The sequence below is a fragment of the Triticum aestivum genome, chromosome 2B (assembly GCF_018294505.1).
Source record: "Triticum aestivum cultivar Chinese Spring chromosome 2B, IWGSC CS RefSeq v2.1, whole genome shotgun sequence".
In the NCBI taxonomy this organism is placed as follows: Eukaryota; Viridiplantae; Streptophyta; class Magnoliopsida; order Poales; family Poaceae; genus Triticum; species Triticum aestivum.
Genome location: NC_057798.1, coordinates 344701711 through 344773401, shown reverse-complemented (window position 1 = coordinate 344773401; position 71691 = coordinate 344701711). Strand labels below are relative to the sequence as shown.

The 71691-nt window shown below is 45.5% G+C and overlaps 3 protein-coding genes across 5 annotated transcripts; 1 reads left to right on the top strand and 2 right to left on the bottom strand.

Annotated features, from left to right (window-relative positions):
• Nucleotides 1-21256: 21256 nt before the first annotated feature.
• Nucleotides 21257-29213, top strand: LOC123044899 (uncharacterized). 2 transcript variants are annotated; one of them, XM_044467784.1, is made up of 9 exons: nucleotides 21257-21568; nucleotides 21676-21742; nucleotides 21988-22036; nucleotides 22391-22435; nucleotides 22590-24020; nucleotides 24350-24460; nucleotides 25696-25750; nucleotides 25837-25978; nucleotides 27205-29213. In XM_044467784.1, exons 1-5 carry the CDS (start codon nucleotides 21335-21337, stop codon nucleotides 22615-22617), a joined length of 423 nt encoding a protein of 140 aa, XP_044323719.1. In that variant the 5' UTR covers nucleotides 21257-21334; the 3' UTR covers nucleotides 22618-24020; nucleotides 24350-24460; nucleotides 25696-25750; nucleotides 25837-25978; nucleotides 27205-29213. The 2 variants fall into 2 exon arrangements, with proteins under 2 accessions (XP_044323719.1, XP_044323718.1); XM_044467783.1 differs by having other exon boundaries at nucleotides 22586-24020.
• A 6621-nt stretch (nucleotides 29214-35834) lies between these two features.
• LOC123044898 (FT-interacting protein 3) lies at nucleotides 35835-41522 on the bottom strand. The gene is made up of 2 exons (XM_044467782.1): nucleotides 41270-41522; nucleotides 35835-39221 (listed from the first exon to the last, which is right to left on the bottom strand). Exon 2 carries the CDS (start codon nucleotides 39196-39198, stop codon nucleotides 36112-36114), a length of 3087 nt encoding a protein of 1028 aa, XP_044323717.1. The 5' UTR covers nucleotides 39199-39221; nucleotides 41270-41522; the 3' UTR covers nucleotides 35835-36111.
• A 5806-nt stretch (nucleotides 41523-47328) lies between these two features.
• LOC123044897 (probable inactive purple acid phosphatase 29) lies at nucleotides 47329-49460 on the bottom strand. 2 transcript variants are annotated; one of them, XM_044467781.1, is made up of 2 exons: nucleotides 48707-49460; nucleotides 47329-48166 (listed from the first exon to the last, which is right to left on the bottom strand). In XM_044467781.1, exons 1-2 carry the CDS (start codon nucleotides 48843-48845, stop codon nucleotides 48060-48062), a joined length of 246 nt encoding a protein of 81 aa, XP_044323716.1. In that variant the 5' UTR covers nucleotides 48846-49460; the 3' UTR covers nucleotides 47329-48059. The 2 variants fall into 2 exon arrangements, with proteins under 2 accessions (XP_044323716.1, XP_044323715.1); XM_044467780.1 differs by having other exon boundaries at nucleotides 47329-48169; nucleotides 48707-49458.
• Between the last annotated feature and the right edge of the window lie 22231 nt (nucleotides 49461-71691).

Here is a 71691-nt window from a genome sequence, read left to right as displayed (position 1 = left end):
CCCTTATGCCCGGAGTCTGGGAGGTTGCCTTGTGGCGCCTCCGGGACCCCCTCCTCCTGGCTGGGCCCCTTTTGAGACCCCACCTCGGTGTCGTTCGCAGCGCGGGGAGAGGAGACGCCCGGAAGTGAAGTACTATTCACGTCCGACGGAGCCAGGCAGCCACTCGTTGAAGTGTCAAGCCCGTCCTTGGGCGGGCTGCAGGGTTGTATTCGGCGTTAGGAGACTCTATGCGACAAACGAAATGCCATGAGTTATTCTGGTATCCGGATACTTACGATGTCGCCGGGGGCTTATCCCTCGGTGGCCACTCCTCTTCGCCATCGTCGGCGTTGGTGGAGTAGTCCGGAGGAAGGGTCCTTCCCTTCTTGGACCCTCTGGCCTCCCCAATTGAGGCGGCCTTCCTTTTCTTCTCTCCCCCCGCTGGGGGAGAGGCCTCTTTTTCCTCCTCCTCGTCTTTGCGGGAGGAGTCCACCTCAGAGTCGTCGGACGATGAGTCCGATAACACCTGGCGCCGGGAACTCTTTCGAGTCCATGTGGCCTTCTTCCTAGCCTTCTTCTCCGGCACCACGTGAGGTGCCGGAACCAGCAGCCCCGTCAATCGGGCGTCCGCTGGGTCTTCTGGCAAGGGAGTCGGACAGTCAACCTGCCCGGACGTCTTCTGCCAGGCCTGTCAAAGGTAAGGGAGTTTAGATCCCGCATAGAGTCAAACTATGAAAAACAAGTGTCCTGTAAAGGGTAAAATAGCTTACCTCGCTGGCTTGACGCTGTGAGTTGAATCCGCAATCTTCAGTAGCGGATTCGGGAGCCTCGACACCCTTGAACAGCACCTTCCAGGCATCTTCGTACGTAGTGTCGAAGAGCCTGCTCAAGGTTTGGTGTTGTGCCGGATCAAACTCCCACAGGTTGAAGGCCCGTTGTTGGCACGGGAGGATCCGGCGGATGAGCATGACCTAGACTATGTTGACAAGTTTCAGCTTCTTGTTCACCGGGGTTTGGACGCAGGTTTGGAGTCCAGTCAGCTCTTCCGAATTACCCCATGTCAAGCCCGTCTCTTTCCAAGAGGTGAGCCGTGTAGGGAAGCCAGATCGGCATTCGGGGGCCGCCACCCATTTAGGGTCACGTGGCTCGGTGATGTAGAACCACCCCGATTGCCACCCCTTTATGGTATCCACGAAGGAGCCCTCGAGCCATAAAACGTTGGCCATCCTTCCCACCATGGCACCTCCGCACTCCGCCTGGCGGCCGCCCACTACCTTCGGCTTGATGTCTTCAGCCATAAGCCAAAGTGGGGCCGGATGCAGAGGAAGGCCTCGCACACGACGATAAACGCCGAGATGTTGAGGATGAAATTCGGGGCCAGATCAGGCCGTAATAGAACATGAGCCCCCGGACAAATGGGTGAAGTGGAAAACCTAGTTTGCGGAGGAAGTGGGTGAGAAACACCACCCTCTCATGGGGCCTGGGGGTGGGGATAAGCTGGCCCTTGTCGGGGAGCCGATGCGCAATGTCGCTGGACAAGTATCCGGCCTTTCGCAACTTTTTGATGTGTCCCTCCGTGACGGAGGAGGCCATCCACCTGCCTCCCGCTCCGGACATGACTGGAGAAGGTTGAGGTGGCAAGTGCGGGCTTGGGCGTTGGAGCTCGAGTGCACGGAGATGGATAAGCAAAGGAGGAAGAAGGCATAAATGGAAAGAGTGGATCCTTATCCCCTTATATGGGCGGACGAAGCTATGCATCCCCACCAGCCTGGTAAAACTCGCTTATCTCCCAAGCATCGTAGTCAATGGTGCGGTTGGGTTACCCACGCCCATATTGATGAGAATCCCAGAATAAGGGAACACGATCTCTGCCTTGACAAGACGTGCCAAGGAAACCGCCTCGCTAAACGCGCTGAGGTGGGACAATAAAACAATTCGAATAAAGGCTTGGCCGCGGTGTGATGTCACGCCACCGAATACGTCAGCACATTGAATTTGTGTGAATGTTATTCTCTCTACGGTGGTATGTGGAACTTATTTTGCAGAGCTGGACACTATCCTTGTGTTCAAAATCTTCTATGAAGTATTCGGAGGAGGAACCCGCCTTGCAATGCCGAAGACAATATGCGCGCCGGACTCGTCGTCATTGAAGCCTGGTTCAGGGGCTACTGAGGGAGTCCTGGATTAGGGGGTGTCCGGATAGCCGAACTATCACCTTTGGCCGGACTCCTGGACTATGAAGATACAAGATTGAAGACTTCGTCTCGTGTCCGGATGGGACTTCCCTTGGCGTGGAAGGCAAGCTTGGCGATACGGATATGTAGATCTTCTACCATTGTAACCGACTCTGTGTAACCCTAACCCTCTTCGGTGCCTATATAAACCGGAGGGTTTTAGTCCGTACGATGAACAACAATCATACCATAGGCTAGCTTCTAGGGTTTAGCCTCTCTGATCTCGTGGTAGATCTACTCTTATACTACCCATATCATCAATATTAATCAAGCAGGAGTAGGGTTTTACCTCCATCGAGAGGGCCCAAACCTAGGTAAAAACATCGTGTCCCTTGTCTCCTGTTACCATCCGCCTAGACGCACAGTTTGGGACCCCCTACCCGAGATCCAACTAGCGCTATCGTTTAACGCCCCTAGCTAGGCATAAAAGCAAAGATGGATCTAACTAGTGCCATCTTTGGCACTAAATTCATAAGTATCCCGCGTGATAGATTCATAGGGTAATTTGACTTTATTTCTTGGAAAGTGCTTCATGCCTTTCTTTAATGGAAATTGGAATCTAATATTCCCTTCCTTCATATCAATAATCGCACCAATCGTTCTAAGGAAAGGTGTACCAAGAATAATAGGGCAAGAAAGATTGCAATCTATATAAAGAACGATAAAATCTACGGGCACCAAATTTCTATTTGCAACAATAAGAACATCATTGATCCTTCCCATTGGCTTTTTAATGGTGGAATCCGCAAGGTGCAAATTTAAAGAGCAATCATCAAGATCATGGAAACCTAGAATATCACATAAAGTTTTTGGAATCGTGGAAACACTAGCACCCAAATCACACAAAGCAAAACACTCATGATTTTTAGTTCTAATCTTTATAGTAGGTTCCGACTCATCATTAAGTTTTCTAGGTATAGAAACTTCCAAATTAAGTTTTTCATCATAAGGTTGCATCAAGGCATCAACGATATGTTTGGTAAAAGCTTTATTTTGACTATAAGCATGAGGAGAATTAACAACGGATTGCAACAAGGAAATACAACCTTCTAAAGAACAATTATCATAATCAAAATCCTTGAAATCCGAGATAGTGGGTTCAATGTTATTTAAAGTTGTGACCTCTCCATTCCCACTTTTACAAAATTTAGCATCAAGATCTAAAAACTCTGAATTCTTGGGACGCCTTCTAGGCAAAGTTGACTCGTCATCAGTCCCATAATTATCAAAATTCAAATTGCAAAACATAGATCTAATAGGAGACGCATCAATAACTTTAAGATCCTCATCATTATTTTCATGGAGACTAGAAGAACACACTTTTATAAAGCTATCTTTTTTAGCACGCAATCTAGCGGTTCTTTCCTTGCACTCATCAATGGAAATTCTCATGGCTTTGAGAGACTCGTTGATATCATGCTTAGGATGAGAAGATCTAAGTTTAAGAGAATCAACATCAAGCGAAAGTCTATCAACGTTCCTAGCCAAATCATCAACTTTGCAATTTTTCTTCAAGCAAGGCATTAAAATTCTTTTGAGAAATCATAAATTCTTTCACACTATTCTCAAAATCAGAGGGCATCTTATTAAAATTACCATAAGAGTTATTGTAGGAATTTCCATAATTATTAGAGGAATTACTAGGGAACGGTCTAGCATTAAAGTTTCCTCTATAAGTATTGTTTCCAAAACTATTCCTACCAACAAAATTCACATCCATAGATTCATTATTATTCTCAATCAAAGAAGACAAAGGCATATCATTGGGATCAAGAGGAGTATTTTTAGTAGCAAACAATTTCATAAGTTCATCCATCTTTCCACTCAAAACATTAATTTCTTCTATAGCATGCACTTTTTTACTAGAAGATCTTTCGGTGTGCCATTGAGAATAATTAGCCATAATATTATCAAGAAGTTTTGTAGCATCTCCTAACATGATTTCCATAAACGTGCCTCCCGCGGCCGAAACTAAGAGATTTCTAGAAGCAAAGTTCAAACCAGCATAAAAAATTTGTATGATCATCCATAAATTCAAACCATAAGGTAACTCAATCATACATAAAAGAATTCATAGAAGATTCAAATATTATTCGTAGATAAACTTGATCATAAACCCACAATTCATCGGATCTCAACAAACACACCGCAAAAAGAGATTACATCGAATAGATCTCCACAAGAGAGGGGGAGAACATTGTATTGAGATCCAAAAAGAGAGAAGAAGCCATCTAGCTAATAACTATGGACCTGTAGGTCTGTGGTAAACTACTCACAACTCATCGGAGGGGCAAGGATGTTGATGTAGAGGCCCTCCGTGGTTGCTTCCCCCTCCGGCAGAGTGCCAGCAAGGGCTCCAAGATGGGATCTCGCGGATACAGAAGGTTACGACGGTGGAAATTGTGTTTCGTCGTGCTCCTGGATGTTTTCGGGGTACGTAGGTATATATAGGAGGAAGAAGTACGTCGGTGGCCGCCCGAGGGGCCCACGAGACAGGGGGCGCGCCCTCCTATCTCATGGGGCCCTCGGAGCTTTCTTGACTTGCACTCCAGGCTCTCCGGATCAGATTTGTTCCAAAAATAACGATCCCGAAGGTTTCATTCCGTTTGGACTCCGTTTGATATTCCTTTTCTTCGAAATACTGAGATAGGCAAAAAACAGCAATATGGGTTGGGCCTCCGGTTAGTAGGTTAGTCCCAAAAATGATATAAATGTGTAAAATAAAGCCCATAAACATCCAAAAGGGGTAATATAATAGCATGGAACAATCAAAAATTATAGATACGTTGGAGACGTATCACCCCCCCCCCCTGTTGGGGGGGAGGACTTTCCTCTTCCTCTTCCTCGTTTTTGTTGGAGAAGCGCGCCTCGGTGTCTTCGGATGATGAGTTTGATACAACCTTGCGCCTGAGACCTTTCCTGGTCCCCACGGCCTTCTTCTCCGGCACCTCATAGGGCGCCAGAAACAACATCTCCGTTAAGAGAGCCGTTGTTGGATCTTCAGGTAGTGGAGCTGGACAGTCGATCCGCTCCGCTGTCGCTACCTAGTCCTGTTAAATTGGCGTGGAGGCTTAGATTCCTCCCACGAATATACTGGGGAAAGGCACGTCTTGTGAAATATAAAGAGCTTACCGGATTGGCGGGGCGCTTTGCGCTGAGTCCGCGATCTTCGGTAATGGGAGGAGGTATCTCAGCGGCCTTGAATAGCACCTTCCAGACGTATTTGTGCGTCATGTCGAAGAGCTCTCGCAGCGTTTGGTGTTCGGTCGGATCGAACTCCCACATATTGAAAGCCCGTCTTTGACACGTAAGGATCCGGCAGAAGAGCATGACCTGGACCACGTTGACAAGCTTGATTTTCTTGCTTAACATGTTTTTGATACAGGTCTGGAGTCCGGTCAGCTCTACCGGTGAACCCTAGGCTAAGCCCTTCTCTTTCCAGGAGGTGAGCCGCATGGGGATGCCGGATCGAAATTCGGGGGCCGCCGCCCAGTTGGCATCGCACGGCTCAGTGATATAGAACCACCCCGATTGCCACTCCTTCACGGTCTCCACATAGGAGCCTTCGAGCCAGGTGAGGTTGGGCATCTTGCCCACCATGGCGCCTCCGCACTCCGCTTGCTGGCCGACCACAATCTTCGGCTTCATGTTGAAGGTCTTCAGCCACAGGCCAAAGTGGGGCTTGATGCGGAGGAAGGCCTCGCACACGACGATAAACGCTTAGATGTTGAGGATGAAATTGGGAGCCAGATCATGGAAGTCCAGCCCGTAGTAGAACATGAGCCCGCGGACAAATGGGTGGAGGGGGAATCCCAGTCTGCAGACGAAGTGAGCCAGGAATACAACCCTCTCACGGGGTTCTGGAGTAGGGACGATCTGCCCTGCGTTTGGGAGCCGGTGTGCAATGTTTATGGCCAGGTATCTGGCTTCTCGGAGTTTCGTAATGTCCTCCTCCGTAACGGAGGAGACCATCCACTTGCCTCCCGCTCCGGACATGTTTGGAATGGCTTTACGGAGAAGGTGAGAACTTGGGTGTTGGAACTCGAGCGTGCGAGAATGGATGGGCAGGGGAAGAAGAAGGCGTGGGTGAAAAAGAGGAATCCTTATCCCTTTATACAGCCGTTAGAAACTGTGCGCCTCCCCACTTGCCCCGTAAAATTGCTTATTCCCCAAGCACCGTGATTGATGGCGCGGTTGGGTTACCCACACCCGTATTGATGAGAATCCCATGATAAGGGGATACGATCTCTGCTTTGACAAGACATGCCAAGGAAACCGCCTCGTAATATGTGCAGTAGCTGGTTGAGAAAAACGGTTCGAATGACGACCGGGCCGTGGTGTGATGTCATGCTATGAAAAGTTGTCAGCAAATTAGATTCGTGGAATATTGTACTCTCTACGGTGGTATGTGGAATTTGTTTTGCAGAACCGGACACGATCCTTGTGTTCAAAATCTTCTATGGAGTATGTGGAGAAGGAACCCGCCTTGCAATGCCGAAGACAATATGCGCGCTGGACTCATCGTCATTGAAGCCTGGTTAAGGGGCTACTGAGGGAGTCCTGGATTAGGGGTTCCTCGGACAGCCAGACTATATACTTTGGCCGGACTGTTGGACTATGAAGATACAAGATCGAAGACTTCATCCCGTGTCCGGGTGGGACTCTCCTTTGCGTGGAAGGCAAGCTTGGCAATTCGGATATGTAGATCTCCTTCTCTGTAACCGACTCTGTGTAACCCTAGCCCCCTCCGGTGTCTATATAAACCGGAGGGTTTAGTCCGTAGGAAAACAACAATCATAATCATAGACTAGCTTCTAGGGTTTAGCCTCTACGATCTCGTGGTAGATCAACTCTTGTAATACTCATATCATCAAGATCAATCAAGCAGGAAGTAGGGTATTACCTCCATCGCGAGGGCCCAAACCTGGGTAAACATTGTGTCCCCCGCCTCCTATTACCATTAGCCTTAGACGCACAGTTCGGGACCCCCTACCCGAGATCCGCCGGTTTTGAAAAAACACCGCGCGTGAGACGAGCTCGGTCCTGCTGCCCAGGTGCGAGACGAGTCAGGTCCTGCTGCCGGGCGCGAGACCGGTCCTGCTGTCGGGCGCGAGACAAGTCCGGTCCTGCTGCCGGGCGCGAGACGAGTTCGGTCCTGCCGCCGGGCGCGAGACGGGCGATGGGCACCGCTGGGAGAGGGCCAACCCTCCGATGAAGGTAGCGCCCGAACGACGGGGAGAGGAATTGAAGGTCGTCGAGGGAGCTCACCGACAGGCAGACGCCGAAGAAGTCTAGTCGCTATCGTGAGACGACCCAGACCACCGCCATGGGCCACCACCACGCCGTGGCAGCCCACATCCACATCGGGACCCCGAGGGGCAGCCCCGAACCATCACCACCACCCTCGCCGCCAACAGCCGCCACATGCAAGGTCAGCCGAAGCTCACACCGCTGCCAGTGCCACCACCAGCATGAACCACCACCACCACCGCGCCACCACTCCACTGACCACCACAGAGATGGCCGACCGCGACCCAAGCTGCCCATAGAGACCCAGCCCGTGCCGACCGCCAGATGAGGCTATCGCTGCATCCGCCGCCGCCAGTGCAAAGACGGGCACGCCACCGCCGTCAACCTCCACCGGTGCCGCCGACCAAGCCCCTGCGCCAGATCGAGCGAATCTGGGCAGAGCCTCGCCTGCGCGCCGCCTCCTGAGCAGGAGCACCGCAGCCGCTGCGCTTCACCAGGCACGCACCGCCGACGCGCCGCCTCCGACCGCCGCACCATGCACCTACCACCACGCTGCAAGGCTCCGCAGCAGTGTAATGCCCCGGATCCGATGCGCCAGGTGTCTTCCGGTTATTCGCCGTCGTTGCCTTGTCGTTTACTTGCGTGTTGCATTTTTCCATGTCATCATCTGCATTTCATCTACATGTTTTTCAAAACTTGCATCCGTTCAGGTTCCATTGTTCTCTCTGTTGTCCGTTCTGAGCACAGACACACTCGCACGCGTCCGTCGCACCCCTCAGACCTTGTTTCGTGAGCGGGAGAAAAACGTTCTCGGAATGGACCGAGATTTGCCGAGTGGCCTTGGTATACCACCGGTAGGCCGCCCGTCAAATTCTGTTCCCTTTAGAGGTCGGTTGATGCCCCAATGATTAACCGCGTAGCCCGAAACCCCCTTCTCTTTGCAGCCCATCCCCTCTTAACCACAGCCCATGAGCCCATCCAAACCCCCTCCATGCTCTCGGACGTTCGATCACGATCGTGTGGGCGAAAATCTCACCTCATTTGGAGTCTCCTAGCTCCCTCTACCTATAAATATGTGCATCCCCCCCCCCCCGATTTTCGCGCAGATGAAACCCTAGCCTAGGTCCCGCCGCGCCGCCGGACACGTCCGGGAGCCACCGGACAGATCCCGCCGCCGCCCGCAGCCAGTGGCGCGCCACCACGTGGCAGCCACCGCCGCCCTCCGCCCGCGGCCCGCTCGGCCCGCAGCCGGCCCCCATGGGGCCCATCCCGCCGACGCCGCCACCCACGGGCGCCGCCCCGCGCGCCGCGTGTCTCCCACGCCAGCGTCGCCCCACCGCCTCACTCCGACGCCGCCGCCTCCACGCCCGAGGCCTCCCGATACGCCGCCTCACCCCGTTGCCGGATCCCGTCCCACCGCCAGAGCTCCGCCGCCGCCTCGCCTGCTCGCCGCCTCGCCGGCCCGCCTCCGCCCGGATCCGGCGGGATCCCGGCCAGAGGAGGGCCCCCATCGCCGGATCTGCCGCCCCGGCGGCGACTTCCTCGCCGAAGCCGTTGCCTCATCGCCCGGGACTCCTCTGCCTCCACGTCCGCGCCCGACCCGATCCGCAGATCCGCGCCCGGATCCACCTGGGCCGACCCGATCCGCTGCGACCCCGCGAGGTTGTTTTTTTACTGTCCCTAGATCTGCTACATTTTGTTCCCATGTTCATCATGCCATAACTTCTTGCATGTACCTTCGTTTTGTGCGTGTAATATATCAAAACGTTCATTGTGATATGATCTTCATTTTATTCCATTGTGCCATGCTTGTTTGAATCCATATTGATGCCTTAATCATTGTTGCAAGAGTGCTAAATGATATTAACCTGCTGAGACTGTTATAACTTGCTATTTTGTCATTTTCGTTGCATTTTTTGTCTGCATCCTATGAGCTTTATGTCTACATGAGTTTTGAGCTAAATCATGCCATATTTACAGTGGTGCAATCCATGTATTTTTGTGTGCCTTGTAATGAGTGCATCAAGCTCGTGAAGTAGGGTACTTGTTGTTACTGTTTTGATAGGCTGAATCTGTTATATTATGATGCTATGTAAACCAGCTGCTACAAGTAATTCTATGCATAATCTTGAGATGTTCACTAAGAATGTTTTGTTATACATGTCATGCTATATCCAGCCCTGCCCTTGGTTGCATTTATAGCCTACCTTAGCTTGTTGTAATCTTGCTCTCAACTTGCTAAATAATGTTGTTGTCAGCCTGTTAACATGAAGTTCAGTTTTGCCATGTGTCTTGCTAGTGATCCATGCACCCTATGACTATGCTATTGCCATGTTTAGCTCCATGAATGTGTCTTATTACTGTTGGTCACCTAGTCATGCCATGTGTTGCTCTATGGTGAGTTGTACAAGCTCACCAACATGTCTACTTATCGTTGTTCCTACCATGTCGGAATCTGTCATATTACTTGCCATGTTTGCATGGATACTACCATGTTTTATGCTGATCTTTGGAATTAGTTCAGTAAGGGAGTTTTGTTCTTTGGCTTTAGTACTAGCATGTCATGCCTTTTTTTCCATGATAAGTTCATGTAGCTTATTGCTTGATAGCTATAAACATTGCAACCTGATGTTATTTCTGCCATGCACAGTGATTTCTGCTAAGTCTGTGAAACTGTTATTATTTGCAATCTTGCCATGTCCTTTTGAGCATGTTATAGTGTTTTCTGGAGATAGCTTAGTGTTCATGTTTTGTCATGCTTTACCTGTGCATCATGTCCATGTCTTTTGTTTTCCCATTGAGATGTTGTAGCATATTGTTTTGATGCTCGCTAGATGCCTAGTTGCTGTTTTGGACAGCTTGTCCCTTAAACTTGTTTCATGTGTATGTGTTGAACCGTTGCTCCGTTTTGAGTGTGCTTTATATGAAACTTGCTTAGTTTTGCATGAAGCTTCATATTACCTTGTTGCATCCATGTCTTGAATGTGTTTGCTTGATGTTTGTATGCATTTTGCATCAATGCCATGTTTAACTTGTTTTGCTCATATCTTCTAGGCCGTAGCTCCGAACTAAATGAACTTTATATGTAACTTGACTAGAATTTCGTGTAGATCATCTTGGTGCATCTTAACTTACTATTTAACAACTTGAACATCAGGTTTATTCAGATCTGGACCAATTTCAAAATTTGCATATGAGGACTTACCGAAATTGTTATATGTTGTTTCCGGCCTCATTTAAACTTGCTTTGATATGTTGCTCTCGTATGCATCATCTCTTGCCATGAGTAGCCTCATATAGCCTTTGTCATGCATCATGTTTGGTTGTGCATCATGCCATGTCTATGTGTTGTGTGTTTACCTTGTTGTTTGCTTCTTTCCGGTTGTGCTCCTTCTCATTAGTTCTTGTTTTGTTGCGATCGTGAGGATTCGTTCGTCTACGCTTGGTTCGGCTTCATACGTTCATCTTCTTCATGGATTCGTTCTTCTTCCTAGCAGGATTTCAGGCAAGATGACCGCTACCCTGGATCTCACTACTAGCATTGCTATGCTAGTTGCTTCGTTCTATCGCTATGCTGCGCTACCTATCACTTGTTCTTCAAGCCTCCCAAACTGCCATGTCAGCCTCTAACCTTCCTAGCAAACCGTTGCTTAGCTATGTTACCGCTTTGCTCGGCCCCTCTTATAGTGTTGTTAGTTGCAGGTGAAGTTGAAGATTGCTCCATGATGGACAGGATTATGTTGGGATATCACAATATCTCTTATTTTAATTAATGCATCTATATACTTGGTAAAGGGTGGAAGGCTCGGCCTTATGCCTGGTGTTTTGTTCCACTCTTGCCGCCCTAGTTTCTGTCATACCGGTGTTATGTTCCTTGATTTTGCGTTCCTTACGCGGTTGGGTGATTTATGGGACCCCCTTGATAGTTCGCTTTGAATAAAACTACTCTAGCAAGACCCAACCTTGGTTTTACCATTTGCCTCACCTAAGCCTTTTTCCCTTGGGTTTCCGGAGCCCGAGGGTCATCTTTATTTAACCCCCCCCCGGGCCAGTGCTCCTTCGAGTGTTGGTCCGAAACGGGCAGATTGCGGGGCCAGCACGGGGCAACTCGAGGAATGGTTTTACTTGTAGGCTGGCCTATCCATTGTGCCCTGAGAACAAGATATGTGCAGCTCCTATCGGGATTTGTTGGCACATCGGGCGGCTTTGCTGGTCTTGTTTTACCATTGTCGAAATGTCTTGTAAACCAGGATTCCGAGACTGATCGGGTCTTCCTGGGAGAAGGAATATCCTTCGTTGACCGTGAGAGCTTGTGATGGGCTAAGTTGGGACACCCCTGCAGGGTATAAACTTTCGTGAGCCGTGCCTGCGGTTATGTGACAGATGGGAATTTGTTAATGTCCGGTTGTAGAGAACTTGACACCAGATTCGAATTAAAACGCATCAACCGCGTGTGTAGTCGTGATGGTCTCTTCTCGGCGGAGTCCAGGAAGTGAACACGGTTTTGGGTTATGTTTGACGTAAGTAGGAGTTCAGGATCCCTTCTTGATCATTGCTAGCTTCATGACCGTTCCGTTGCTTCTCTTCTCGCTCTTATTTGCGTATGTTAGCCACCATATTTTGCTTAGCCGCTGCTGCAACTTCACCACTTTACCCCTTCCTTTCCCATTAAGCTTTGCTCTTCTTGATACCCATGGTAATGGGATTGCTGAGTCCTCGTGGCTCACAAATTACTAGAACAACAGTTGCAGGTGCAGGTTATGCAATAATCACGACGCGAGAGCGATGTTACTTGTTTTAGAGTTCTTCTTCTGCTTCTTCTTTGATCAGGGGATAGGTTCCAGGTCGGCAGCCTGGGCTAGCAGGGTGGATGTTGTTTGAGTTTTTGTTTGTGTTTCATCCGTAGTCGGATGTTGCTCTTATGTATGGTGATGTTGTATTCGTGTGGCATTCTATGCCTCTTGTATGTATCCCCATCTATTATTATCCACCTTGCAAAAGCGTTTCAATATGCGGTTCTATCCTTGGTGGGACCTTCGAGTCTCTTTAGGATAGTATCGCATATTGGGCAGGACAAGTTGGTATCAGAGCCTCGACCGACCATAGGAGCCCCCTTGTTTGATCGTGTAGCTTGGACGTTGTCGAATCTAGAAGAAAACTTTTCGGAGTCTAGTTATATCGGAGAGTAGGAATTCTTTTTACTCCTCAGCCCCTTCGTCGCTCTAGTGAGGAATCTTGCCATAGGTGTTTTGAATTACTTCTCTTCCCCCTTCAAATTTTCTTTAGGATCACGCAGTTGGTTTTCCGGTCGTTGGTTCTCATCTCTTTTCATCCGGTGCATTTCTCGTCAAGTTGACTCGAGCCTCTTTATCTTTGCCAAGTTCAATCCTCAGTTGTTTTCTTTTTCCCACCTGCCCACCTTTTTCATCTCGGAGCCGGAGTCTGTAATCGAGGATCCATCCTACTCGTGCGAAGTCTTTGCATCCTTTCCTCAATTATTTCAACCGGTGTTTTCTCTTCAAGTAAATCATCAGTTTTTCCCCGTCCAAGTTGCCTTTGTTTTCCCGCCCTCCCACCCTCTTCTTCCCGGAGCCCGAGTCTCTTTCGAGCATCAATTTCACTTATGCGGAGCCTCTTCAGTCTTCCCTCAATCATTTCAACCGGTGAATTCTCGTCTCGTTTGACATTCTTGATCTCTTTTTCTTCTCCGGTGGATTCAATTCAAGTTTTTTCGGTCTTGATCGTATTCTTTCCCTTGGTTAAAGTGTTTTCCCTGCTCGTTTGCCTCTCGCCATTCAATCATTCCGGAGTTCAAAAGACATCTCAGGAGATTCGTCTGTGTTCCAATTAATTCGAGGTTGTCACCTCATTCAAATCTTTCAATTGTTTCGATGCATCATCTATCTGTTCAACATCCCTTTCCAACGGTGTTTTTCTCTTTAGTGGGCCCTAACCCATAGGTTTTTTTCCAGGATCTTACCTGACTCTTCTAATTCTCCCGGAGTTATTCTCAAATTCTTTTCAAGTGTGACGTAAGAATGGATCCCATCAGTCACACGCCTTCTCCAAGATCTCTTTCAAATATTTTTCATTGTTTGCTCCACCTCTTCGCTTGTCATTCTCCCGGAGTATCTCAGTAATTTTGGTGATGTTTTCCGTCGTCATTTGTAGACTAAAGAAGAGTTTTTTCCTCTAAATCTTGCCCGTTCTCTCGAAGATGCGCGGTTCTAGCTTCATGTTATCCTCTCAAATTATTCCATTTGTCAGATATTCTTTTCTTAACCATCCGGAGTATGTCAGAAGTTGTTTTCCCGTTTCTTTTCACCGGAGGCCATCATTCAAGAAGAATTCTTCATCCTCACATTTCATCTACCGTTATCCATTTATCCCGGCGCTTCGTTCAAATGTTCTTTAATTAGTTTGAGTTCTTCTCGTTCTCTTTTATCTAAATTCCCTCTAGCATATTTGTTCTTCTAATTCTTCCGGTGATTCATTCTCTTTCATCAGTCATTTTCTAAATCTTACGGTGGTTCGTTCAAGATTCTTTTTCCTTTGTTACCATATTAATTCATTCGTTCTTTCAGAAGCCTACCGGTGGTTCATGAAGACTTTCTCAAGTTTTGCGCCATATTCCCCTTAATCCTTTTAAACAAGAATAAGTTGCATGCCAAATCCGCTTGTCATCAATCAAATTGGGTGAGGATAAGCATAACATAATTCTTATTCTTATTTCATCGTCGTCAAGTAATCCCTTCCTTCGGAGTTTGTTCGGGATGAATAAATTCTAGTTCCAAGTGTTTTCATCTTTTCTTTTCCGGAGTTCAAATTTCCTCGCCCATTTCGTCGGAACCTCCATCTAAATCACCGCAAGGCTCATCTTATTCTTTCATCTTTCATTCTATCTCATCATCCTTTTGTCACCGGAGTTCTTCATGGTGGTTCTTCATGATTTAATTCATTCTTCAAGGGTCATCAAGATTCTTGTTGGTGGAGTTCAAGTATCTTTTCTTCTCACGTCTCGAAGTGCAAATAATTCTCCGTTTTCTCCTGAAGTGGAGTTTTGCATTTCTTCATTCTTCTCAGCTATTCAGACATTGGTTGTGGTATAATTTTGCCTCAAGTTTTGAGATGTTTTTCATAAGTCCACATCAAGCTTATTCTTTCGTTGTTGATTTTCTCAACAACTCCGTTCTAACCTTCCTCTAAGGATGCTATCGAATTCATTCGTGGTGGAAGTTCTTGTTCTTCCATCCGTTCTTTTCATTCCATTCTTTCAATTCTTCCGGAGGCATTGCCTTGGTCATCTCGTCAAGTGTCCGTTCTTTTGATTCTCGTCAAGTGTCATCCCATCTTGCGAAGTTCATGTTCTAATCCTTCCATTTTCAGTCAGAGTGTTGCCGAAATTCTTTTATTCATTCCTTTTCTATCTTGTTCTAACCGGAGTGGTTTCAGAATCCATCTTATTCGTTGAGTTTTTGATTCTTGTCATATTCGCCTTTCCTCTTTTCTACTCGAGTTTTCTCGACTTTGTTCATTTCCCCTCTTGCGTTCTTACTTCACCTCTTCCTCTTTCTCTTCCGTCTCGTTCCTAAGATCTCGGGACGAGATCTCTTGTTAGTGGAGGAGAGTTGTAACGCCTCGGATACGATGCGCCAGGTGTCTTCCAGTTACTCGCCGTCGTTGCCTTTTCATTTGCTTCCGTGTTGCATTTTGCCATGTCATCATCTGCATTTCATCTGCATGTTTTTCAAAACTTGCATTCATTTGGGTTCCCCGGTTCTCTCCGTTGTCCGTTCTGAGCACAGACACACTTGCACGCGTCCGTCGCACCCCTCAGACCTTGTTTCGTGAGCGGGAGAAAAATGTTCTCGAAATGGACCGAGATTTACCGAGTGGCCTTGGTATACCACCGGTAGACCGCCCGTCAAATTTCGTTCCATTTGGAGTTCGCTAACCGCGTAGCCCGAAACCCACTTCTCTTTGCAGCCCAGCCCCTCTTCTCCATAGCCCATGAGCCCATCCAAACCCCCTCCACGCTCTCGGTCGTTCGATCACAATCGTGTGGGCGAAAACCTCACTTTATTTGGAGTCTCGTAGCTCCCTCTACCTATAAATATGTGCATTCCCCCTCCCCCGATTTCCGCGCAGATGAAACCCTAGCCTAGGTCCCGCCGCGCCGCCGGACACGTCCGGGCGCCACAGGACAGATCCCGCCGCCGCCCGCATCCAGTGGTGCGCCGCCACATGGCAGCCGCCGGCGCCCTCCGCTCGCGGCCCGCTCGGCCCGCAGCCGGCCCCCGTGGGGCCCATCCCGCGGGCGCCGCCCCGCGCGCCGCCTGTCTCCCACACCGGCGCCGTCTCGCCACCTCCGCGCCCGAGGCCTCCCGATGCGCCGCCTCACCCCGCCGCCGGAGCTCCAGCGCCGCCTCGCCTGCTCGCCGCCTCGCCGGCCCACCTCCGGCGGGATCCTGGCCGGAGGAGGCCCCCCGTCGCCGGATCTGCCGCCCCGCCGGTGACTTCCTCGCCGGAGCCGTCGCCTCGCTGCCCGGGGCTCCTCTGCCTCCACGTCTGTGCCCGACCCGATCCGCAGATCCACGCCCGGATCCACCTGGCCCGACCCAATCCGCTGCGACCCCGTGAGGTTTTCTTTACTGTTCCCAGATCTACTACATTTTGTTCCCATGTTCATCATGCCATAACTTCTTGCATGTAGCTCCGTTTTGTGCGTGTAATATATCAAAATGTTCATTGTGGGATGCTCTTAATTTCATTCCATTGTGCCATGCTTGTTTGAACCATCTTGATGCCCTAATCATCGTTGCAAGAGTGCTAAATGATATTAACCTGCTGAGACTATTATAACTTGCTATTTTGTCATTTTCGTTGCATTTTGTGTGTGCATTCTATGAGCTTGATGTCTGCATGAGTTTTGAGCTACATCATGCCATACTTACAGTGGTGCAATCCATGTATTTTTGTGTGCCTTGTAGTGAGTGTATCAAGATTGTGAAGTAGGGTACTTGCTGTGACTGTTTTGATAGGCTGAATCTGTTATATTATGATGTTATGTAAACCTGCTGCTACAAGTCATTCTATGCATAATCTGGAGATGTTCACTAAGGATGTTTTCTTATACATGTCATGCTCTATCCATCCATGTCCTTGGTTGCATTTATAGGCTGATGTAGCTTGTTGTAATCTTGCTCTCAACTTGCTAAATAATGTTGCTGTCAGCCTGTTAACATGAAGTTCAGTTTTGCCATGTGTCTTGCTAGTGATCCATGCACCCTATGGCTATGTTATTGCCATGTTTAGCTCCATAAATGTGTCTTCTTACTGTTGGTCACCTTGTCATGCCATGTATTGCTCTGTGGTGAGTTGTATAAGCTCACCAACATGTCTACTTATCGTTGTTCCTGCCATGTCGGAATCTGTCATATTACTTGCCATGTTTGCATGGATGCTACCATGTTTTCTGTTGATCTTTGGAATTAGTTCAGTAAGGGAGTTTTGTTCTTTGGCTTTAGTAATAGCATTCCATGCCTTTCTTTCCAATGATAAGTTCCTGTAGCATGTTGTTTGATAGCTCTAAACATTGCAACCTGATGTTATTTCTGCCATGCACAGTGATTTCTGCTGTGTGTGAAACTGTTATTATTTGCAATCTTGCCATGTCCTTTTGAGCATGTTATAGTGTTTTCTGGAGATAGCTCAGTGTTCTTATTTTGTCATGCTTTACCTTTACATCATGCCCATGTCTTTTGTTTTCATGTTGAGGTGTTGTAGCATATTGTTTTGATGCTTACTAGATGCCTAGTTGCTGTTTTGGACAGCTTGTCCTTCAAACTTGTTTCATGTGTATATGTTGAACCGTTGCTCCGTTTTGAGTGTGCTTTATATAAAACTTGCTTAGTTTTGCATGAAGCTTCATATTACCTTGTTGCATCCATGTCTTGAATGTGTTTGCTTGATGTTTGTATGCATTTTGCATCAATGCCATGTTTAACTTGTTTTGCTCATATCTTCTAGGCCGTAGCTCCGAACTAAATGAACTTTATATGTAACTTGACTAGAATTTCGTGTAGATCATCTTGGTGCATCTTAACTTGCTATTTAACAACTTGAACATCAGGTTTATTCAGATCTGGACCAATTTCAAAATTTGCATATGAGGACTTACCGGAATTGTTATATGTTGTTTCCGGTCTTATTTAAACTTGCTTTGATATGTTGCTCTTGTATGCATCATCTCTTGCCATGAGTAGCCTCATATAGCCTTTGTCATGCATCATGTTTGGTTGTGCATCATGCCATGTCTATGTGTTGTGCGTTTACCTTGTTTGCTTCTTTCTGGTTGTGCTCCTTCTCGTTAGTTCCTGTTTTGTTGCGATCATGAGGATTCGTTCCTCTACGCTTGGTTCGGCTTCATCCGTTCGTCTTCTTCATGGACTCGTTCTTCTTCCTAGCGGGATTTCAGGCAAGATGACCGCTACCCTAGATCTCACTACTATCATTGCTATGCTAGTTGCTTCGTTCTATCACTATGTTGCGCTACCTATCACTTGTTCTTCAAGCCTCCCAAACTGCCATGTCAGCCTCCAACCTTTTTCACCCTTCCTAGCAAACCGTTGCTTGGCTATGTTACCGCTTTGCTCAGCCCCTCTTATAGCGTTGTTAGTTGTAGGTGAAGTTAAAGATTGCTCCATGATGGACAGGATTATGTTGGGATATCACAATATCTCTTATTTTAATTAATACATCTATATACTTGGTAAAGGGTGGAAGGCTCGGCCTTATGCCTGGTGTTTTGTTCCACTCTTGCCGCCCTAATTTCCGTCATACCGGTGTTATGTTCCTTGATTTTGCGTTCCTTACGCGGTTGGGTGATTTATGGGACCCCCTTGACAGTTCGCTTTGAATAAAACTCCTCCAGCAAGAGCCAACCTTGGTTTTACCATTTGCCTCACCTAAGCCTTTTCCCTTGGGTTTCCGGAGCCCAAGGGTCATCTTTATTTAACACCCCCCCCGGGACAGTGCTCCTTCGAGTGTTGGTCCGAAACGGACAGACTACGGGGCCACCACGGGGCAACTCGAGGGATGGTTTTACTCGCAGGCTGACCTATCCGTTGTGCCCTGAGAACGAGATATGTGCAGCTCCTATCGGGATTTGTCGGCACATCGGGCGGCTTTGCTGGTCTTGTTTTACCATTGTCGAAATGTCTTGTAAACCGGGATCCCGAGACTGATCGGGTCTTCCTGGGAGAAGTAATATCCTTCGTTGACCGTGAGAGCTTGTGATGGGATAAGTTGGGACACCCCTGCAGGGTATAAACTTTCGAGAGCCGTGTCCGTGGTTATGTGGCAGATGGGAATCTGTTAATGTCCGGTTGTAGAGAACTTGACACCAGATTCGAATTAAAACGCATCAACCGCGTGTGTAGCCGTGATGGTCTCTTCTCGGCGGAGTCCGGGAAGTGAACACGGTTTTGGGTTATGTTTGACGTAAGTAGGAGTTCAGGATCCCTTCTTGATCATTGCTAGCTTCACAACCGTTCCGTTGCTTCTCTTCTCGCTCTTATTTGCGTATGTTAGCCACCATATTTTACTTAGCCGCTGCTGCAACCTCACCACTTTACCCCTTCCTTTCCCATTAAGATTTGCTAGTCTTGATACCCATGGTAATGGGATTGCTGAGTCCTCGTGGCTCACAGATTACTACAACAACAGTTGCAGGTGCAGGTTATGCGATGATCACGACGCGAGAGCGATGTTACTTGTTTTGGAGTTCTTCTTTTGCTTCTTCTTCTTCGATCAGGGGATAGGTTCCAGGTCGGCAGCCTGGGCTAGCAGGGTGGATATCGTTTGAGTTTCTGTTTGTGTTTCATCCGTAGTCGGATGTTGCTCTTATGTATGATGATGTTGTATTCGTGTGGCCTTCTATGCCTCTTGTATGTATCCCCATCTATTATGTAATGTTGATGTAATGATATCCACCTTGCAAAAGCGTTTCAATATGCGGTTCTATCCTTGGTGGGACCTTCAAGTCTCTTTAGGATAGTATCGCATATTGGGCGTGACAAGCAGCCCCGCACCGCCACCAGGAACCGCCGTCCTGCGCCAGCCACTCTGAGCAGAGGAGAAGAAGGGGCCCCGCCGCCGCCGCGCCAGCCGGGGTTTTCCCGTCAGCGCCAGCCGGCGGTGGGGGTGAGGAGGGGGAGAGGTGGGGACGAGGGGACCGGTGGCTAGGGTCCCCCCCTCCCCCGGCGCTCGCAGGAGCGTCGCGGGAGGGGAGGAGGGGAAGGAAAAACCCTTTGCTCCGTCTACCTAGTTGCAATTAGTCTTCGTGCTTTTATTATATTGTATGTTGGACTAATGCTTGCCTAGTGTAGCTTTCATTCCGCTGCTTACTATATAGGCTCAGTTTACCTGTTTGTCTTCAAAGCCGCCGAGTTTTGAAGACTTTCATGAAAATCGCCTATTCACCCCCCCCCTTTAGTCGATAACTAGCACTTTCAAGCTTTTTTCTGGACAGCGGAGGAGAAAGTTAACGGAGGGAAGTGCTTAGTCGCTTGGGATACAATCTATAGACCAATCTGTTTTGGAGGGCTTGATGTTAAGAACCTGCAGTTGCAAGCATTGGCACTACAAGTCAGGTGAGAATGGTTCCGGAGAACTAACCCCGATAGGCCGTGGCAGGATATTCATATGACCGTAGACAAAAAAGCACGGTAAGTTTTGACAGTCTTGTTAGCATCAAGGTGGGAGATGGAGCCAAAATTCTTTTCTGGAGAGATAGATGGCTGCATGGCCTGGCCATTATAGATATTGCACCATAGATTCACGACATGGTTGACCTACGGACACGGAATCGGCGCACGGTCCAACAAGCTTTGGAGGATAACAGATGGGTCCAGGATGTGGAGGGAGACCTCACCATCACAGGCCATATTCAGTTCCTCAACCTATGTAATGCCATTGCTACTACACAACGAGACGATAGCTCCCCAGGTAAATTTGCATGGCCGGCTGATGCTTCTGGACAATACACGGCCCGCTCTATGTACAACAGACTATGCCAAGGGCTAGAAAGGTTACCCTATGCTTCATGCATATGGAGGAGTTGGGCGCCGTTGAAATGCAAAATCCACGTTTGGCTGACTGTCCAACATCAGATTTGGACTTCGGATCAACGAGCCCGACATGGATTACAAGATCAACCATCGGCCTGTTTTACCTGCGTGCAAGAGGAAGACAATGCAGAACACATACACATTCAATGTACATACGCCAAACAGGTGTGGCACAAGTGCATCATTGGTCTAAACTTGGAGGTGCCCCATCCGCATGGGCAAGATAGCCTATTGGACTGGTGGCTACAAGGTAGAAGAAGTTTTACACGTGATGACAAAAGAGGCTTTGACACGTTGGTAATTGCAGTGGCTTGGTCGCTTTGGAAGGAAAGAAAGGCGAGGGTGTTCAATTTGAATAAATCGATAAAAACTGTGGACGAGCTACACAACCACATCATGAACGAGATCAAAGATTGGAAGGAGACCGAATTAGGTGTTGGAGTTTAAAACCGTTTTGTTAGAGAGTAGGCTTTTGAGTAGTTGTGGGTGTAGGTGTTTTGGCTCACTTGTGTTGATGTTCGCATCACTCACAAGCTCTTGTGTAATTAAATTTCTGCATTCTATAAAAATGTGGCACGCCATTGACGTATCCTCGAAAAAAGAAAGAATTAGGACCGTGCAAGCCTTTTTATGAAAAAAACAACACCCTCACCGTCTGCATTCCTGCTGCCGTCTAACCTTCTCGTCCCTGTTACGTCGTTCCTGTTCCACTCGACAGAAAATTCCCGATCGGGAAACCAGATGGAAGCCGACGCCGCCTCCTCGCTCAAACCCCCGGCGCCAGAGGAAGCCTCACAAGAGGATCCCTTGCCAGTGCACTTCTCCTCCTCCGGCGCGGCTGCCCCCGCGACCACGGTGACGTCTCCCGGGGCAAGGGAGGTGGCGGCGGCGATGGAGGCAGTGGAGCGAGACGCCGCCGCCATCGCCGAGAGCTACGCCTCCCTATTCGCCTCCCTCCGCATCACACTTTCCAACGTACTCGTACTAACCACAGCCGCGAAATTTCCAAGTTTCCTTCTTCTATTACAGTAATTATTACAGTTCGCCGAGCGCCTAATTCGGCTGCTTTGACACACGACAAGGTTACCTCGACGTCAGCCGATAACATGGAGTGCTTGGGCGAAGTCGTAGGCCGCCTCCAGGAGTCAGGTGAGGATATTTTCACATCTACTAAGCTCCTGGAGTATGTGTCCTCCGCTGCATCTGAATATCTGAAATTGTGCGTTCAAGGGTCGCACCCTTTTTGTATACTTATGTAACTGGGACTATAGCATTTCCATAATTTTTTTTTGTTAATTGACAATTGTTAGTCTCTTGTAATAGTAGAGGACAAACACCACACACAGATTAGTCAACCATATTGCGAGTTTTATATTATTACTGTGTTTTTGCAGCACTTGAAGCGTCTTCCAGAGGCAATAAGTACATCCATTCATGCCTGAGGTGATTACTTTGAACTAGTTTCTTTGTCTTCCGCTCCGCCGGTACTTAGCTATGTGTTTCATAACTAAATTTGAGAGAGATATTCCCCCCCCCCCCCCCCCCCCCCGAATTACAAATTCGGGATAAATCATATACTTATACTACTGATATTGGCTCAAAATCAAGTTTGCTTTCAGGAATTCCTTTCATCACATCAAAATGTTGCAGTTCCATAGAGCAGAAAAAGCTTCTTAGACAACGGATGTATTTTGTTCTTTCCAAAATCGTGTGCTGTTTCTATGCATTTGTATTGTTTCAGTTCATTTTGTCTCTCTTGCAACTGCTTTCTGGAGCATAATATGATGTATGTTGCAGGTTAAATGAGGAAATGCGAGGCTTGGAAAGCCTAAGTATGCAGCTGTATCCTTTTGTTAGTTGCTGATAACATATAGTTCTGCCTCCGTGTTGTACAACTGGTGAAAGATCATTTTAATATGATTAAATTACTTAGTTTCATAACATCTTTGCATTGCTCCTCTTGGAACTATGTTGTATCTTAATTCCTGGAAGAAAGATTATGCGGAAGATCGTTGATTCACTAGATTTGGCTGTTGATCAGCTGCTCCACCTCCCGTAGTTCATGCATACTATCAGTAGCTTCTACTCCCTCCGTTCCCAAATAATTGTCTTTCTAGCCATCTCAAATGAACTACAACATACGGATGTATGTAGACATGTTTTAGAGTGTAGATTCACTCATTTTGCTCCGTATGTAGTCACTTGTTGAAATCTCTAGAAAGACAATTATTTAGGAACGGAGGGAGTACAAGGTAACTACCACTTACATGTGTTCTTGGCTCACTTGCTTTTAGTTTTTTGTCTAACATGTACAGATATGCAAGAGGAAGTGCTTCAGTGCATATTTCCAAAAAAGAAACAACAATATTTTTTAGCAAAATGATAAGTTTTCATTATCCTATTACTGATTATTCTTTTTCCAAGTTTTTGTGTGATTTAGTATCTACTTTGTGAACTAAAACCACGATGAGTAAATCGGAACAGAGGGAGTAGAATGCATGGAGTCACTGCACATATGCATGATAATACCTTCTTGCCACCATTAACTTATTTGGAAAATATTGAATGTTCTTAATACTCTAGAACGGCCTCCTTACCAACTTATACTGCATATAAGAATTTTTTCGAAGTCATACTCTTATGAACTTTAACCAAGTTTATAGAAAATATATGAACATTTAATGTAGTTAACAGATGGTTCTTATATGACCTCATGAGTTTGACTTGGCATATGCCTTTATTTAGGATGCCTTGAATATTTACTTTTCACATCATTAAGAAACATCTCTATGGCGTGCAGTACTTATGGTTGCAAATTAAGTGCTGCAGGAACTTCTGATGAAATTTATATTCACCAAGTAGCTGTCACATTTGAAGAGGCAACCAACTACTGTAAATCTGAAGTGGTGTGTACAAGCAACGGAGAAGTTTTCCTCTTCCACTGACATGACGAAATTCTCCCAACTCTTTGACTTTATTGTTCTTCCTTATGTGTATTTGGGATCAAGGATATGTATTTGTTGAGAAATAACTATTTGCAACTCTTCCATCCTTTATCTGCTTGCATACCTGTGTCTCGGGTTGTGTTTGTGGAGTGGGTCATTCAACCTATGGACACAAATGTTGTTTTTCTCTGTAAGAGGAAGAAAGAGCAATAAATATACTTTATTTTTATAACCATTAGCTTATCTTACTTACGTTGCTTGCTTACTGTTGGATTTATTTCAGTGTGCTCACTTGTGATTGTATAAACTTATCTATGATAATCAGTTCTGAATGTTTATTTCTGCCAACAATTTTAACCATTCTCATATTTAAGTGAATGATATCAATAATTGAAGGCCTAGGTGTGTTATGAAGTGAAGCTGGAGATAGTTCATGACTTTTTTCACACCTGCACAGTGGATCTATGCAACTTGTGTTGAAGGTAAACTTATTGTTTTCAGATGTTTCCATTACCTATGCCGCTTTATGCATATCTTTTACTGCTATGTTCAAAGTTTTAATGTCCTTACTTGAAAGGGTACGCTGGACGTACAATTGTCCTTTATGGTACAAGGGCATAGGGCCCCCATTGGCCCAGATGGTTGTTGATTTGCTGTTTGTTCCAAACTATTTTAAAGGATTGACACACTATTTTTAATTTGTCCTTGTTTTTCACTGAATAAATCTTGAAGTGTTCATAAATGTTAATAATGAGAACGACTTTCCATTCTTCACAATTGATGGTTGATGTCAGTCCGCTGTGTTGTTCAGATCCCAGGAGAGTGAAGCTGCTCATCTAAAATGAGCGCAGAGAATTAATTATCAGTTAATTGCCTCAAGTTGTGCTGCAACATGCAAGACGAGTAACATTTTTCAGACATGGTAAAGTTCTGATGCTCATGTTCACAATAAAACATTGTATGTGAGCAGATGTGGTAAATTCATTTAACTTTCTTTTTTGAAGGGAAAATTAATCTCTAGTTCTCTACTCCTAATGGGGGAGTCTGTTGTGATGGTAGGTCCGTTGTCATTTCGTTAGTAATCGTTCGTTTTCCTCCTCCCATTGACCCCCACCTCTTCCACTGGTTCCCACGCCTACCCATTTTTTCCCTTCCCTCCGCACGACCGGTTTTTTCTTACCCCCAAGCATCCCACATCTTACATTCTTAAGAAGTTTATCCCCTACAACCAATTCTCTCAACATGCACACGATCCACATCATCATAGACATGCATCCATCCAACTCAGCAAATCCACCACCTCAGCAAAAGAATTACACGATTTAAGTCGTCTGGTTTAATCACACATCGGTTCCTCTTCCTCTTCTGAAACCCACGAGACAATTACTCTTCTGAAACCCACCAGACATTCCCCTCTTTAATACCCGAGATGGACCGTCTCTTAATCTCAGCCCCCACGGCTTCTGTTTCTCAGTTGTCTGCACGTCCATCTTCTCTCTGGTCAGAAATCTTGAAGCCTTCATGGAAGATGGGCATCAATTATGAGCTTGCGCTGCCCCCACTCGATTGCAGACGACCCATCCCCAACGCCATCTCCTAGGTCTGGCAGCCCTGGCCTCCAACTTCTCCGGCGGCCCGAATTTTTGCTGCGGAAGCGGGACTCTGGAAGCCGGGAGCCAACACGTTTAGGTCGGGCCGCTGTTCCATTGCCGATCCCCAGAATCCCAGATCCTCAACGAAGGCACAACCGTTGAGGATTCTACCCACTGTTGCTCTACCAAGCAGGAGGGCCTCGCCTAGAGCCAGTTGCGTGGATTGTGCGTTGTGGAATCAGCTTATGCTTCCGACGGATTCGACGACCGCGGCAAGCATTGGCGACCTCGTCTGCTGTGTCCTAGAAGGGGGGCCATGAAAAAGTCTTTATGCTTCCACGCCTCTGTTGTGGAGGGGAAAGGGCGAAGGTAGATGGCGGACTGGTGTGTGTTTTGCTGTTTTGCAACATCGCCCGCGGCGCCCCCGCTTCCACCATCGCTCTCTTCTACTGCGTTCCGTACACCGTCTCTGATAGACACGCTGTTATGATAAATGTATATCGGAGACCTTTTATTGTTTGTGTGCAAGCAGTGCTATAGACACGCTAACCGTTGTTGTGTGCAGGATGACAAGGTCGTTGTGTTCAGGCCTTCCAGGACATCAATCCCTCATCGTTCAGGTACTTTCTGGTTTTTGCAGTTTGTTCTTTCGGTGTCATGTCGCTGCAGTAGTGCTTCTGCTCATCTCGTGGAACTGTTTGGCCAGCAATTGAGTACCTAAACGACAATTCAAATCTGCTCCAATCGATTTGTTTGGATGGTGTTGGACAAAGACACATCATTTCATTGGATCATATATCCTACCATATGTGCCTCTGCATCAAACAACTCCGTCACTCTCCATCCAGGTTAACAACACTTCGTGCTCCACATGGATTTTGCAAAGTGCCTATTTCACTTGGAGATAAGATAATGGATATCATTTTAGATTATACAATGTGATTTTAATTGTTTCCATTTTTCCGCCACCATCCATCGGGTGGCGAACCTGACGCCTCCACCAGTCGGAGGAGGTGAGCTTGGAAAAATAACTTCAACTTATTTGCACATTTAGTCTTTAGACCAGAAGTTAATTCACAATTGAGGGAAAAAATGCAGTGAGGTTGTATCTTTTGGAAATGCAAATTAGTGAGGATCTTTGAAGAAACTAAAACATCGAATCTCTGGGCGGACTAGATTGAGCCCATTCAGATCACAACACGTTTTTTTTTTTTGAGAACCAACACATTATTTAATTTTATTCTAACCTATCCTATATACGCTGTCAACACGAATCAGTGGCCTTTTTTCCTTTGTGTTTATTGTTCTATAAAAGAAGTACTCTTTGATCTATAGAGTTCTAACTCCTAAGGATTTTGATTCTGACATATCATATATATATACCATGAACACCAATCAGGGGCCTAATTATTGGTTGTTTATTTGTGCTACAAAAGTAGTGCTCTGATCTTCAGAGTTCCGACTCTGTAGGGAATTCATAAGCATTTGGTCTGTAAAACTTGACCATTGTAAACTAAAACTACCAAACGAACAGTTGAGACCCATCTAAGTCCGAAGGATTGATTCTCACATATCATATATATACTGTCAACACCAATGACGGGCCTATTTATTGTTTGTTTATTTGTGCTATAAAAGTAGTGCTCTGATCTTCAGAGTTCCAACTCTGTAGGGAATTTATAAGCATTTGGTCTGTAACACTTGACCTTTGTAAACTAAAACAACCAAACGAACAGTTGAGACCCAGGACCCATCTTTTCCTTAAGTAAGATAGATGGCAGTTCACTTTACTTTCTCCTAACAGGGGTGAGCACTAGCAACTGTCCTGGCTAAAACTTTGTGTGTTTATTAATTGACGATTCCTTTCTTAATTATTTGGTGGTTTATTGGTTTTCTTCTTTCTATTTTTGAGCAATTATGTTTAGAACAGTCTTCTATGGTCGTGTTATGCTTATTTTGCGACTATTATATTTATTTTATATGTATTTGTTCAGCCCCATCCTCATGTCCACTAATAAGACAGTCAAATTTATCAGCACTAACCCATGCTTATTTCTCCATTTGCTGATTGTAGGATCTTGCTATCACGGCCAGACAGAGCAATTAGGTACGCCATGATATCTCTCCAAATAAACTGACCTATTTCTATTTCACAATTTTCTTCTAGATGTGCAAACATTCATTTGGTCTTATACAAAATTAGTTTTAACGGTTTTGGCCAGCTCATAATTGTGTTATTTCCTGTAATATTTTCCTGCCTAACATCATAACATCAGATGTACGATCCAATTTCAGCAGTTTGATGAGATACGAAGTGAGAAGATGCATCGATGTTAACTTTTTTGTGCTGAAACGTGTCACTACGATAAATATCATACACTACATGTCTTCACTTTGTCATATCTCTCTAAATCATTGTTGAATTGTCCGCCGCAACGCGCGGGGGTATCATCTAGTCTCAATAGAAAGCCAGGAGATCTCCCCGATCGCCGCCGCCGCAGCTGTACCACCTTTCCCTCCATCTCGCCTCATTCCTGCCGCCGCACGCCTGGCCGAGATCTAGGCCTCCTACTTCATGACATGCACGAACAAGGATGGATTGATGGGGTCTGGCGGTGGTGGCAAGCATCGGCAGATCGGAGGGCAAGGGTGGGTTGCGGTTCGTTTGCTAGGAGGAGATCGGAATCTTGGCGCCCATGGAGGAAGACGCAGGTTGGCCCGGCCAACGAAGGCCTGTGAATTGGTCTTTGTCCAGGTAAAGTTTGTCACTTTTGTTTCTCATTTTGTGTCTTCTTCCCCATGAAGGTCACCCGCGGAGATTGATTAATAGGCAATGCTAGGTTAACCACTTATGTGAAACTTTTTACGTGTATGCCTAGATTGCTTACTCAACCTTGCTAACTCAACCACTTAATGGTAAACTGAAGTATCAATCATGCTTGTTGGCTTTTCTGTACGTGTATGCCTATTTACCTTGTGTATATGATGACCCATTGCCAGCCATAGAACGGTTCTGAATTTAATTTTGTCAAGTTCAGTTCATATTTTATTTTATTTTCCATGTGGCATTTAACAACTACTATGTAAAGTTCACTATAATGTTGCTGATGATAGATTAGTGCACCATATTCTTATAAGTTTATTAGTTACCGCAGATCGGTCGGCCACCACCGCTTTGACTTCTCATATATACAATCTCTGATCATTTAAGGTGAGCGATTAGTTCAGGTCATGTTACTTCCAACTATAGCTTTCTCTCTGTTTATAGTTCAGTAGTAGTGCATATACCAATTCGGCGTTCTTGATCATATCCAAAATTGTAATTTCCATAGTATTTTCTTCTGTTGTTACAACTAATAAATTTCGTGTGCTATATTAGGAATGAATACAGGTGCGTTGTCTGATGAACATAGTACGTAGGTGCTTTAGTTATTATGTCAAGAGGTAATCCTATTATTCTAACTTGATACTTTCACTACATTCACTTCCATGTTTGGTCCTGGGATCAGCATCACATAACTTGGTGCTAACTCATCTCAGAAATCTACTACCAAGACTTGAGTCTAATAAGAAATATAATAACCTATTGTGTTCAATTGTTAAATATTAGATAATTTGTAGAATTACATGAAGGTGGAGCGGCGAGAAGAAACGACGATTGTCAAAGGGGGGAGCCGGGGGGGGGGGGGCATTCCGTTACTTCTTGCAAGGAGAGGCTGGTTAACAAGAAACAATGATTGCTGAGGGGAAATAAGAGAGAATCAGTTTGTCATTGTATGAATGAAATCCGTGTGCCATCACTTCTTGCAGGGAGAAAATGGTTAAGAAAGAAACGACGATCTGCCATCACTTCTACTAGCAGCACATGGGCAACACACGGAAAGTAAATTAATATTGGTGTATGTATTTTCTGTTCCTTACAAAATTTCTATTGGAGGCTTTAAACTCTAAAATAATGAAGCGATACACTTTGGAAGTTCGTTTCCTAAATATTATGATTGGTCTACTGAAGCTATCAGTTATAGTATACACTTTACTGTTCATCTGGGAATTACGCAACAATGAGATAGCTTATTTTGGTTATTCACTACTCTGTTTATTGTTAAGTTGGTATTTAAAAGCCTCACTAATATGATTTTTCTTATGGAAATTAATAGATTGTAATATTATTTTGATTCCATTTCAGTACTCCCTCTGTTCCTAAATATAAGTCTTTTTTAGAGATTCCCCTATGAACTACATATGGATGTATATAGACATGTTTTGGAGTGTAGATTCACTCATTTTACTTCGTATGTAGTCCGTAGTGGAATCTCTAAAAAGACTTATATTTAGGAACAAAGGTAGTAGTTGTTATTCAACCTTGAACTTAAAAATATAAAAGGTAGGAAGCGTTTTTGTTAGGAACTGGCACTGGCAGTGATCTGCCTATATGTTAATAAGAGAGAGTTTTGCGGCGTTAGCATTACAAGGCGAAAGGCCTATGGCCGCCCACAACGCACCCTGAAGCATAACTAAACATACACTAATCAGGCCTAGGGGGTGGTTCATTCTCATAGTGCGATCATAAGCATTGAACAGTGGGCTGGAGAAGGAGAAGGTCCTGCTTGATCAGGTCAAGAACTCAAGTGCTTGACAACAGTTTTATAGGCTGCTAAGTGAAGGTCCATCATTGTGAAAACTCAAGCATTATATTACTCTCTTGAACTGGCCCTGTCTTCTATATGAGTACGCAAGATTTCCCTGCCCTCTTGATCAGGTTGTGTCAAAAACAAATTAGTGTCTAGAACACTCATATGTCTTATCCAAAGGCACTCATTGTGAACACTCATTAGTTGTCTGGAAGTTCAGACGTGAATATACATCTGAAAGGCTTCATTTTATGAGAAATAGAAGGTTGCAAATTTTCTGAATGTTGATTAAATACATTTTTGTGGGTAAAAAGATTCTCCATTTCTGCACAAATATTATTAAACATTATGTGTGTACAGACCCTATCTATTTGTAGGAGTGTTACTACTAACCGGTATCTTTTTTTAGGATTCAAGCAAAAGTATCAGAAATATGTCCCTTCCACGTTTCCATCTTTAAGTGCAGGTACATTGTATTTCCCCGTCAAACAAATTCCTTGTAACAATTTTTGTTGGTTCATTTCCCTATGCCGAGTTAGGTGTTTGTGGCCAATCCAAACAAGCCTCGCTATTGAAACTTTCGGAGACAATCGCAGAGAATTTTGAAATTACTCCACAGTTTTCCTGCAAGTAAAAGGTAGTGTCGTGAAGTTTCCAGCTTAGAACCCATTACAGACCAGCTTGATAGCCTTTCGGTATATGTTTAGAGGCATATGCTTATATTTTAAATATTGTCGCTTATTAGCCAGCATGTTGCCACATAGCTGAGGAGTCAATTTAGATGAATATCAATTCATCTGGCTAAAAAGGACAAGCTTAGTAAGATCCCAGAGAGGAAGACGAGGGATATTGGCCAAGTCAAATGCATCAAGGACGGAACAGGCCAACTCTTGGTGAAGGACGAGGAGATTAAGCATAGATAGCGGGAGTACTTCGACAAGCTGTTCAATGGGGAGAATGAGAGTTCTACCATTGAGCTGGACAACTCCTTTGATGAGACCAGCATGAGTTTTGTGCGGCGAATCCAGGAGTCTGAGGTCAAGGAGGCTTTAAAAAGGATGAAAGGAGGCAAGGCGATGGGCCCTAATTGTATCCCCATTGAGGTGTGGAAAGGTCTCGGGGACATAGCGATAGTATGGCTAACCAAGCTTTTCAACCTCATTTTTCGGGCAAACAAGATGCCAGAAGAATGGAGACGGAGTATGTTAGTACCAATCTTCAAGAACAAGGGGGATGTTCAGAGTTGTACTAATTACCGTGGAATTAAGCTGATGAGCCATACAATGAAGCTATGGGAGAGAGTCATTGAGCACCGCTTAAGAAGAATGAAAAGCGTGACCAAAAATCAGTTTGGTTTCATGCCTGGGAGGTCGACTATGGAAGCCATTTTCTTGGTACGACAACTTATGGAGAGATATAGGGAGCAAAAGAAGGACTTGCATATGGTGTTCATTGACTTGAAGAAGGCCTATGATAAGATACCGCGGAATGTCATGTGGTGGGCCTTGGAGAAACACAAAGTCCCAGCAAAGTACATTACCCTCATCAAGGACATGTACAATAATGTTGTGACAAGTGTTCGAACAAGTGATGTCGACACTGATGACTTCTCGATTAAGATAGGACTGCATCAGGGGTCAGCTATGAACCCTTATCGTTTTGCATTGGTGATGGATGAGGTCACAAGGGATATACAAGGAGATATCCCATGGTGTATGCTCTTTGCAGATGATGTTGTGCTAGTTGACGATAGTCGGACGGGGGTAAATAGGAAGTTAGAGTTATGGAGACAAACCTTGGAATCGAAAGGGTTTAGGCTTAGTAGAACTAAAACCGAGTACATGATGTGCGGTTTCAGTACTAGGTGTGAGGAGGAGGAGGTTAGCCTTGATGGCCAGGTGGTACCTTAGAAGGACACCTTTCGGTATTTGGGGTCAATGTTGCAGGAGGATGGGGGTATCGATGAAGATGTGAACCATCGAATCAAAGTCGGATGGATGAAGTGGCGCCAAGCTTCTGGCATTCTCTGTGACAAGAGAGTGCCACAAAAGCTAAAAGGCAAGTTCTACAGGACGGCGGTTCGACCCGCAATGTTGTATGGCGCTGAGTGTTGGCCGACTAAAAGGCGACATGTTCAACAGTTAAGTGTGGTGGAGATGCGTATGTTGAGATGGATGTGTGGCCACACGAGGAAGGATCGAGTCCGGTATGATGATATACGAGATAGAGTTGGGTAGCACCAATTGAAGAGAAGCTTGTCCAACATCGTCTGAGATGGTTTGGGCATATTCAGCGCAGGCCTCCAGAAGCTCCAGTGCATAGTGGACGGCTAAAGCGTACGGAGAATGTCAAGAGAGGGCGGGGTAGACAGAATTTGACATGGGAGGAGTCCGTTAAGAGAGACCTGAAGGATTGGAGTATCACCAAAGAGCTAGCCATGGACAGGGGTGCGTGGAAGCTTGCTATCCATGTGCCAAAGCCATGAGTTGGTTGCGAGATCTTATGGGTTTCACCTCTAGCCTACCCCAACTTGTTTGGGACTAAAGGCTTTGTTGTTGTTGTTGTTGTTGTTGTTGTTAGTAGGTGGAGTCGTGGAGTGATGTAGGGCCGAGGGTAGGAGGGGGAAGAATGTATGTTGTAAGTAAATATCACTAAAATGCATTGACTTCATAATCAATACTATAGCATTATTATTTAATATTCTGTAGCAACGCAACGCCCTGTGTATTTAGCTACACAGACATGGTTTCCAATTTAATAAAATTATTTTAGATTGTTTGCTCCATGTATGTGAACACTCAATGTAGTGCCAATGACTTTCTTAATTAATTTGGCTACCTCTAGATGTACGGTGTTCATGTGTTGTCGGTCATCTTATGTTAGAAACTACTAAATTTGTCTTTAATCCACTTCTGTTATCTCTGTCGAATGCGTAGTGAGGATTGTTGGAATCTCCGCATGTTCTAGCATACAGTATCCATATTAGGGTGAGATGCTTAATACATTACCATGTGAGTTGTGACAAACCTAATCACTTCTCTCGAAATGTATGTTTTATTGTGCTTTACCGAAAAAGGCTTTCACCCCGCTTTATATATAAAGCATAGATCAACATCATCCGGAACAAACGCACGCCAACACCACACACACCCAAGGCAGGATACATAAGCGCTCAACGCAGCAATACCACCCATAGCACACTACCACGAAGAGATGAAGCCGCATACAACGAACCGTGGACTCCAAGGCAGCGCCTTCAGGAAGGATACGACACCGGAGCGCCGCCACCGCCCGATTCGAGGATCAGAGTTTCCTCTGGAGCCGCACGACGGGCGGTGAGAGCCGCGACGACGCCTTCAAGAAGGAAACGAGCTTCGCCGTCGTCGGTCCATCCGAAGATAGAGCAGGTTTTCACCCCGGCCAACACTCACCGCCATCGAACGCTACACCCCGGCTACCACGCCGCCCACACGGCCATGGCCACCGGGCAGCGCCAAGACACGGGCTCTGCCCAAGAGCATCGTGCTACCACCACCAGGGCCGCCGCCCCGGCATCCAAGACCTTGACACCACCGCACTCGAGACCCGCCGCTACACCAACCAAAGAGACGAGCTGAAAAGGACCCGCCTTTGCACCCCTGGTCCACCCCCAGCGTCGAGACCCAATAGGTCGGCCAACACTGGCATCCATCGGCCCATCCTGCAGCCCGAGCGCAAGACGAGTTCGGTCCTGCAGCACCGTGGGGGGGGGGGGACAAGGTCAGTCCTACTACATCATGCGCAAGACGAGCTCGGTCCTACGGCACTGTGCGCGAGACGAGCTCGGTCCTGCTGCACCGAGCGCGAGACGAGCGATGGACTGCGGCTGGGAAAGGGCCAGCCCTTCGAAGGGAGTAGTGAACGGGCGCCGAGGAGATGGGGTGAAGGCCGAAACGGTCCGATCGCAGACAAGCCGACGCCGGAGAAGCCGGCCGCCGCAAGCAGATCCGCCAAGCCACCATGAAGCCGCCACGACACCAGGAGTCCACCACCGCCGAACCTCCACACGTCGCCGCCCACGGCCGGAGCAACGACCACGGCGGCCGTTGCCCTACCCGCATCGCCCGGTGAGCTCCTAGCGCCGGAGCCACCGCTGCCACGCGTCGCCGGCCGACCCCCACTGCCAGATCCAGTCGGATCCAGCGGGAGGTTGACCGCGCGCCACCTCCCGAGATGGGAGCGCCGCAGCCGCCCCGCTGCGCGCGGGATCCAGGGCGCCGGCGCGCCGCCACCAGCCGGCCGCCCCGCGAGTCCGCCGTTGTGCCGCTGAACCCTGCGATGTCCAGCGCCGCCGCTCGAGGAGGCCGTCCCGCGCCGGCGTCCCACGAGCAGGGAGGAGAAGGGCCCTGCCGCCGCCACGCCCATCGGGCTTTGCCCGACGGAGCTCGCCGGCGGCGGCGGGGGAAGGGGAGGTAGGCGAGGCCGAGGGCCGCGGCAGCAGAGGTTGCCCCCCAGCGTGCGCGGGCGCGTCGCGGGGTGGGGGGGTGGGGGGTGGGAGGAGAGTGGGGGAGCGGGGCGGGCCTGGAGGCGCGCAGGCGACGGCGGCGGGAGCAGGCGAGGGTGCCAGCGGTGGCGAGGGTGGGAACCCTAGCGGGGGAGCAGGAATACTAGCTCCTACTCATTAAGTGACCTTCTTATTGTGCTTTCAGTCACCTTTATGTGGGAAATGATCCATCTTTGATTCACCATGGTCATTGCTGCCAAACAAGTAGTGAAGAATGTTGTCGCAAGATATCTAACTCTTCACAATCCATGTTAAAGGAAGGCACATAGTATACGGCCATCTTGTGAAATTGGTTGGACAAAGGTTGTTACCAATGTCATTTGTTCTTATTGCTTGGTTTACTATCTCAATAATCATATTAATAAAAAAGAAAATGCTCATCATGTGTAACCTTTGATGCCGAGAACCATGATGGAGATTCAGCGGACGTTAAGAAGATACAACACATTGTGTGTAGTGGAGATAATTTGAGAGGTAAGAAGAATGAGAACATGGGAGGAGAAATACAATGCCTTGTCGTGTTCAGGGTTGTGCACTTGAGGAGGCACTTGGACTTGGGGCCGGAGACAATTTAAGTGGTAAGAAGAATGAGAACATGAGGACAAATAGAGTGCATTATCTTGTTTAGGGTCGTGCATTTGAGAACGAGGCACTTGAAATGAAAAAAAAACATGATGGGGTGTGGTGGTTTCAAGAGTGAAATGTACATTTTGGGGGCTCGAGTCTTAAATTGCATTAGCTTTTGCACTTGTGGAGATAGAACTGGTGCACACTTTCTCCCCTCGGTGGCGGTGGCGGATCGGCTCGAACACGGGGGGAGGGGATTAGGGCAGAGAGCGGGGCGGCTGGCGGGGGACTCCTTGGTGGTCTGTGGGGAAGTACGGGGTGAAGGAGAGGGGGCGCCATGATGAAGGTGAGGTGGGATTTATCCGGTTTTAAAGGATTAGGCTCTAACGAGAAATGTCTCTCTACGGCGGAAAAAGAGAAGGGTGTGTCGTGGGGTGGTTTTTTTTTTGTTGGATCTACGTGTTGGAGATAACTTGACTGATAGTCAGGACAACCACATTTCTCCCCCACATATGGTCTGGATTTGAGCGAGCCCGGACTGTCCAGACGGTTAAATTTTGGGGAGCCCGTCGGGCATCCGTACACGCCCAAGGCCCAAACGTAGGAGGAACAAAGGAGCTTCGGCCTTAATCATTTGTTTGATTTATTTGTATGCATTGTAGCCCGTAGCAACGCACGGGCATTCTACTAGTTGAACTTAACATACTCCCTCCGTTCCTAAATATTTGTCTTTTTAGAGATTTCAAATGGACTACCACATACGGATGTATATAGACATATTTTAGAATGTAGATTAACTCATTTTGCTCCGTATGTAGTCATTTGTTGAAATCTTTAGAAAGACAAATATTTTAGGAACGGAGGGAGTAGAAGAATGTTCACATGCAGAGAGAGAATCTCAAATCTTCAGTTTGATGACTGCAGTGTAATGCTGGGCTCTTATAACTATCACAGTGAACTGGCTTGAGGACAAGAAGCTTGACTTGTTGTACAAACTCTTATGGATCCAAAGTTACAAACATATTATAAACAATTTGTACGGTGTAACTTTAAAGTCTGAATCTCCTAACTTTTAACCACAAAATTATCAACTCGACTTATTTTGCTGTCTCACATGGTACAACAACAACAATAGATATTAGTATTACCTAAAGCTATTGCACAACAGTACTAGTTTACATACTAGTAAATAGATACAAAGAAGTGTAACATAACATTGGTAGCTCATGTCCAAGGACCTTTACAGCAACGAGTCCGTCTTTGCAGGTAGCCTCCTGAAGAAGTTTACTGGCGCTGCGGGCACCTTGTGGCGAAACCGTGGGTGCCTCATCCAGAAGAAGCCAAGGCAGAGCGAAATCACTTGAAATGGTGTAATATACAGTATAATTGCAGTGAAGAGGCAAAATAATAAGAACATGGCTGTTGCTCTTGGGTCCCTCCAGCTCAGCAGTGACTGCAATCTCTCACCCTGAGTTGCGATGTCGCCAACAACTGTCTGTATCCTGCCTGCAACGTGTCGTAGCCTGTCATACCTCATCCTAATCAGGTCGGCGCTCTTGGAGGTTGGGAACGTGTCAAATTCCTCATCAAGCTCGTCTGGATGAGCAACATCCGCATAGGATATCCTTGTGTTCATATGTGGTGGGACACGTGGCCGGAACCGATAATTCCACAGCCCAATCAAGAACATGTAGAGGAAGATGGTGGGAAGGATAAGGTCTGGATAGAAGACGAGCATGATGAAGAGTACATGGACCAAGACTGAGGTGACTGGGTTTTTCCACTGGCAAACGTCACCAAACCACTTCCCTGCAGCAATGAATCCAGAGAAGACTTGCATCAGGCGGAAGAAGTTTGCTTTGCTTCGTCGCATGCTCCACAGGTGGGAGCGTGCGTCTGACATGAACTCGACAACTTCCCTGCGAACTGGTGGTTCCATGCGCCCCAGGCGCTGTGCAACAAGCTGAACAGCCTGGTGGCGTAGCATTTCCTGCTGGACTATGGACAGTGGCTGGGCGTAGTGCATCTTGGGCAAGAGAGGACGTGAGTATGTAAGGAACACATTGAGCAGGGATGTGACTGAGAACCTGATAGCAAGGTGGATCTCACCCATCTTTTTAACACCTGATGGGTGGAGGACAAGCAGGGGATATGTGTGCGTGTACACCCGCCTAGTCTCAAGGGTTGAGATCCTGATTCGGACTTTCCCAATGGGTTTATCCATATGACTCTGGTTGTGGCTGTGGCTGTGGCTGTGATTGTTGTTGTTGTTGTTGTTGTTGTTGTTGTCTCCTCCTATGTGGCAGTTGTCAAACAGACCAATGGTGAGTACCGTTCCATGGTCAAAGACATCCCATGTATACTGCTCATTGAACCGAGGGTTCAAGTTGTCAACAATTGTGCGTGTCCGCACCCATTTATGACCATACTTGGCAACACAATATGGATCACATGACCCCCTTTCTTGCCTGGTCTTTGTTGGGTTGAGGCCATTTGCACTTAGAATCCCAACTTCAAGCAACCCAATTGGTGGCTTCCACAACTGCTTCATTGTTGGCCGGAGATCGCTACAATACTGTGTTGACTCATCAAGCACATGATAACCACCTTCAAGGCAAATACGAAGGTTCACCTTTGCGTAGAATTTGTCTTCCTTTAGCTGGTTCACATCAATCAGCCCTGGCCTTCTGAGATCGAACCACAACGGTCGTACTAGTGCCTTGTGGTCAGCCCTCTTTTGAATCCTTGCGAGAGGTATCATGGTTTCACCAATCACCTCATCTTTGTTCTGTGCAACACGATTTTCTACTTGTATGATCAAGTCATCCTCAAAAGGCTCTGCTGCGACAAACATCATTTCTTCATTCCACATGAAGTTCTTGGTTGGTGAGCGGACTTGCCTTGTCTTGAGCAGTTGGTGACCCAGCCTCACCTTTACAAACACATCAGGTATGTGGTGGTGGTGTTCCATTGTGAATATATCCTGTGCCTCAATTACATTGACCCTGAGGTACCACATTCTCGGTGTAGGGTAGACCTTTCCACGGATATAGTTGTGAAGATGGGAATCTATTGGTGTTGTTCCTGCATGAATGGCACTTGGGAAGCATTCATCTGCTTGGGTTCCGTACCAGACTGCAAGCATCAGCTCCCCTCTGTCCCTCATCCCATCCTTGCCCATAAGGCGATACCACTCTGGCGCCAATGGGCTGTCAGGAGGGACCCTTACAGGTACCTCATTCAGGTCAAGCATCACCCGACCGACATAGTCATCCCGAAGGATGTCCTTGTCCTTGACAACAACTTCAAGTGTCGATGACTGCACTACTTCTTTAGGGAAGGCAAACACCTCATCCCACTCAGGCCTCTGGTTCTTCTCAAAGAACTTTGTTTTCATTTTATAGTTGCCAAGGTGCACCTCAACATAAGGGTCAAGACTCCCAGTGAGGTCCATGTGGGGCAGTTCACGGGCCTTGACGACACGCACAAAGAGGATTTGCATCTTCTCCACAAGGTCATATGCCCCGGCCTTCTCACCAGGCATCACCCGGCCGTGAATAATACGCCCACCACCAAGCGTTGGGCTTGTCTCCTTGAGCTGAAAGTCTACAGGCTGCTGTGGACCTGCGGAATACATCCTTGCTACCTGAGGCTGAGGGGCTTCAGTTTTCATCCCTGCAGCAGCCGAGTAGCTTCTCTGTTGCTGCTCTCCATATGAACCCTGACCTTGTGCGTAGTATTGCTGCCCGGCCATGGGTGGTGGACGCTGCTGCTGCTGTTCCCGTGGCAAGTGTTGGAATTGTCTGACTTGATTTATCCTGGTGTCTTGGAAAGGATTTGGGATAGCATTGGCAACAGCCTGCTCTTGGGCGGTGGTGGGCGTGCTTGCGAAATCAAAATCCTGACCTGGAGCAGACACCCTCACAGACGGATCATCTGTAAGGAAAACTCTGAGGCCAAGCTCACCACGTGCACGTGATAAGATGGTGCGCTTCTCCAGGGGGTAATGCAGGGGCGCAGCATCAGCTTGGCTGACAAAGGATGTGCCGGAGATGCGAACCTTGCCGAGGCAAGTCTTGTTGTTGCTGGCGCGGTTTGCATGGTACACATACGCCTCGAGCTCTTTTTCTTGGAGACGAGATGGATCTGATATGTTGAAGAAGAACTGCTCGTTCCACACAGGGTTGATGTCGCTGTCTTTGATGGCCGTGCGAAACTTCTGGCCATCAAATTCAACCTCTACAAAGGCATTGGCTGTGCCCTGCTCTTTGGGGAGAAGGTCATGAGCACTGACAACCTCGACGCCAAGCTTTAGATTGTTCATCATGATGGCGCGCCACCACTGATATTCTGAAACAAGAAGCAGCATATGTACTATTTAGAAATACTATGTCAATGCAAAACTTGAACAGATTGTAACTGCCGGTTGGACAACTGTTACAGCAAAGGAGAAAATGCACATGGCATTAGTTTAGTTGGTTGGACAACTGTTGCAGCAAGGAAGAAAGTTGTGCAAGCTCTGGAAGTAGTAGTTGGTTGGAGAAATATTCTTTCTTGCCTATGCCGACAAGTTTTTTACTTTGGCCCATCTACCAAGGAATCCACGGACGGAATCATATAGGAGTATCAGTTAGAGTATTTAGTACTAGTACTAAATGTTGCAATAACTGGTCTCGCCAAAAATACTTGGTCCCGAGGAATCGAATCAAATCAAATCAAATATTGGTCTAGCAGGAATCCGCGGTCTGTTTGAAGATATCAGACACTGAAAGTTGAAAAGGAAATGTTCGTACGTGGTGATGCCCATGAATACTTTGTCCCAAGGAAACAAAGATTGGTATCATGAATATGCTGGACGTGACAAGCATATCGGGCACTAAAAGTTTACTAGAAAGTGTTGACAACAACAGAAAGTATAAACAAGGAAAGTGTTTTTGATTTCTGCAGATCCCATTTGGTACATAGCACTTCCGATGTAGTAGATCCTGCCTCTATTGTGTGTGATTGGTGTATTGTATTGTGCTTCAAGTCTTTGGAGCTTGTAACTGGGGCAATCATTTACCCACCAAGTGTTTCTTTCCCATGCAATGCAGAATGGTGATGACATGTGAGGAGGTAGACCTAATCACAGATTTTTAAATTCAAAAAATCCAGACAATTGCATGGATAAGAATAATGTGGTGATACAAGCAAGGTGTGGCCATGAGCAGCAAGTGGTGGTAGACCAGACATGTGTGCGGGGATAGCGAGAGGCCACCGGCCGCTTCCTTTCTGATTGAGACGTCCACTGCAACCACACAGGATTGCAAATCAACAGCACCAAAAGAAGAGGCACTGGTATGCAGACATGGAACGGGTTAGGTCCTATAGTGACTACTATGCCTATGACTCTGTGCATCACTCGGTGCAGAGGCCGAAGGTGTTCCCCTTGTTTCGAAAAAAAAGTGACTACTATGCCTATGTGGGTTATTGAGTTTTAGAACCTAACAGATGCAAAAAAAAAAATACATAAAAAAGGCACAAGGTTTGTTTGCTTGAAAGACGCAAACTCAGCAAGAATAGGTGATGGCACCAAGGCAAAAATAAAGCAGCACAAGTCACACGTCAGAAAAGTAGCATCTGAATTATTCAATTGAACACTTATGGGATGTGGGTACATCATGGACCAAAAGGTAGGCAGGTGATGGGGCTTCGCTATGAGATATGGCCATTGAGAGCTTGGGGAAGTTGTCCATGATGTTGAGTCCAACGGATATCAGAATCAGGCAATGAATACCACCAAATCCATTGGTATCACCGGAGAATTCGGCAACTTCATTAATTGCTAAACCGTACTACTACTACTCCTACAAGCAGCATGCCAGACGAGGGAGTAGATCTAGATTGAGAAAAACAAAAATCATAAGTATTACGCACTAGGTAGCTTTATCAAGGGCCCCAAATTGAAACAAGAAGAACTTAGGACTCCTTTTGCACCTAGAATAGAATTTGTTTAGTTTCCCCACGATAGCCTGTTTATAGTGTGTGATTTTCACAAGAACATTAGGGACAAGCTTCTATCTATAGGACTATATACTAGTAGTAACAAATAGGGCGCAAACCAGTTGTGATGGTGAATCCGCAACCCAGATGGTTTTGTGACAAGTCAATTTCTCATCCCTAAACAACCATGGCTCACACAATAATAACAGTAGAAATGGGACTCAAGTTTTGGATCCAGATATGGCGACCAAAACTCATCAGCAGTCAAACTTGAGCAAATCCAATAAAGAATTAGCGAAGAAGAGAAGGGAGCAGACTAAGCTTGACCTATCTATCATCCATCATGGCCAAAGACACCACAGGAAACTGACGAGAGAGACAAAGCTTTGCAAATTAGAGACGGAGCAAGTAGTGACCTTTGATGTTGTTCAGGCAGGCAGCATGCAGCTCGACCTTGATTTGAAGAACAAGAGAGGAGCGGCCGGACTATCCAGCCTGCTCGCTGCGAGGACAGCGGACAACTTGTCAACACGCACAGAGAGGGAGAGGGAGAGGAAGAGGGGGTCAAGTTGTTGGGTGCGAGAAACACATTGTTTGGCTGTGCTTCTTGTGGCCTGCTGCTGCTGCTGGGTAGCGTGGTTGTTGGGTGCAGTTGCCGTGTTGGATTAGCAGATGTTTTAATTTATTTATTTTGAGAAATTTAGCGGATGTTTTAATTGGGGTGGAACGGGAGGAAACGGAGCGTGTGAACTGTCAAAGACAGATTGATAGCACCCCCGCAAAAAAAAGAGACAGATTGATAGCAAAAGGCCAACGCATAGTTTTTTTGTGTCCAAGACATGGTTTAAATGTTTAATACCCGCTGAGAAAGAAAATATATGGTGCGTGCGTCTCGTAGGCTCATTTTTTTTTGCGGGGTAGGCTCATTTTGTTGTTATTACAAAAAAATGCATGTGGCAACATAACTTATAAGGAAACTACCATCTCAGCATATTTATTTGGCACCACTCTGGCCATGATGTACTCCAATTTTTCAACGTACTGAATTGTCATATGAGAATCTTTAGAGCATCTCCAATAAACGGTTCATATGTAAAAATAACCAACTTTTAAAGCTTCGAGAGCAAGAGACGCTGCTCCAACAAATGATTCATATGTAAAAAAAAATTACATCGCCGCCTTCCGGAGATGTAAAATACAACATACATCTGATGTAAAATCGTGGCCGCCCGCGAAACCACCAACCGCCTGTTCATTTCATTTCCCTGCCCGCTCGCGACCCGCCCGTCCGGGCCCCGTCGCCGCCACCGCTGCCGCTGCGACGAACTCGCCCTCCGCGACCGCGTCCATGCCCCCCCCCTCGGCGGCCCGGATTCGCGCCACCCCGGCCGGTCGTCACCGCGCCGGCGGTTCCTACAAAGGCGACGAAGGCACGAGGCGGAGGCAAACGACTGGCTAATCGTGGCAGCAACTCGACCGAAAGTGCGGCTCGGCCGGCCAAAATCTTGAAGGCAGCCGCGGCGGCTCGGGCCGATGATTCGCAACCAAGGCCGGCGGTGTCCTCCAGTAGCCAAGGAGTCGTTCCTTGACCTCCGCCGCCGCCGCCCGTGGAGGAAGATGTGGCCACACCGATGGCCACCGCCTCCAACATGTTCGATGATATGTTGCAAAGGGAAAAAAAATCTTTTGTGCTCTCGTTTGTTGTTTCAAATTGAATGTGATGTTGAATGTTTGTACGTCCAATTGTAGTCTTGATGATGAAGCTTTCATGCACGCGACAAATGTGGCAAATGATGATTATGTGTCACACAAGTATGTGTCACAAGAATATGAAACTCAATATTGTGATGACAATCTTGACATGGACGATGAGGGCTTTGTTGCTAAGGGAAGAAGCGGAAATTATACGAATGTGGAGGATGTGTTGATATGCACCGCATGGAAGAAAGTCTCAAGATGCATCCGTTGGAAGCGACCAAACGATAACGAGACTTCACCACTTCGCAACATCGACAAAGAAGTCGGTGATGATGATGATTGTACCATGATTCACAACGACGGTGGTGTTGATGACCCGTATGAATGATATTCATGTGTAATTTAATTTGTAGGGCGAAAAACTTTCATTAGGACGATGCACTTTTGGTAGAGGGATTTGAAACTATGATGATGATGATGCACTTTTGTTAGGGATTTGAAACTATGATGATGATGCACTTTAATTTGAAAATTTAAGTGATATTTCAATGCAAAACCGCGGATGTACAACGGCTGAACAGCAACCGCGCGGCCGGCTGCTGGTTTTACATCTTCGTTTTGTACCGTCTGTTGGAGTTCCTCTTTTACATCTTTGTTTTGAACCATCTCTTGGAGTGGAGCCTTTTTCGGAGATGTAAAAAGCACTTTTTGGTGCTCCAAATTTTTACATCACCGATTTCGAGCACCAAAATGTACATCATCTATTGGAGATGCTCTTAAGAGATTGATAGAGAGTTGTTGCTAATCATGGCCTATTTCGTGTTGAACGCTTTACGGTCATGGGCGCTCCGCCGCAGTTGTTAGTAGGTTCTGATGAGGAGTAGTCCTTTGGAAAAATGGCCGGCTAAGGGCATCTCCAAGCAACCGGTAAATTTTCTCCCGCATTCGTCTGTGGGCCGGGTAATCAATCCGCGGACACGCATGTGGGAGGTTGTCATCCAACCGCAGTCGCATATATCCGGTCTTCCCATTTTTCAAGTCTGCATGATCAAATGACTACATTCATAGGGTACAAACGTTCAAATAGCCGCATGCGGCAGTAGTTCAAATTTTAGAAAGTTCAAATATTACATCCCAATATTGTTTTCCCCTTTAACCGCCCACTGATGTTCAATCGGTTCTTCCTTCGGTTGCTCGTGAGTTGGTCGATACCAAATTTGATGATGCATTTGAATAAACTCTTAAAATGTGAGCGGATTTTGGTCTGAAAGTTGGATAGGATCACCCATGTTCTCAAATTTTAGAGTTGCGGCAGCATCGTCACCCTCATCCTCGACGATCATGTTGTGCATGATCACACAACATGTCATCACCTCCCACAAGGTCTCCAGATCCCATTGTTTAGCAGGTCCATGAACAACTGCAAAACAGACCTGCAGAACTCCAAATGCCCCCTCGACATCCTTTCTAGTTGCTTCTTGTCTTTGGGCAAAGTGAGCCTTTTTTGGCCAACTAGGTTAGACATGGGGCTGACAAAGGTAGCCCATGGAGGAAGGTACCGTCAACCAGATAGTAGCCCATGTTGTACTCATGTCTACTGACGGTATAGTGGTAAGGAGGAGCTTTTCCTTCGGTTAGCCTCGCAAGCAATGGTGATCGTTGCAGCACATTGATGTCGTTGTGAGAGCCAGGCATGCCAGAGAATGCGTGCCAAATCCAAATATATTATGATGCAACTGCTTCAAGAATTATGGTGGGCATCTTAACATGACCCTGATATTCCCCTTGTAAAGCCTTCAAGCAGTTCTTCCATTTCCAATGCATGCAATCAAGAGATCCAAGCAAACCTGACCACCCTCTTGCTTCTGAGATTGCCAAGAGCCTCTTGGTGTCCGCCACAGTTGGTTCTCTCAGGTATTGAGGTCTGAACACCTTGACCACGGCAGTTGCAAACATGACCATGGCATCTCCGCATGTGCTCTCAGACATCCATAGGTACTCGTCCCACGAATTAGCGAGCGTGCCATATGCAAGCATCCGGAGTGCGGTCGTGCACTTCTGGTAACCAGAGAATCCAATCGTTCCCACGGCGTCCTTCTTCAGGATGAAGTAGTCATCATAGGACCAAACGCCCATGGCACAAACGATCGAAGACAGTCTTGCGCATCCGATTACGCTGGCGAAAATGGTCAGCGAAGAGTGCATCAGGGGCGAAGTAGTCAACCATCAGTGTCAAATGGTTGGAAGCCCTGTTGCGGTTGAGCACTGGATGACCCTTGATCGAGCCCTTGAAATTGAGAACATGCTCCTCCGCACGCTCTGCAACTTCAAGGACCGCCTGCATTATCGCCGTCTCATCTGAGTACTCCTCCTCATCCGACGAGCTGTCAGATGACTCAACAAATTGCTCGTATATGTACTCCAACTCGCAATCCATTGCTAGAAAGAAGAAGGAAAAACTGTTTTTAGCTCCGGCGATTCATTGAACTGTTGCCGGGCACGGTGAATATAGTAGTAGCATATGGTATCTGGCGGGGCGGTCGGGGGACAGGGGTTGAACGACAACGGCGAAGAAGCGGGGTGGAGCCTTGCTAGAGCGCCAGAGGTCACAGAGACGTAAAATTCCGGCAAGGGTGTGGCGTGGCGGCCAGGGTGGTGGAGCGGCGGCGAAGGTAAGAGAGAAAGAAGGAAGAAGAGAAATAGGGAGGATGGAGGCACGGGGTCCGGGAAGGGTTTTAGGTGGGCTGAGGGTGTCGGAGTCCTATGCGTCTGTTGTCCGGACTATCGAAAAGCTCTCCCACTTTGTCTCAGTTTGCCGGAAAAAGTACGTCCGGACCGCATTGAGACCGATATGCCCGCGTTGGATGGCTTCCGTGGTCCGGACAGCACGATCCGAACGGATGCAGGCGATTTGCGGGTCCACCTTGAAAATGCCCTAATGCCTATCTAGCATTGTATTTCAGTGTTGTTGGCTTCTTTGTCTTTCTTCTATAAAACTAGTTGACCCGTACGCCAAATGGCGCGAAGACCCATTAAACCCATGTTCACGATGAAAATAATTTTCTTTAGTAAGGACAAACGATGTATACACCCATTGTAGTTTGGTAGTCGAAAGTTATATATAAAATTAAACCTATGCTTAGTTGGTTTAGTTGTGGCCCTTGAATCCACATGTGTTTTGGAAAGAAAACATGGTTTAATTGATTTCGTTGTGGGCAAGCAGGTCCTACACATTTTAATTTGGTAGTACACAATCTCAATGAAGACCACATCGACCTGAAAATATGTGTATTTTCAAGTAATTTCCTGTTGCGCCATTATAGATGAATTTTTTTAACACAGTACAAACGCAAGCGCTCATATATACGCACATACACTTACCCCTATGAACGCACACACTCACACTCTACCCCATGAGCACCTCCAAAAGAACCGGCATATCATCTTGAAATTTACAAAGTCATCGTAGCCACCTCGTCGTCGATGGGAACGTCTCCTCTCACTGAATGCGCATCGCCAGAAATCCTAAAATAAATGCGAGCACCAGGACTTAAATTCTGATGGGTTAGGGATACAATAGTCCCTCTAACCATCCAACCACATGTTGGTCTGCATTAGAGATGGATTTTAGTTAGTTGTGGGCAAGCAGGTACGTAAACATTTTAATTTGGTAGTATAGAATCCCATTGAAGACCACGTCGCGTTGAGAGTAATCTCTTGTTGCGCCATCAGAGACCCACTGAACACCATTTGTGCTTTCGAAAAAAATCCACTGTCAATAGCACTATTTGTCTACTACATGCTTCATAGAAGTGTTTTGATTGTTCATAACTTTTATATGATTGTTGTCCTCTCATAATCTGATAAAACATATATGTTCCGTCGACCACCCACATGAAAAGGAAAGTAAAATACTTCTGTTACTTTGAAAATGACCTCAGGCTCAACTCACATATGTCATTAGATAAGCTCATCGAGACTGAATTCCCTGACCGACCATTGATACATCATCCCCACACTTCTGGTTCTGTTCTTTGTAACATGGACTATTTACATGTGGCACACACTGTTGGCGCTTTTCAAAGAAGTTAGCATGTGAAAAGTAGCAGAACCAGTACAGTAGAAAAGGCCATAGTTACTGAACTGGTCGTGCATGGCCGTGCATGTACATACTCTCTCCGTTCCCAAATACTTGTCTTTCTAGGCATTTCAAATGGACTCAACATACGGATGTATGTAGACATATTTTAAAGTGTAGATTCACTCATTTTGCGCCGTATGTAGTCACTTGTTAAAATCTCTAGAAAGACAAGTATTTAGGAATGGAGGGAGTAGTACATAAGCTGAATGTTCAACGCCACAGAAACCCCAAATGTTTTCTATTCTTCAGCCTCTAATGCGCCCTGATAGAAGGCTTTATCAAGATAGAGACTACACCCGAGAACTACTGCCACAACCTCATCCATAAATGAGATCTATCGAGCATTTTCTGCAATAAATTAAGTAAAGTTTACCAAGAATCCCAACCCATATGTCTCTCCCCTCTCCTGCAACTCACACAACAAGTATAACAATCAGTATATATGGACACAGCTGCATGAGAGCACATCAAGGAATAACAGAAAAACACATCAATCAGGATGCTTGTTCAGTATACACACTTCCGCAAACATTATCTTCTCCTTTTCATATTTGATTTCTAGCACATAATAAACACCGTCATCCATATTTCAAAGTCTTGGTTGTTAATTTTGCATCATGTGTGTGGCAATCTGGGTTCAGCAAAAGCTCTGAATCTTTTCCTGATAATCTTAGTGTTATAACATAGTCTTCTCTGCCAAAGTTATAAGCTAATGATAATATGCTACATAAATAAAAAAAATAACCAGAGATGAGATGAACCACAAAATTGAGCTTGTAGTACAAATACCAACTACAAACACCTTATCGCAGCTTATAAGGAAATCATTTTGTCAAGCGTATAGTACAAAAACGAAGTACTCTATAGAAACATATACTCCCTCTGTTCCAAAATAGTTGTCGTTGGGGAACTTCTCCGACCAGGTGAAAACAGGAAAAAGTACCAAACTACCCTCAATTTGAAATTCTTGTCGCCGGGGATCTTCGTCTTCCTCCATCGCTCCTCCCCTCCGCCAGGCTCCACCCCACTGCTGCAGCTCCGGCATCCGCCCGCAGCTCCCTCGCCGGCCGCCTTCCTCCGCTCCAATTGAGAGCCCAAACTCATACGCAACTCCCTCGCCGTCCGCCACAGCCTCCAGCCGCCCGCGACTCCTGGCCTCCGCGCCACCCGTGCTCCTCCCTGCACCGACCAGCAGCAGCGCCGCCCGTGCTCCTCCTCCTGCCTGAGCCTTCCAGCTCCTCGATTCAGGCACTGGAGCTCCGGATCCGGCCAATTGACCTCCGTCCGTGCTCCTCCCCGCACTGACCAACAGCAGCAGCATCGCAGCCTGTGCTCCTCCTCCTGCCTCAGCCTTCCAGCTCCTCGATTCAGGCATTGGAGCTCCGGATCCGGCCAATTGACCTCTGCCCGTGCTCCTTCCCGCACTGACCAACAGCAGCAGCCTGTGCTCCTCCCCGCCCGTGCGCCGCCTGTGCTGCTGTTTGAATTGATCAAAACTGTTAATCGCCAAAGAAATTGATCGCCGGAGTTGTACCACTTCTTCTCGCCACAGACAGAAATTGATCAGATGTGGTGATTGACCAGGACGTCTTCTCTGAAGAAATTGATCAGCCTTGGAAAGATCACCAAGATCGCCCGTGAAACAAGACGACGAAAACAGGACAGTAACCTGAAGATAATCACAAAGGCGGCTACTATTGCATCTTTCCTGTTTGTGTTTTACCTCCATGTGGAGGCAGTCGTGATCAATCAGACCATTTCATCTTCGTCCTGGATGGACAGACCAATCGATTAACTGAAACCCCGGCGGATGAGCAACTACCTAGACCCAATTTCAGTGCAGCTCATGCTTCTGATTTCTTATTTCTTTGGGGATTACTCCACCATTGCATGGCACTTCTGAATTCTTAACTCGAAATCGGAAGAAGTGGCGGCACCAACGAATCACTAGTCAATCGAAGTATTAACAGAATAACAGAGCAGGGAAGAGGAAGGGGGTGGGTGGGGGCCGGACCCGTGAAGATGACGAGGTCGGGGTCCTCGGTGCGGATGACGCGGTAGAGGAAGGCGGTGATGTTGAGGTCGGAGCAGCCGGCGACCTGCTCGGGCATCACGTCCTCGCACGCGGTGCTCCGCCCGTCCGCGTAGTGCATGTCCGCCACCTGCAGCACCTTGAACGTGCCGCCCTCCCGCCGGAACACAGCCCGCCGCCGCCAACCCTGAGGAAGCGGCGGATGACGCCAGCGGTCGGGCCCTTCTCCTCTGCAGCGAGTCGGAGATCCCCGCCACCCTGAGGAAGGTGGAGCAGCCGCGCTTCAGATCCAGCCGCCGTCTCGCCGAGCTCCCCCTCCCGCACCACGATCTCCACCTTGGCCTCCTCCTCCCGCTGCTCCAGCACGGATCGAGTACCGCCGCCCACGGATCGAGCACCGCCGCCACGAATCGAGCACCCCAACTGGTAAAAATGTCACCTTTCACCGACGAGAGGGAGGCGGGCTGCTAGGGTTATGGGTGGTGAGGTGCAAGACTGCGGTGAGGAAGACACCGACGAGAGGGAGAGGGTGGCGACTGGCCGGCGAGCGACTGGCCGACGAGAGGGCGAGCGGTCGGGGTCGGAGACAGCGAGAGCTGTCGGGGAGAGAGAGCGAGTGGTCAGGGAGAGAGTGAGAGCTGCAAGCGGTCGGCGAGAGAGCGAGAGGGAGGGCAAAATGGGAAAGTGAAGAAAAATCGCAACGTGACGATCGGTACACTAGTTTTCCCCAACGACAACTATTTCGGAACAGAGGGAGTAGATAGAAAGGCTCAATGGCAATGGGCATATCTGCAGCAGAGCCGCAACCTCAAGTATAATTGCCATACTTATCTACGTTAAAAAGGATAGAGAGTGACCCATGCATGTGCATTGAGGGATACACTAAAGTTAGTTATGTGCCTAAGCTTGGTTTGTGAAAAAGGCGAAACCAATTATTTATGTGCTTAACACACCAGCAAATCAAATGCAGCCTCCACTACATGTCAATAGTTCCAAGAAAAACAAATATCTAATATGATATTTAATTGTAAGCATACAACAAATAGTTCCACTCATAAATTGGTGTCGTCATTCCTCAAAATAGAATTTTTCAACCTTTCCATCCTTTTTAAATTACAACAAAGAGTATCACCGTTTAAGTTTCTAAGAAAAAAGAGAAGAAAAGTTGTGAACCATGGGTTCAACATGAGATTAGAACTTACAACAGCTACCATGGCGAGGAGCTGAGGATAGGGAAATGTGATAATTTCAAGGAGATAACTTTGTCTAGTTTTATATTCTACTCCCTCCGTCCCGAAATACATGTCATTAAAATGGATAAAAGGGGATGTATCTAGATGTATTTTAGTTTTAGATACATCTCTTTTTATCCATTTTGATGACAAGTATTTTCGGACGGAGGGAGTATAATGTTGAATTTTGAAACTATTATTATGTTGACACTATGACAGCATGTTTACGCCAGGATAAAATCTTGTCAAAATTATTTGTCTAGTTCAAACAGGATATCAAGTTCAATAATATGACAACGATAGTATATCATCTGCAATTATTATGCTACTATATGACATGAAGTGTACACGTTTAACTTGGCAAAACAGAACATACACAGGATCGGCAAAAAAATTCCCAGAGCCTTCCTACTCGTCCTAGGCACCTCCCTGCCTCCCTCTCTCCCCTAATCAGGCTAGTAAAAATGTAGACCCAAGTTGTATATGAATCGTCCTAATCAACAGGAACATGCTTTACATCGTCCCTGTAAGAATTTTATAGCCTGCAAAGCAGCCTGTTCATAGGCCGACAGTGCCCCCGTACCGCCAGTTGCCCAGAAGAACCTCCTATCTGGCGGCAGGGAGACACTGGTTTGGCTCCACCCCAACGAGCACAACCCCATCGTCAATAATCTCACACATGCATGAAAGAGCGGGCAAAAAAAACTGCGCCGCCAGGTTCTCAAAAATTGGGATCACAAAAGACATAGCAAGGCACATCCTAGCATAGGAAGTAGTATAGATGAAATAAGCAGCATAAAAAACCGAAACAAACAACTAAAGCACACACGGAACACCTGGTCAGGTAGCAGAATAAAATAGTAAGTAATATAGAGAAACAAAAAGAAAGAAAACAGAAAACGGAGGCACAAAACACAAACCTTGACAGCAAGTCGGGGAACCGGCGAGCTAACAGATCGGTAAACGACAAAGCAAGTGAAGGCAACGACAACTGGACCTGCAAAACATAAGGAAGCAAGGACCCACATGACGGATAGTGTCAAGCTATCTACCGCGAGGACTACATTTAAGTATTATCATGAAATTAAAATCTGCTATGCCATTACCTACACAGCCTTTGTATATGTTATTGGATTAAGAATATACCACATCTGCAATCTCACTGGTGAGAACCAGTGAAAGATTAAGAAATTATCGAAGCCTATAAGCTTCCATCCTAACTGGCGGGGAGACAAAATGTCAATATCCTCTCACTTAGTTCAGACATGTATAGGATAATGTAGCAGTACATGTGTGTAAACAGAAACCAAGTTCATTATGGGAACTGGAAAGTACCAACAAAATGCCAGTAAAAGGTTTTTAAGTTTTACGTTTAGTAGCACAGGTAGGAAGTAGATCAGTTCTTTTTTCAGTTCAGGGAAATTTAGGACAATGCAGAATTGCCTAATTATTTTATATGCAAGATAGAAGTATTGGCAGATTGTCCTCAAACTATATTCTTTACAGTTATAAGAAAGGTTGTCCAATGCAGAGAAATAGGCATGCTAATTGATAAGTTTGGTAACTAAGCGTAAAAGACGCTCTCACTACAAAAATACAGGCCATAGGACTGAAAATAGAAAAACCAATGATAAAGAAGGAGGTAACCTTGTAGAGTGCCACACCGAAGGGCATTTTCCTAAGTATGTTTGTAAAACACAACTCACGGTTGATGGACTTAACTAAGGTATTTTTAAGCACAACATTTATAAAGGAAATTGACCATATATTTTTTTATGAATGATGCAAGACTTACGGTTTTTTTTTTTGCAAGAATCAACCTTAGCAGGCTGTTGTGTAGAGTTACTGTCAGCGGAAGATGCCACAGCCATGAGAAATTGGCTGTAGATTTCTTCTTGTTGTTTATGTGTAGGCACATATATATTTTCTAACATCATGTAAGAATGACATGTTAATTTTGTAGTTGGAGTGATGAATGTACCTGTAATATTTTTCACTTCGGTGGGCATTACCTGGAACACGCGCGCCAGTTAAGTGCGAAACGGAAAAAAAAATGCAGGCCTCGGTGAGCCGGCCCAGCGCTTCAGCAATAGTATAACAAAGCGAACGCCTGTAATCAAAGGCGAACTGCAATGTGGCGTGGTGGTTAGCGCGTGGCGCCTGTGGGCTGCAGGTCGCAGGATCGATTCCCGCCGCGCCTGATTTTTCTGTACTTGTATTTATTTGTTCAAGTGGCGGAAAAATTCAAACCAGTCCAGATTTGGTGGTGAAAATTGTGAACAAAAAAGAAAGCCTTTTTCCCGCAAAAAAAATATGGCATTTTTGTGATTACATACAACGTAAGGGGGTTTTCTGCAAAAAACGTGCCACGTCGGCATCTGACGGGCGGGCCCCGCTGGTCAGATACACCGTCAATACGTGTTTATACGCAATTTAGACCTATTTGCAAAAACCTGGAGCAATCTTGGTACTGACACGCAAAAATTAGCAATCATTAGTATCAATCTGCATGTGATGCCCCAATTGTGGTACTTCTGTGCAATTAACTCTTCGTGGGCACGAGTTGTTCCGGAACACATGTACAATGAAGGCATCACCTTATTACTGCCTCACCTCTTCCACCTAGATAAATTTGAATGGAGCTATGATGTGTCACAATCACTCAACGAAGGCTAGTCTCTGGATATCATCATCATACTTTTTTCTCTCACTCACTTTTGAATACATGCAACCAGGATAGAGCATCACCATGTTGTGGTCCTGGGACAGAGCTAGCTGGGCAGCTCACAGTGCGTCGCTTTAGGGGTTGCCTCATCGCTTTTGTCAGGGAGGAGGCGATCTCTTCTGCAGGAGTCTGTTTCCCTCTGCAACCAACACCTTCAGCGGATTTATAGGTTTAAATTGGTATGCCAACGTTGTTGCTAACCATATTCCATGGTAACATGTAGCATACATAAACCGATGACCGACCCTTAAACTAAGAATATGCACATTGGGTGAGTGAGCTCAGTCGGGCAGGTTGGTCGGTTGGCGCCGACATCCTTGCCTTGGTACACGTTACCTCCTCAATCTGGCCTAGTTTTGTTTTTTTCGTTCATGGGTCGTTGCTCTCTAGTCTTTTTATTGTTTTGGGTCCTCTTTTGTGATGATTGTTATGCTGATCTTTTTGTAGTTCTTCTTAGCCATCACTGCACAAGTCAAGTCGTGTCGTAGTTGTACGACATATTGAGGTGGTATAATCACCCTAAACGAATAATCGACCTCTGCATTGAAGGAAATATGCCATAGAGGCAATAATAAAGTTGTTATTTTATATTTCTTTATTTCATGATAAATGTTTATTATTCATGCTAGAATTGTATTAATCGGAAACTTGATACATGTGTGGATACATAGACAAAACACCGTGTCCCTGGTAAGCCACTATTAGACTAGCTCGTTAATCAAAGATGGTTAAGTTTCCTAACCATAGACATGTGTTGTCATTTGATGAATGTGATCACATCATTATGAGAATGATGCGATGGACAAGACCCATCCGTTAGTTTAGCATTATGATCGTTCAGTTTTATTGCTATTGCTTTTTTCATGTCAAATACATATTCCTTTGACTATGAGAGTATGCAACTCCCGGATACCGGAGGAATGTCTTGTGTGCTATCAAACGTCATAACGTAACTGGGTGATAAAGATGCTCTACAGGTATCTCCGAAGGTGTTTGTTGGGTTGGCATAGATCGAGATTAGGATTTGTCACTCCGAGCATCGGAGAGGTATCTCTGGGCCCTCTCGGTAATACACATCATAAGAAGCCTTGCAAGCAAAGTGACTAATGAGTTAGTTGCAAGATGACGTATTATGGAACGTGTAAAGAGACTTGCCAGTAACAAGATTGAACTAGGTATGAAGATACCAACGATCAAATCTCGGACATGTAACATACCGATGGACAAAAGGAATAATGTATGTTGTCATAACGATTTGACCGATAAAGATCTTTGTAGAATATGTGGGAGCCAATATGAGCATCCAGGTTCCGCTATTGGTTATTGACCAGAGAGGTGTCTCGGTCATGTATACATAGTTCTCGCACCCGCAGGGTCCGCACGCTTAACGTTCAATGACGATATAATATTATATCAGTTATGTGATTTGGTGACCGAATGTTGTTCGGAGTCCCAGATGAGATCACGAACATGACGAGGAGTCTCAAAATGGTTGAGAGGTAAAGATTGATATATAGGACGATGGTATTCGGACACCGGAAGTGTTCCGGAGGGTACTAGGTACATATCGGGTCACCGGAAGGGGTTCCGGGCACCCCCCGGAAAAAAGATATGGGCCTTATGAGCCAAGAGGGGAAACACACCATCCACAAGGGGCTCGTGCGCCCCCCATATGGGCCGGCCAAAGAGGGAAAGGAAAGAGGACAAGGGAAAAAGGAAAAGTAGGAAGTACTACTTCCTTCTTCCCCCTTTCCTCCCCCTCCGGCAATTTATGGAAGGGGGACACCACCTGGGAAACCCCCAAGTAGGATCCGGATCCTACTTGGGGCACCCCATGGCTGCCTTCCCTCTCCCTCCAACCTATATATATAGCCGGTCTATTATGCTAATATTAGCAGAATAGTTATTCTAATAACACTTCCGCATTGCACGCTTAACGCGAGGGCACTGCATCCCTATCAAACGAGCACTGCGATGCCATCAGAAAAAACTGCATCCATTTTTTTGGCATTGTTTTTGCTCCAGTTTCTAAACCATTGGTCGGAATGAGGCACATAATATATCGTTGGATAGCTATGGAAAATGCGCAGCCTCGTCATGTTGAACACTTTTCGAGATTCATCGTGATTTAAGAGCAGTTTCAAAAACGGTGCACGCATGACAGGATGCAGCGAGCGTGTTTTCGCGATTTTTTTCTAAACCGCACATCGGAATGAGGCAAAGGATACGGCGTTGGAAAGATATCATCGAGCCGCATCTTTTTCATATCTATTATTTTCTCTAATTCGTTAGAGTTTAAGAGCAGTTTTAAATTTAGTAAATCACGGAATTCTGTTTTTTCGATTTTTTGTAATTTTTGTACTGTTTTCGCTCCAGTTTTTGAATCGTTTGTCGAAATGACGCGTGTGATACGTCGTTGGAATGCTACGGACGAGGCACAACTTTCATATGTTGAAATATTTTTGAGATTCCTTACAATTTTTAGTTAATTTTGAAAATCGTGCGGCTGACGATGAGAGGCAGCGGCCGTTTTTCGCGAAATTTTTACAACCCGTTGGTCGAAATGATTCAGTTTACACGCTGTTGGAAAGATATCGATGAGATGCACTTTTTCATGTAGAACACTCTCTCCGACTCCATACGGTTTAAGAGCAATTTTGATTTTAATGAAATGCGGACACTCTGTTTTTTCGCGACACCAAAATCGTCGTGTACTGCATCAGACACAAAACCGCACAGCATCAGACGATCAAGTGAACTTCATGATTTCTTTTGTCGAACGTAATTTTTTCTCAGATGAGTTTTTGTTGTCTTCTCTTTCAATTTTTGTGTGAACGGAGAGTGGACCGCAGGGAGAGGCAAGTGAACCGTGACATATATTGAAGTGAAGCTCATTACTATCTTTGTTGTTACGCTAAATTTTTAGCACTTTCATTTTTGGGCACAAGTGAACAACATCACCCTCAAAAGTGAACCACATCCGAGGACCAAATGCACTGCAAGTGTTAATGTAGTCGACTAAATTTGAAACACACAAAAAAAATTGCACTTCATACATAGGGGTAATGAAACATCGTTATTTTTTACACAAACTTACTGCACTTCAATTCTCCAAAAAATGCAAAACATGGATGGAGTGAATTGCGTCGCCCATCGTTTTCATGAAAAAAATGTACTGCACGCATGCGCGGGGTGAGAGGCAGACTGCACGCACATCCGGTGGGACTGCAAGCAGATGCGCTCGGCACTGCACGAGAGCATCGAGTAAACTGCACGGTGAGCCATCGAGGTGAACACCGATGTTTCCGCATTACACGAACACACATTCCGCATTGCACGGGAACATGCCCGCCGAACCGCTCGCCAAAGGGAATGAACTGCAAAATTACTCCCAAAAAATTCACAGCGGCGACCTGCATCGTAGTGCACTGCATCACCATGCCCGTGCTGCTCCAGCGAGGGACGAGCAGAGTTGGAAGACGAGGACAGTGGCCGGCTCATTGGCGGGTGTGTGGAGCCGGCATGGCGAACCATCTGCATCACAACATGTCACGGCCGTCCTCTATCCGCCACCCGAGCTGCACTGGAGTGCCAACAGAACCGCTCATGCCCTCCCTGTAGTGATATCTCCCGACGTGGCAGAGCCCATCCTTGCCCCCAACGGAGTAGAAGTAGAAGGAGAAGGGGCACAACGGGGGAGAGACGAGACAACCAGCAGGGACTTAGGATCCGATGGTGCAGTCCACTCGCGTGCGAGGAGCTCGCAGGAGACTAGGCCGTTGTTGCCGTCGTCAATGTCTGCACCCATGAACTTCATAAACTCGCACATCTGGTGTGGATCCCCTCCTTTGCTCATCGTTGTGGTGAAATTGAGCCCGACGGTGTGCTCGTCGGAGGCAGATGCGCCATAGGGGGTGAGCGGGGAGCAGGGCTCCGGTGACCTTCGATGCTTGATGCTGCAGGCGCCCACGTAGCGAGATCCATGGAGGGGATGAGATCCTGGTTGCCGTTTGCGGTCCTGGCCGCAGGATCCGGCACTGGCGGCCGCGCGGAGCGGCGCCTGGTGGCGCCAGGGCAGCTGTTGGACGCGGGGGAGGGGGTGGTGGAGCTAGGGGACAGAGGTGGGTTGGGATGGTGCGGCACGGGGACCTGAGGGATCCGGGGCGGGCAGTGGGTTTCCAGGGCCCTGTCGTCGGGGAGGAGCAGGGGATGGGCGGTGAGGATGGGTCCCGATCAGCGGCGGGACCGGATTCAGGGAAGGTGTTGGTGTGGTGGTGCGGGGCGGGAGGTGGTCCGGCGGCACAGAGCGGGAGGTGATCCGGCGAGGCCGGGGCTGGAGGTGGTGCGGCGGTATGTGGCAGGAGGTGGTGTGGCGGCGCGAGGAAGGTTGCAGGGGCTGCGGGTGGAGGTGGAGGTTGGGGATTGAACGTGAGAGAGAGGTGGAGGTTGACCGGGGAAGAAGGTGGGTTAAGTGGGGGAGGTTGCTCGGTTTGTTTTGCGAGAGGAGTTTGGTTCGTGGGATTTTGAAGTGCTAAACTGTTAGGAGGATAAAATAAGTGTTATGAGAATAAGGTCTTAAGGGTGTTATTAGAATAGACCCACCATATATATATATATATATATATATATATATATATATGTGTGTGTGTGTGTGTGTGTGTGTGTGTGTGTGTGTGTGTGTGTGTGTGTGTATGAGGGGGGGGGGCGCCCTAGCACAACCCAGACAATTGTTAGCCATGTGCGGCGCCCCCTCCACCGTTTACTCCCACGGTCATATCTTCGTAGTGCTTAGGCGAAGCTCTGCGCGGATCACTTCACCATCACCGTCACCACGCCATGGTGCTGACGGAACTCATCTACTACCTCGACATCTTGTTGGATCAAGAAGTTTAGGGACATCATCGAGCTGAGGTGTGCAGAACGCGGAGATGTCGTACATTCGGTACTCGATCGATGGATCGCGAGGAAAGTTTGACTACATCAACCGCGTTGTGAAACACTTCCGCTTACGGTCTACGAGGGTACGTAGACACACTCTCCCACTTGTTGTTATGCATCTCCTAGATAGATCTTGCGTGAGCATAGGAATTTTTTTTGAAATTGCATGCTACGTTCCCCAACAGTGGCATCCGAGCCAGGTCTATGCATATATGATATGCACGAGTAGAACACAAAGAGTTGTGGGCAGTGATCGTCATACTGCTTACCACCAATGTCTTATTTTGATTCGACGATATTGTTGGATGAAGCGGCCCGGACCAACCTTACATGACCATGTTCATGAGACCAGTTCCACCGACAGACATGCAACTAGTTTTGCATAAAGGTGGCTAACGGGTGTCTGTTTCTCCTACTTTAGTTGAATCAAATTTGACTGAGGCCAGTCCTTGTTGAAGGTTAAAGTAGCAAACTTGATAAATCACTGTTGTGGTTTTTGTGCCGTAGGTATGATTGGTTCTTGCTAGAAGCCCGTAGCAGCCACGTAAAACTTGCAACAACAAAGTAGAGGACGTCTAACTTGTTTTTACAGGGCATGTTGTGATGTGTTATGGTCAAGACATGATGTGATATACATTAGTGTATGAGATGATCATGTTTTGTAAAAGTTATCGGCAACCGGCATGAGCCTTATTGTTGTCTCTTTATTGTACGAAATGCAAACACCATGTAATTGCTTTACTTTATCCTAATGCATTAGCAATAGTTGTAGAAGCAATAGTTGGTGACATGACCACGACACAACGATGGAGATCAAGGTGTCGAGCCGATGACGATGGAGATCATGACGATACTTTGGAGATGGAGATCAAAAGCACAAGATGATGATGGCCATATCATGTCACATATTTTGATTGCATGTGATGTTTATCTTTTATGCATCTTATTTTGCTTAGTACGGCGGTAGCATTATAAGATGATCCCTTAACTAAAATTTCAAGGTATAAGTGTTCTCCGTGAGTATGCACCATTGCGACAGTTCGTCATGCTGAGACACCATGTGATGATCAGGTGTATAGGCTCTACGTTCACATACAACGGGTGCAAGACAATTTTGCACATGCGGAATACTCGGGTTAAACTTGACGACCTAGCATGTACAGACATGGCCTCGGAACACTGGAGACCAAAAAGTCGGACGTGAATCATATAGTAGATATGATCAACATAGAGATGTTCACCATTGATGACTACTCCATCTCACGTGATGATCGAACATGGTTTAGTTGATTTGGATCATGTATCATTTAGATAACTTGAGGGATGTCTATCTAAGTGGGAGTTCTTAAGTAATTTGATTAGTTGAACTTAATTTATCATGAACTTAGTCCTGATATTATTTGCAAATTATGTTGTAAATCAATAGCTAGCGTTGTAGCTCCCCTATGTTTTTAACATGTTCCTAGAGGAAACAAAGTTGAAAGATGATAGAAGCAATGATGCGGACTAGGTATGTGATATGAGGATTATCCTCATTGCTGCACAAAAGAATTATGTCCTAGATGCACCGCTAGGTGACAGACCTATTGCAGGAGCAGATGCAGACGTTATGAATGTTCGGCAAGCTCGATATGATGACTACTTGATAGTTTAGTGCGCCATGCTTTACGGCTTAGAATCGGGGCTTCAAAGACGTTTTGAACGTCACAGAGCATATGGGATGTTCCAAGAGCTGAAATTGGTACTTCAGACTCATGCCCGTGTTGAGAGGTATGAGACCTCTGAGAAGTACTTTTCCTACAAGATGGAGGAGAATACAGCTAGTGAGCATGCGCTCTGAATGTGTGGGCACTACAATCGCTTGAATCAAGTGGGAGTTAATCTTCCAGATAAGATACTGATTGATAGAGTTCTATAGTCACTATCACGAAGCTACTAGAACTTCGTGATGAACTATAATGTGCAAGGGATAACAAAAAAGATTCCCGAGCTCTTTGCGATGCTGAAATCGATGAAGGTAGAAATCAAGAAAGAGCATCAAGTGTTGATGGTTAACAAGACCACTAGTTTAAAGAAAAAGGGCAAAGGAAAGTAAAGGGAACTTCAAGAAGAATGACAAGCAAGTTGCCACTCCCGTGAGCCCAAAGCTAGACCTAAGCCTGAAACTAAGTGCTTCTACTGCAAAGGAAATGGTCACTGGAAGCGGAGCTACCCCAAATATTTGGCGGATAAGAAGGATGTCAAAGTGAACAAAGGTGTATTTGATATACATGTTATTGATGTGTACCTTACTAGTGCTCGTAGTAGCCCATGGGTATTTGATACCTGTTCGGTTGCTAAGATTAGTAACTCGAAATAGGAGTTGCAGAATAAATGGAGACTAGTTGAGGGTGAAGTGACGATGTGTGTTGGAAGTGGTTCCAAGGTTGATATGATCATCATCGCACACTCCTTATACTTTCGGGATTAGTGTTAAACCTAAATAAATATTATTTGGTGTTTGCGTTGAGCATGAACAAGATAGGATCGTGTTTATTGCAATACGGTTATTCATTTAAGACAAAGAATAATTGTTATTCTATTTACATGAATAAAACCTTCTATGGTCATACACCCAATGTTAATGGTTTATTGAATCTTGATCTTAGTAATACACATATTCATAATATTGATGCCAAAAGATGCAAAGTTGATAATGATAGTGCAACATACTTGTGGCACTGCTGTTTAGGTCGTATTGGTGTAAAGCGCATGAAGAAACTCCATATTGATGGACTTTTGGAATCACTTGATTATGAATCATTTGATACTCGCGAACTATGCCTCATGGGCAAGATGACTAAAGCTCCGTTATTCTAAACAATGGAGCGAGCTAATAACTTATTGGAAATAATACATACCGATGTATGCGGTCTAATGAGTGTTGTAGCACGCGGCGGGTATCGTTATTTTCTCACCTTCACTGATGATTTATCTACTTGATGAAACACAGGTCTGAAACATTTGAAAAGTTCAAAGAATTTCAGAGTGAAGTGGAGAATCATCATAAGAAGAAAATAAAGTTTCTATGATTTGATCGTGGAGGCAAATATTTGAGTTACGAGTTTGGCCTTCATTTAAAACAATGTGGAATTGTTTCACAACTCACGCCACCTGGAACACCATAGCGTAATGGTGTGCCCGAACGTCGTAACCGCACTTTATTAGATATGGTGCGATATATGATGTCTCTTACCGATTTACGACTATCGTTTTGGGGTTATGCATTAGAGATAGCTGCATTCACGTTAAATAGGGAACCGTCTAAATGTGTTGAGATGACACCATATGAACTTTGGTTTAGCAAGAAACCTAAGTTGTCGTTTCTTAAAATTTGGGGTTGCGGCACTTATGTCAAAAGGCTTCAGCCTGATAAGATCGAACCCAAATCCGAGAAGTGTGTCTTCATAGGATACCCTAAGGAAACAATTGGGTACACCTTCCATCACATATCCGAAGGAAAGATTTTGTTGCTGAGAATGGGTCCTTTCTAGAGAAGGAGTTTCTCTCAAAAGAAGTGAGTGGTAGGAAGGTAAAACTTGATGAGGTAAATGTACCTTCTCTCGAATTGGAAAGTAGTACATCAGAGAAAATTGTTCCTGTGATGCCTACACTAACTAGAGAGGAAGCTAGAGATGATGATCATGAAACTTCAGATCAAGTTACTACTGAATTTCGTAGGTCAACCAGAGCACGAGACACACCAGAGTGGTGTGGTAATCCTGTTCTGGAAGTCATGTTAATAGACCATGGCGAACCTATGAACTATGAAGAAGCTATGATGACCCTAGATTCCGATAAATGGCTTGAGGCCATGAAATCTAAGATAGGATCCATGTATGGGAACAAAGTGTGGACTTTGGTGGATTTTCCCAATGATCGACGAGTCATAGAGAATAAATGGATCTTCAAGAAGAAGACTGACGTTGATGGTAATGTTACCGTCTACAAAGCTCAACTTGTTGCAAAAGGTTTTCGACAAGTTCAAGGAGTTGACTATGATGAGACTTTCTAGGAAGCATGTGTTGGATGAAAGAAGTGACTTCCTCTAATACAGCTGCATTTGGTGCAAGTTGCCACCGTGAATTCGAGAAAGTTTATTTTTGCTTCCTCTGGAATCATTCCAAGTCAGTCATGCATACGTGCGAAGTATTCTGTGGTTTGGAGACTTGCAACCTTCATTCTATATGTGTCCCTAGCACACCAAGCCATTGATTGATTTGTTCAAGGAAAATAAGTTTCTTCTTAAGAGCTAGACTTATGCAAGGACTTCGATATCCTTGATGATGGTTCCCCACCTGAACTTGGTAGTGTTTTGTTGCAAGACTTCTACATGGTCATGCTTGTCTTGGACAACGTGTTCACATGTATGTAGCAGAACCAGCTCATGGTTTGGAGCTTGCTATCGTAGTTCATTCCTCGAGAATCTTGCAACATCATCTCGCCAGTTTGTGTTGCAAACTTTCTTTTCCAAACTTGTTGTCTGAATTATCCTGTTACCAACCAGATCTGAATCTCAGGCAGATATGATGGTTGGAACTTTCCAAGGTCTATGATGTAGGTCCCGACAAGGTTGACGTTCTGGCCGACACACCTAGCCGGAAGATCTATCATTGTAGTATCTTGATTGAGCAATTTGACCATCTTCTCCATGAGGATTTCGTGTGACTTATTCTAGAAGTTGTTCCTTAGGGATCTTGTGCTCCTAGTTTCCTCGATCATACTATAGCATTCTAACAGTGGAATCACTCTCTACTGTTGAGCTTTTTCCCAAGTTACCATAATCATTCCGAACACTTGCATTTTGTTCCCAGCTTGCACCGCCATTGTGCCATCTTTCCATGGGTTGCCCTTCTCAGTAATTGTTGTTCAAGATCATCTTCAAAAGTGGTCCTACCATGGGTCCTATCCCTTCTCTATGATAAGAAGAAATCATCCTTCATGTTGTCTTCAACAAGGTAGTCCACATCATCCATTCTAGTTTGAGCATGCCATTCTTCCAAACTCCTTTAAACGATCGATTATGATTTGCCTTAGGCTGGTATAGAGAATTTCAATGATCTATGTATCAAAAGTAATTCTTTTTGCCACTTAAGGGAATAATTCTACGAGTCACCTTCTCCGGGGTGCCCCGTTATGGAATCATGGCAACTAACTCCTCGCTACTTTGAAACTCGTGCACCATCTTCTTCAGCGCAGAATTTTTCCTACCCAGTTGAACCTTGTCATCTACCTCTTTCCATTGCTCCTGATGTGTGTTTCGTGTCTCAACTCAAGAGGTGTTCCTACGTCTCACTGCATGAGTTGATCTTGAATTGCCCGATCTTCGAGAAGATCAATTCCACTAGAGTTTCTTTCTGTCATCATCATGTTGGATGAAGATCTCGAAAGCAAGGACGTCAAGATCAATTTGAAGCAATGATTCAACATCTTCGAGAAGGGAAATTGGATCATGAAGATTGTGTTAGCTTTGTGTCCCTCTGTCTTCTTACCTCACGTCTTGAATCTTGGGATGAGATTCTTGTTTAGTGGTGGTGAGTTCTCACAGCCCTAGAATATTTGTTTGTAAATAAATATTAGTTGCATTTGAGAGCTTCATGCATCATGCCTAAATTCTGAATATTGAATTGAGGAATATTCTTAAGCCTCGCAAATTTAAATAAAAGGGCAAAGAACCCTGAAAAGGCATTCAAAGTTTCCAATGTTCCTTTTATTGTTCTGATAATTTTGGCAATAATTTTACTTCAAACCAAAATTAAGGAACATTTTTAAGGAATTATTTGGGACTTTGGATTTAAATCAATAATATATTTGAGTTGGATTTATTTTTGTTATATAAGAAATAAGGTTCAAATATTTTTGTAAGTTTGCATGTGACCTTGGACTAGCTCCCTGAGCTCACATAAAAAATTACAAAAAGTTTTAAAAATGGTTTGGTTTATAAATCAAATCAAAACATATTGAGATAAATAGAAAACTGAAATAAATACAGAGAGAAAGAGCGCAAACCTGCCTTACCTGACCCATCTACCTGTAGCCGGCCCAGCTCCACTGGCCCAGCCCACCACCACTTCCCCATGTGTCGTCTTCCTCCCCGCGCCAGTCGGACACCACATGTGGCCAATGTGCGTGAGCATGCACCCGACCACCTCCTACCTGCTTACCATTGCTGGAGACGGCCCCAAGCGCCACGCGCCCACCCTGCCCTCAACCCTCTCTCGCTCTCTGAAAGCACAAGTGCTCCCTAGGTGGTTTTGGTAATTAATGTCAACATATCTCTTGTTGGACTAACACTTTTATCTAGTATATTTCAGATAAGTTCAACAATGGAGTGGCATGGACTAAAGGATGTGGGAACTCCTTCAAGATGCTAAGGACAAAGGATTGGCTCAAGCTTCAAGTTCAAGACTCTTCATTTTACATTTTGGTGATCCAAGATCACATTGAGTCTATAGGAAAAGCCAATACTATCAAGGAGGGATGAGGTGTTGCTTAATGAGCCTCTTGCTTCAAGTGCTTAGTGATATGCTCCAAATAACCACAACTGCTTTCCCACTTCCACACATATGTCCTAAACCTAAAGTCAAACTCGGCCCCACCGATTCTTTCTATTCGGCGCCACCGAGTTTGGATGTCTTAGCCACTGCCACAAACCCTAGGCAAATCGGTCTCACTGATTGGGATCTCGGTCTCACCGAGATGGGATTGTAATCTCTGTGTGTATGTCCATTATCAAAATCGGTCTCACCGAGTTTGAGCAATCGGTACTACCGAGATTACAATGCAAACTTTCTGGTTGACTTATTATCAAAATCGGTCCCACTGAGTTTGATAATCGGTCCAACCAAGTTTGCCTGACCAACTCTCTGGTTAGCTAATTACCAAAATCGGTCGTACCGAGTTTGTGTAATCGGTCTCACCGAGATTACATTATTCCCTAACCCTAACCATATCGGTCCTACCGAGTTGCATTTCGGTCCCACCGAAAATTCTAACGGTCACTAAATTTGCTAAATCGATGTGACTGAGTTTGTTGATTCGGTCCCACCGAGTTTGGTAAATTGTGTGTAACGGTTAGATTTTGTGTGGAGGCTATATATACCCCTCCACCTCCTCTTCATTCGTGGAGAGAGCCATCAGAACGAACCTACACTTCCAGGATCCTATTTCTGAGAGAGAACTACCTACTCATGTGTTGAGGCCAAGATATTCCATTCCTACCATATGAATCTTGATCTCTAGCCTTCCCCAAGTTGATTTCCACTCAAATCTTCTTTCCACCAGATCCAAATCCTATGAGAGAGAGTTGAGTGTTGGGGAGACTATCATTTGAAGCACAAGAGCAAGGAGTTCATCATCAACGCACCCTTTGTTACTTCTTGGAGAGTGGTGTCTCCTAGATTGGCTAGGTGTCACTTGGGAGCCTCCGACAAGATTGTGGAGTTGAACCAAGGAGTTTGTAAGGGCAAGGATATCGCCTACTTCGTGAAGATCTACCGCTAGTGAGGCAAGTCCTTCGTGGGCGACGACCCTGGTGGGATAGACAAGGTTGCTTCTTTGTGGACCCTTCGTGGGTGGAGCCCTCCGTGGACTCACGCAACCGTTACCCTTCGTGGGTTGAAGTCTCCATCAACGTGGATGTACGATAGCACCACCTATCGGAACCACGCCAAAAACATTCGTGTCTCCAATTGCGTTTGAATCCTCCAAACCCTTCCCTTTACATTCTTGCAAGTTGCATGCTTTACTTTCCGCTGCTCATATACTCTTTGCATGCTTGCTTGATATGTGTTGTGTATGTTGAACTTGTGCCTAAACTCCACTTAAACTTTAAGAAAAGCTTAAAAATGTGACTTTGGTACTTAGTGTCTAATCACCCCCCCTGTAGACACCTCTTCTCAAGGTCCTACAAGTGGTATCAGAGCATTGGTCTCCATTGCCTTGGTTTAATCACCATTGGAGGAAGATGGATGAGTCTACTTTGGGGAGTCTTAGACATAAAGTGCCTATTCTTGACGGAGAGTATTTTCATGAGTGGAAAAATGAGATGCTTGTAATTTTCAATCAATATCATTTGAACAAGTACATTGCTAGCCCTTGTGCACCTTATGTTGACCCTATGCATCCAACCCATGATGAGTCAATTGACATGGTTAGAAATCTTAGAACTTCCGAACTTATCATTAGAGGATTGCCTAGAAACTTGATTGGATGTTTGCCTACTTTTAAGTGTGCCTACACTATATGGAAATTTCTTGAGGAACGATTTCCAGATTAGTCTTTGAAAAATCTAGATGAAATTCTCCATAAGTCTATTGCTTTGAGTAAAATGAATACTAGTGATCCTATGTTTGGTGATCGTCTATTTGAGCTTACAAACCTTATGCGTGCCAAAGGAAATGTTGGCATTATTAGTGACATTATTTTCGAAGCTATAGAAATTCATAGACAAGATCATTGTCAAACTCACTCTAACGAATCACACTCTCTAGGATTTGATCCACCACATGACGATGTTGAACCTGGATACTATGATGAGGATGATGATAGTGACTTCGATCTTGATGATGCAATGAGACATTTTGGTCTTATGGCAAATCTTCGGGGATATATGTTAGGAGGAAAGGAATGGGTCCTTGATAGTGGATGTACCGATCACATGACCGGAGATAAAGACATGTTTTGTGAGCTTGCTGATAATGATAGTCCTCGAAAGTATGTCACTTTCGGTGACAACTCAAAGGGTAAGGTGGTTGGCCTCGGTAAGGTGGCCATATCACATGATAGATCCATACAAAATGTCATGCTCGTTGAATCTCTTGGGTACAACTTACTTTCAGTATCTAGACTTGCTGATTTCGGTTTCAATGTCCTATTTACTGAAGTAGATTACCAAGTGTTTCGTCGAGACAATCATAAAATGGTCTTTACCGGCATACGTAGAGGTGATATATACATTGTTGATTTCACTAAAAAGGCCCAACCTAAAACTTGCTTCATTGCTAAATCCTCAAAAGGCTGGTTATGGCATAGACGACTAGGTCACGTTGGCATGAGAAACCTTGACAAGCTTATTAAGGGAAATCATATCCTTGGAGTTAATGATGTCATATTTGATAAGGATAGACTTTGCAGTGCTTGTCAAGTAGGTAAACAGGTTGGAGGAAGGCATCCCGTGAAGAACATCATGACCACAAAGAGGCCACTCGAGCTACTTCACATGGATCTCTTTGTTCCCAACTCTTACAAGAGTCTCGGTGGAAATTCTTTTGGTCTAGTTATAGTTGATGATTTTTCAAGATTTACGTGGGTGTTCTTTCTCGATGATAAATCACAGGTTCAGAAGATCTTCAAAAACTTCGCTAGGAAGGCCCAAAATCAATTTGATGTGAAGATCAAGAAGGTTCGCAGCGACAACGGAACGGAGTTCAAGAACGCAAATGTGGACACCTTTCTTGATGAAGAAGGGATTTCACACGAGTTCTCGGCTACGTACACACCTCAACAAAATGGAGTTGTTGATAGGAAGAACCGGACGCTCATCGAAATGGCGAGAACGATGCTTGATGAGTATAAGACGCCGAAGCAATTTTGGGCAGAAGCGGTTGAGACAGCTTGTCATGCAACAAATCGCTTGTATCTTCACAAGCTACTCGGCAAGACAACATATGAGCTACTCACCGGTAACAAACCCCAAGTTGGATACTTTCGAGTATTCGGATCAAAGTGCTACATTCTTGATAAGCATCATCGTTCTAAATTTGCTCCTAAGTCTCATGAAGGTTTCCTACTAGGTTATGGCTCAAACTCTCACACTTACCGTGTCTACAACAATTTCACCCGAAAGGTTGAAGAGACGGTAGATGTGAAGTTTGATGAATCTAACGGCTCGCAAGTAGAGCAATTGTCAATTTATGTTGGAGACAAAGATCCTTCGGAAGCAATCCAAGACTTGTCTATTGGCAAGGTTCGTCCAACGGAAGTGAAGGAGAGTACCTCGTCTGTCCAAGTGGAAGCTTCTACTTCACGACAAGGTGAACCAAGAGTTGATACGGAAGCATCCACAAGTGGGACACACCAAGATGAAGGAAACGAGGAAGTGCATCAAGATGAATGTCAACAACCTCCTTCTCCACCACGACAAGAGAACGACAACACCAACAATGAAGAAGACCAAGAAGAAGAACAAGATGAAGAAGATGTTCAACGAAGATCCAAACAAAAGCTTTCACGAGTTCGAGCAAGAATTGCTAAAGACCACCCTGTAGAGCAAATCTACAATGATATTCAAACCGGGAGAATCACTCGCTTTAAAACTTGTCTAGCTAACTTTTGTGAAAACTATTCTTTCATCTCTAGCATTGAACCTATGAAGGTCGAAGAAGCATTGGAAGATCCTGATTGGATAAATGCTATGCATGAAGAGCTACACCACTTTGAGAGGAACCAAGTTTGGACATTGGTTGAGCAGCCCGACAACAACCACAACATCATCGGTACCAAATGGGTGTTTCGCAACAAGCAAGATGAAGATGGACAAGTAGTTCGCGACAAAGCACGTCTCGTCGCCCAAGGCTACACACAAGTCGAAGGTATGGACTATGGTGAGACTTACGCCCCCGTTGCTAGACTTGAGTCTATCCGCATCTTACTTGCCTATGCTAATCACCATGATATCACCTTGTACCAAATGGACATTAAAAGTGCTTTTCTAAATGGTGAAATAGAGGAGGAAGTTTATGTTAAGCAACCTCCCGGCTTTGTCAATCCTAAGAAACCCAATCATGTTTACAAACTTCACAAAGCTCTTTATGGTCTTAAACAAGCTCCTAGAGCATGGTATAAATGCTTGACCAAGTTCCTTATTGAAAAAGGCTTTGAAATTGGGAAAATTGATTCTACTCTTTTTACTAAAAGGGTTAATGGTGAACTATTTGTGTGCCAAATCTATGTTGATGATATTATATTTGGATCAACTAACCCTCATTTTAGTGAAAAGTTTGGGAAGCTAATGTCGGAGAAGTTTGAGATGTCTATGATGAGTGAACTCAAATTCTTTCTTGGGTTACAAATCAAGCAAACTAAGGAAGGTACTTTTGTCTCTCAAACGAAGTTCACTAAGGACTTATTCAAGAAGTTCAATATGCAAGAATGCAAAGGTATGACTACACCCATGCCTACTAGTGGACATCTTGACTTGACCAAAGATGGTGAACCGGTTGATCAAAAGGTTTATTGCTCTATGATTGGTTCATTGTTATATCTATGTGCTTCACGTCCCGATATTATGCGAAGTGTGTGCATGTGTGCACGATATCAAGCTGCTCCTAAAGAATGTCATCTTAAGGTTGTGAAAAGGATAGTGAGATACTTAATCCATACACCAAATTTTGGCATTTGGTATCCTAAGAGGGCCTCTTTCGATCTTGTTGGCTACTCCGACTTGGACTATGCCAGAGACAAGGTTGATAGAAAGTCCACTTCGGGTACTTGTCAATTTCTTGGTAGATCTCTTGTGTCTTGGTCTTCCAAGAAACAAAACTCGGTATCCTTATCCACCGCCGAAGAGGAATACATTGCCGCTAGTTCATGTTGTGCTCAATTACTTTGGATGACCCAAACTCTTAAAGATTATGGGATATATGTGAAACATGTTCCATTGCTTTGTGACAATGAAAGTGCTATCAAAATTGGTCATAATCCTGTGCAACATTCTCGAACTAAGCATATTGAAGTTCGTCATCATTTCATTCGAGATCATGTTGCTAAGGGTGATATTGATCTTAAGCATGTTCGCACCGAAAAGCAATTAGCGGATATATTCACTAAACCTCTTTATGAGAAAGTGTTTTGCAGGTTGAGAGGAGAATTGAACATCATTGATGCTTCAAACTTGGAGTAGAAACTCCATTGGATACATGCAAGACATGAGCCTATGACTAATCCTTGATATTTCCCTTACGATGAAAATCTTATGTCTTGGATATATTGGCATCTTGCATGTTATCTAACCAATGTAGGTACTTGGTTGAATCAAATTCCATGAGATTGTAACCTACTCATATCGTGAGCAATCTCTACATCACCAAGTCTCTATACAAAGGTGGTTGAAGACAAGGAAGCCCAAAACCATTCAAACATATCCTTTGACAAATTCTATGTTGAGCTTCATGATTGTCATTTTTGGATACACAAGTGCTCTTCCTTGCAAGAACTAACCCATGTAGGAAGATGGACTCAAATTCCAAGTGGTGCTCCCAACTCTTGATGAGCTACATCAACCTTCAGCGACCCACACAAGTTCAACTACATGATCAACACCACCAACAAAGGTATGTTATTCCATCTTAGAGAAGCTTTACTCCAAGTCATGAGCTAAAGCAACTCGACAAGATGTGAATACATCAAGATGCTTAAACAAAAAATGGCAACCCCATTTTGAGCTTAAACGATGAGTATGACCTATGATCAAGTGATCTCACTTGACTCCTTAGTCAATATACTCTAACATAGGTGACTTTGTCGCCGACCATCTCTAGATGAAGTTCTCTTGTGTTTTCTTCTGTGTCTTTGCATTTATCTCATGCATATTTGTTTCCCCTACTTCATCTAGATTTCTTTCTTTTTGCTCTGCATTTTCTGCATCAAATTCCCTGCATATCTTTCAGTAAATTCCTTGCAAATCTTTGTGAGATCTTATTAGTCTAGTGAGCTGAGGTGACAAGTGTTTTTCTCTATGATGAACTCGGTTACACCGATTTGTTATTTTTGGTCCAACTGAAAAATTTCGGTACCACCGAAGCATACCACTCGGTGCCACTGACTTCACAACAGGAAAAACAGTTTGCCACTTATTCTGTGTTTCTTCTGATCCAGCTCCACTCAATGAATCTTGTCCTCTACAAGCATCACATTTTTTAACCATTGATTTATGTTGTGACTCAAGGATCAAACCCATTCATGACAAATTCCAGAGGGAGAGATAGAGATTACATCTTTATCAAGCCCTTCTTGGAAATTGATGTCAAAGGGGGAGAGAGAGATCACATCAAAGCTTATCACTTAAAGAGATCACATCAGAGAAGGAGAGAGAGAGATCCTTCAGGGGGAGAGAGAGAGAGATCTCCAGGGGGAGAGAATACTAGTAGAAAGTATTTCTCAAGGATCCCAGATGCTTGGTGTTCAAGAGGAGAGATGCCACATGTCTTCTTGAGGGGAAAGACATGTTTATATGTGCTTATTTGCATTAGCTTGCATCAGCTCTGTTCATTTATATCTTTCAGCTCTGATTTTCTGTTCCCTATCTTCTCCCAATATCCCATGCTAGATTCAGGGGGAGCAAGACATCTAAGGGAAAGAAATCATTCAAATTCATTGCATATCTTTACTCTTGGGGACATGTCAATTCCAATGTGGTACTTAGTACTCACTCTCTACATGTCATCCCAGTCTTGGTATTCTTGTGGTTTCTTCTGTTTGCTCTGGCTAGTAGATGTATATGTGTTATCTAACCTTGTTTACGCAAGTTCATTCCATCCTAAGCCAACTCAAGACTACAAGGTAAGTATATGCATCACAATCATGTGTATGAGGAATTCTTGCTGATGTACATACTATTTGCAAGAAGGACTCATGGGCATTAAGGTATTTCCTTTAATACTTTTTGCTCTGATGCATATGGCCAAGATACATGTAACACATTGCCTGCTCTATCATGGTTATGCTATCACATGCTTCCATTTTTAGTATTCACATGATTGCATACATGTAAGGGGAGCCTATGCTTGTTACATGTCTTTCCAAAGCTTTACTTGCTATTTCTTAAATCTTTATCTAAAGCTTTGATGTATGTTGTCATCAATTACCAAAAAGGGGGAGATTGAAAGCACAAGTGCTCCCTAGGTGGTTTTGGTAATTAATGTCAACATATCTCTTGTTGGACTAACACTTTTATCTAGTATATTTCAGATAAGTTCAACAATGGAGTGGCATGGACTAAAGGATGTGGGAACTCCTTCAAGATGCTAAGGACA

Excerpts from the sequence above, each read along its gene's own strand:
- LOC123044899 (XM_044467783.1), top strand. The coding sequence starts at position 21,335 with ATGGAAGCCGACGCCGCCTCCTCGCTCAAACCCCCGGCGCCAGAGGAA. Across the intron at positions 21,743-21,987 it reads AGGCCGCCTCCAGGAGTCAG|CACTTGAAGCGTCTTCCAGA; the intron begins GTGAGGATATTT and ends GTGTTTTTGCAG. Across the intron at positions 22,037-22,390 it reads TACATCCATTCATGCCTGAG|GTTAAATGAGGAAATGCGAG; the intron begins GTGATTACTTTG and ends TGTATGTTGCAG.
- LOC123044898 (XM_044467782.1), bottom strand. The coding sequence starts at position 39,198 with ATGATGAACAATCTAAAGCTTGGCGTCGAGGTTGTCAGTGCTCATGAC.
- LOC123044897 (XM_044467780.1), bottom strand. The coding sequence starts at position 48,845 with ATGCACTACGCGGACGGGCGGAGCACCGCGTGCGAGGACGTGATGCCC. Across the intron at positions 48,170-48,706 it reads CGACCTCGTCATCTTCACGG|CAGCACAGGCGGCGCACGGG; the intron begins GTCCGGCCCCCA and ends CAATTCAAACAG.